Here is a 71,360-nt window from a genome sequence, read left to right as displayed (position 1 = left end):
TCTGCTTGTATATATTTATTTATTAAATACTAGACCTGTTTGTTGTGCTATGTGAGATTCTGCAAGTGTTTCTTTTATTTGCAGTGTGGTTTTGAAGTAAATGTGCTTCATTTGAAGAGGTTAATATACTTTGGCAGTGGGTGTTGAGCTGGGGGTCAAGTGGGGGCTGCTGGGGGCTGCTGCTGTCATTGGACAGAAGGAAGACATTAAGAGATGGGCCAGGAACACTGCCTGCACCAGGAAATCAGAGGGATGAGCAACCACAGTCAGAGTTACTTTGTTTTTTTAGCCATTTCCCTGAATAACAAGTGTTCGAGGCAGTGTGAAACATCACATTTTAATTGCCCCATTTTCTTGGGGGGGTCTCCACCATTCCTGGCTTTTCTATAGTACAGAAACTGAGAATAATGTGCCCACATTGGCAAGAAGCTCTCTGAACAGAGTAAAACCCCCAAATGCTTGGTTTGGTGTGAGTTTATTGAAAATAACCCTCCGCCATACGGTGGCACTGGCGAGCTGGGCACGGTGCGGGCCGGGCTCCGTTCTGGCTGTTCCCTGGTGGTGCCTGCAGGGTGCAGCTCCTGCCCGCGCAACCCCTCCGTGGCTCGCTTGGAAACTTCCGAGGTTCCCTGAGTACTTATAGAGTAATAGAAAACTACGGCTTGGTTTTCATGTCAGTTCTTAATTTGCATGGGTGAGTGATTGGCACAGAAAGGATTTTTTTTTATTTGAAGCGAAGAGATAGATCTACAGAAATAGTAGATTTTACAGAATTTGCTAGAGACAGTGCTCTTCCCTTTTTGTGTGTAATGGGAGTGGAGAGGGCTGAAGAGACCTTAAATTCATGGGTTAAGGAAGAGCACCTAGAGGTGCGGTTTTAAAGCCTTTTCAGGCATTTCTGTGAGCTCTGATCATTCAATGCTGTGCCTTTAACAAAGCAGTTGAGCAAAGCTGAATGCAAGAGCACTCTGCATGTGGGGGGTAGTGTTCAGATTCCTGCTTTCTAAACTGAACCAGCACCACTTCTAACACTACAAATGGCTTTGAATGTAGTGTAAAAAATGTAAGTGAACATCATGCACAAAGCTTCCTGATATGTGTGCATGCTCTCTCTCAGGTCAGTTCTTGGATGCCCAAGTTAAAATTATTTGTAGTCTAGCAAAGACTCCAAAAATCCCATTAGAGGGCTCAGCACTGCTCAGGGCTCCTCTCTGTGGCACCCTGAGAGGCCCTGCAGACTTTGTTGTCTGTGAAGAGCCAAAGCTCTAGCATTAAATGCATCTGATTGGAATTATGGTACGTACCAAGTAATACAAGAAGGTCTGAAATGACCCAAGGCCCTGAATTCCTTGAGTGATTGAAGGGCAAACTGTGATTGGTCTGTAGTGTGTGTTGAGTGATGGCACAAAATCAGTCCAAAAAAGTGAATTTGGAACTCCTCAAACTCCAAGTTGAAAAGCTGTGATTATTTACCTGTGGATGTGCCCTTTTGCAATAGCTATTTAATGGTTACTTACACCATTCAAAACTTAGTGTGTTAATTTTAATAGACATTCTCAAGTAAGAGAAGCAAAAGCAAGACAGTGATTCATAGAGCCTCTCTAACAAAGAACAAAGCTCTGGAAACCTCCAAGCTGCTGGAGGTGCCAAGCAGAAAGGTCCAGATAGAGGAGAGTTTTTTGACTACAACTTGTCCATTGTTAAAGTATCTCAGCCACTAAATCCCTTTTTTCTTTGCTCTCTGAGAAGCCCCAGGGAAAAGCCTTTGAAATCTTGTTAGAAGTTGGATGTTGATGAGGTCTGAACTTGCAGCAGAGCAGAGTGTGGTGGACAGAACACTTGAAACAAAGCAGCAGCCTCACAGCTCAGAGTGCTGTGGATCGTGGCTGTTCCCCTTTGGCGTGGTGCTTTGCATTTTTGTCCTCAATTTCAAAGCAAAACTATAAATAGGAGTTGGGAACTGTGTGGATGTGGTGATTGATATGGGTGGTTTTTTTACTGTTCTCACCCACTTGCCTTGTAAAGGAGGTCTAAGCTTAAATTAAGAGCCAATGATGAAGCAGTTTGTCAACCCATGCCATGTCCTTGATCCATTTCCAGTTTGTTTGGCTCCATCCTCTTGCTGTGACAAATGTCACTGGCTTCACCAGGGCTGGGTCAAGCTCTTTATACAAAGGTTTGGAATTTTACCATGCATACAAATATTTCCTCAAAATGACTCCTTGGAATCCCTAAATGTTCACATTAATTTTTTCTTTCCTGGGGGAAAAAATCTGTATTATTTTTTGGGATATGAAGTAAGAGCTACACCTTGGTATAGGTCCTCCTGATGAGAGGAGATATGACCTATAAAATGAAGGATGAAAACAGCAATAAAAAGTTTCTGGGGATGATAAAAATATGATTTATAGTCAGGACCCAGTTATAAATCTCATCAGCACTTACTATAGCTGTACTTATACATTGCTACCTCGTTGAAAGAAAAGTTAGTAAAGAATTCAGAGTGTGGTATTTAATTCACACAGTTAACCTGCACAAGTTGCAACTGGCTTGGAAAATGCCAGTGTTAGTAAAAGCAGGAGAAGAGTGGTAATTGTTTATATTAATGGGGTATCTGCATTTTAAAACTACAGTCAACCCTGTTTTGGGGTCTGAAATGTGCAGAACATGTAAAAGTTTTATAGGGTAGTAGCAGCTGCTCTCAGTAACAGGTATTTGCTCCACAGCTGGTAACAGTTCAGTGATTCAGCTGCAAGCTTTGATTTATTTTATTGTTTCATAACTTCATACTGTGTCTTTGGCCTTGATCTTGTTTCAGGTGTTGTCTTCAGAGCATCCCCAACCTGATCTTTATAAGCTGTTTGTAAGTGTTTGTGTGGTGGGTGGAAAGAGCATCTGAAGGAAACCAGGAGTTTCTCAGTGCTGCTCCCTGATCTTTAGCTGTGTCACTGGAATTATCTTTATCAACAACTCCCAGCATTTGATTCCCAGGACAGGTGATACTCTGTCCTTCTGCCTTCAGATGTTCCAACAGAGTTCTGGAAAAAACCCCACTATTTAATAAATGATTTTTAATTGTTGTTGGTGTTTTCAGGATATTAGAAATGGTTGTGTGTACAGGCAAATGGAAACCCAAAGCCAGGGCAGCAATATCCAGGGTATCATTGACTCTGAGCTCTTTGCTCAATCTTCTCTCAGTGACTTTTTTCCTTTAGGATTGTACCTATTTTCCAATTGCAAGCAATTGTTGAGTAGTTTCTACTTGTGAAATCCTCAAGCAGATGTAATTCTGTGCCTGCTATAGGCAGAAAAAAAATCTCTCATCTGTAAATCTTGTCTTTTCTTCCTGACCCTGATACTTTTGAGAGCAGTGGCACATGGCTGGACTTGCACAGCAATTTCTGCTATAACAGGGGTACAGTGCGAGATGCTGATGGGCACCAGCAAACTCACAGCCTCTAAGGAGGCTGTGCAAAAGAAAAAAAAAAACAATGCCAAGAAAATTCTCTCTTCACTTGCCATGCCACAAAGTTTTGAGGCCAGGGCTGATTTTTTAACCCTGGGAAGAATTTGAAGCCTCTGAGGTTTGGGAGCCTCTGAGGTTTGTGAGCTTCTGGAATAAAACCCAATTTCTTGGCTGACTCTGCAAGGTTTGGGGTTTGTTGGCTTCTGCATTGGGATCCCTGGCCAGGGCTGGCCCTGACTACAAGGCCTTGGTTCCATGCAAGAGGGAATATGCTTTTGAGGATTGCAGTACAGCACTGCTGAGAGTGCTTTTGTGCCATTTGGGGGCTGTTCAGCACCTGCCTTTAACTGGGTGGCAGTTAATGGATGCTTCCTTGTAGGGAAGGAAGGGGGGTGGGATGGTTGGGACAGACGGAGATGAGAGATCTCTGAAGCCAGGTTATGGAACTTGGGGTTAATTGCCAAGGGCCTGGGTGCAGGGGCCTTTGGGAACTTGGGGTTAATTGCCAAGGGCCTGGGTGCAGGGGCCTTTGGGAACTTGGGGTTAATTGCCAAGGGCCTGGGTGCAGGGGCCTTTGGGAACTTGGGGTTTATTGCCAAGGGCCTGGGTGCAGGGGCCTTTGGGAACTTGGGGTTTATTGCCAAGGGCCTGGGTGCAGGGGCCTTTGGGAACTTGGGGTTTATTGCCAAGGGCCTGGGTGCAGGGGCCTTTGGGAACTTGGGGTTTATTGCCAAGGGCCTGGGTGCAGGGGCCTGCTGGGAGCTGCCAGCCACAGCTTGGAGCAGGCCCAGGAGAAGAGAGGGGTAGAGAGGATGAGAGGGTAAGAGTAAAAGGGCAAGAGAGTGAGGTTCCTGTTACAAAACAATACATCTTCTTCTGTGTTGAATATTCTGATTCTCACTAACCAATCTAATACAATATACAAATCCTATAGCATTTACATACAGCCTATAGGAATCACTACATTACCATACTGTGTTACATTTTAAACCCTAAAAACTCCTCTTTGGACCCCTTTTGCCAAGCTAGTGGGGTCTGCTCTGACCCTTGGAGCTGTCTGCAAGCAGAGGGAATTGTTTCATCAAAAGGGGATTACCTTCAGCCAGCCACACCATTGTTTTCCAGTTGTTCAGTAACTGAGGTATCTCAAAGCTTGCTTTCATTTCAATCTCGCTTATAGTTTCTATATTCTCAAAATCTTTTGCCAGACAATGATATTTATAAGGCTTTCCTGTTTCATCTTCTCCTACACTTCCTGAAGGGGTTTCCCTTCTATAACCTGCCCATGGCACCTCCTGGGCTGACCCTTGGAGCTTGGCATGGCCGTGCTGCCATCCCTGAATCCCTGAGGAGCCTGCCTGTGTCCCCTCCCTGCTGGGCAGAAGGGAGGGCTGGGACACCCTGTGTGCCAACTTGAGCTGCTTTTGCCTGGGACAGAGTGGGCTCAACACCAAGCAAATGTCAGAGCAAAGCCTTGCACAGATTTATTCTCATTCAGGGAAATGTGCAAATCTTGGCTACATATTTAGGAGCACAAATATTTGAGGGAAGGAAAATGAAGGATTAGTGCACACTCATATCATAACTGTGCCTCCAAATGGAGTTAATTATGGATTTGCTTCCTCAGCCCTCCTGCTCCCCACAGGTTTTCCTTGACTAAATGAATTGTGAATCCTGTTCCTGTTGTCCGAGTTAAGTGGAGTGAAACCTGCCCTGAGTAATACTGGGGGGAAGTTTCAGTTTTAATTTTTTTATGATGAGCTTTGCCATTTAACATCATTAAACTCAGTTATCACAATTAAATTTGCTCTAGGGCTTTTCTTGGATGGTTATTTAGTTGTTTTACTTCAGTTTCCTGAATATATAGAGTTTTAATGTTCCTGGTTTTGTCAGCCTTCTAAAAAAATTCAGCTTAAAAAAAAATGATTTCTGAGAACTTCCCAGATCAGAAAAGCAACACTCTTGATTTCAGCATGAAGAGTCTGGAGTTGTTAGTGATTAAACTAATGAGCTGTATAATTATAGCACAGATTGAGGTGCAGAGGTTTTGCAAACCATTCTTGCCCAGTTGCTGTAAAGCCAGTGCTTTCTGCCCTGCTGTTCCAGAGACTCTTTCCATGCAGGAATTGATTACACTTGCAAAATTTTCTTGTAAAATCTTTTCCCTTGTAAATCTATTCTTTCCACACATCCAATGCTGATTCAGTTAGAAATGGGTTTGCATTTAGAGGAAACTTTTTCCCTTGTTCCAGGTAGAGCCTTTCTCACAGGTCCCAGGCTAGATCTGGTAGACAAAACCTGTGTATAACTATTGCCATCATCATGACTCCTGGTCTCCAACCCTTGTTGTCTCTGGATCATGGCAAACAGATGGTGTTCAAGTTTTATTTGAAGATCTGACTGCATTGGAAATGAGGCAAAATTCAGCCATCACTAATAGTAACAATGTCAAACCCTCAGGAAGTTTCTTTCCTCTTCTGCTTTTCCATGGTCTTCTTTATAACTCTGTTACACAACTGTTTCATATGGATGGTTTAACCAATGGTTTTGGAGGTGCATCTGCAAAATGTTCTGGTGTTTTGTGAGCTGAATCAAGATGATTGTGGTTCCTGTGCACACAAGTGCCCTTTAGGTCTCTCCATCTTGTTAGTGTGTACAGAAATTGGATTTCATGCTGGAAAAAAAAAATTCTCTATAAAGTAGAATTACTGTTTACAGCCTTTTAATTACATTTATCATTTGAGCCCAACCATTTGTGTATTAGTAACTGCTTTCCTCACAGAGGTAACCAGCAACAACCACAGGCATTGAGCTTTGTTTGATCTAATTTTTGGAAAAATTGTTTAGCAATCACTGCTAATAGCTGGCTGATACTTGCATAGCATCCAAGTTCAACTGTACATTTGCCTTTCACAGGGCAGACTTGCAAACATGATCTGGCACCCAAACAGGCCTGTGCTAGACTAAAATTATTCATGTGTAGTTGGATAAATAAACAAATAAGGAATTTGGAGACTTTCAAGATTATTGAATATTTTTAATTGGGTATCTGCCTTTTTAACTTGGAACCACTCAAAATGGTCTTGAAACCAAGCTTTTAGGCTTCAAACAGCATTTATTTGTTTCTAGGTTGGGTATTTGTGGTTAATTAATGGATTTCATGAGCTCTGAGTAATCTTAAGAGGGGGAAACTCTTCTCCAGGATGATGGATATATCCAAGTGAACAGGTTCTGTACTCTTTACTGTCAGATTGATGCCCCTGAAGTGTTATCTCTATGGCACTGATGGTTCTGTCCTGCTCTTCAGAAAAATGTTATTCCCTGAATGTCTGAAAATCTCAGAAAAGGTGTGAGCCCTTAAATGGGAGCAAGTGCTTTTGCAAAAGGTGACGTGAGGTGAAGAGGGGAAGTGGCAGCACAGGGGCTGTGCCTGCTCCTGAGCTGCAGAGCATAGCAAATGCTCCAAATATCAGATGTGTAAGTTGAAATTGCCTGGAGGCAGCTTAATCTTATAGGGGAGGAATTGGCATGGTGCATAAACCAAGCAGAAATGGGCCTTGGCAGCCGCAGAGCAGCAGCTCTGGGACAAGCTGTTCTGAACACTTTATCGCTCGTGGGCTCACGCTCGCTGCACTGCTGACCTGGGCAGCGTCTCCTGCTTTGATCTCTGCCTGATAGCCCCTCAACCAGGCCATCCTGTGCCTCATCCCAGCCTGAGCCAGCTTTCCAGGGAATTCTTCCTCGCTGCTGGGATTTGTGGTGCTGGGGAGTGCTATGAAACCACCCCGGGGTGGTGCAGGGGGATGGCTGAAGCAGCTTAGAGCTGCTTCAGAGAAGGGAAGAAAACAGTGTCATGGAAATAATGCTTTCCCAAATAAAGGCCATTCCCTGCCTTTCCCAAATATAGACCATCCCCTTTTTTGGGGATGGGGTGGGCAGGCTCTGCAGCACCTCTGTGTTCAAATCCACTTGGGCGGTTTGCTGCCTCAGGACTCGTTTCTGCTCTGTGCTGGGACAGTCTGGAGGGGTCATTGGGGCAGCATTAAAAGCTTTTTTGTTGTTCTTCTGCATGGTTTTTGGCACTGGGAAAACCTGTAGCTCTTGCAAAACGTTCAGCATCCCTGAGCTTGAACACTATCGTAACATCAGACCTCACTGGATTTTGGCTTGGGGCTTGCATCCGGAAGTATTAAAATGCTTGTGTTAGACAGGAATGCTACCCTCGATATAAATTTCCATATAAAAACCTCGACTTGTCATTTCTCCATATATTCCCCCTGATTGTCTCACCCTGATTTCTTTTTATTGCTGTTTCTGCTTGGCAAACACCGCTGTGGTCCTAGCTGCATGTCAGCCTTCCAGGGAGCTCCTACAGGGCAACGAGGCTTTAAAAATTAACAAAAATTAATATTTTAGGCTTCCCACGTGCTCTTTAAGGCTTGTCAGTGCCTGGTGAAGGAAATGTGTGAGCAATGAGTCGAGGGTGATGCAGGGGGAAGCCCACAGACTTCTCCCAGTGCCTGGGTGGCTACAGCTGTGGGCTTTCCCTGTGGGATGGGGGACCCTGTCCCTTTCCCTGCTCTCCCCTGGTGCTGCTGTGCTGGGTGGGATGGCATTTACACCTCTGAAGCCTCCTGAGCTCTGCACTGGCGAAGGGCTGTGTGGTTGTTGGCTCCAGCCTCGGTGCTGCAGGGCATGATTTCAACCATGTCTATGGAGACCAATTTTCAACATCAAAACAAACCAGCGTAAGTGGAATTTATATTACCTTTTAAAAAAGCAAGTCAACAGAGCTGAGGGCTCTGCTTCGAGGAAGCCTCTTGGGCTTGTTCGGGGAATTACTACAAATATTTTACATCCTTTTGGGGACTCCAGGCAACCTCAGCAAGCTTCTGCCCAGGACAGCTGTTGAAATACCCCAGGTTAAATAGCTGGTCACAGGGGGTTTGGGGGCCTGTGGTGTGAGGCAGCACCCCTTCATCACCAAATACCTTCCACTGCTCGAAAGCATTGTCTAATTTTTCAAAGCCAGGCTGATCATTCTAAATTTCCAGAAAATATTTTCCCCCCCTGAAGCACATTATTTTCATTTTGGGTGATGGTGGTCAGGAGCAAGCAGACCAAAAGCTTTGATTCTGAGTGTGTGCAAATCCAGGTGATCCTGGAGCGAAGAAATATTCTGCTGTGCAGAGCTAAAAAAAATCCCTGCAGCAGTATAACAGCAGTGGAAGGGTTAAATTCAAATAAGAATATGCTGTGGTGGAGGATGTGTTGTGGTGCTGCCCAAAGCCCATTGAAGAGGCAGAGTAAAGAAGGGCTGGGGGTGTTCCACCCTTCTCCAAAATGTGCTTGAACACTGTGCTCAAATTCAAAATAATCTTGTAAATTCAGTAATAGAGGCTAAAAACCAGAATCTGGAGATTTTATGAGTATGTTTTATTTTTTTTTCCTGAGCTAGTTAATGCTTATCCCAGTCTGGGGAAGAGAAACATACCAAGCTACTGGACTTAACATTAGCAAATAGCCTGGTTTAGGGATTTTGGCCTAGGTACAAGCATCAAATTATGACAAGATGAATAGTGACTTAAGTGCTTTCTTTTGTGCCAACAAGCTGCCAGCTTAGAGATGTGTTTCCATTACCTGGGTACCTGCAGGCAGGTGGATTTGGGTGGGATGTTGGTACTGAGTGGATCTTCATTTCTTTCAGTATCCTACATCTGTAGCTGGTGTGTGAGTAATCCTTCAGGAGAGCTTTATCTGCATCTTTGATTGCTGTGGTGTGAGTGTGGTGCCTCTCCAGCTTTGCTTTACACTCATATGCAAACAGCCATTGTGCAAAGTACAAAGTGAAGCTTCACAGGAATGGCACTGTGGCCTGCTAAGTTCTGTCACCCCAGAGAATGCAGGTACAAAAAAATTAAAACAAGTAAGGAAACATTCCTGCAAAATGTTTGCTTGTGTTAGAACTGAGTAGCTTTCAGCCTGGTATGGTTGATTGTCCATGGAATGTCAGTGCTTTATTGGACATGTTCACTGTACAATTCAAATCTTTCCTCCTCAGCATACCAGAGCAGAGGCAGAAATCTCCTGACCCCATTAAAGTTTCATGTTACTATTTTGATCCTTGTGATTTGGTTTTTAGTACAGAATCACAGGCCTTGCAGAGAGTTCTTGGCATGTTGGTTCATGTTCCTCTGCCTACCTTCCTCTGCCAACTTGTAGAGCTCTGCTGAAACAAAACAGCCCTACTAAATATTGGGGTGCAGTCTCTGCACTGATCCTGGGTTGCAAAATTGTCTGAAACCAGGTTTACTTTGGGGAGAGAAAGCAGCAAATGCCAATCTCTGTTTTAATCACTCCAAGGATCAATTCCTGCCTAATTAGTGTGTGCAGAAACAGCTTTCCTGGAAACACCATTGTCTGCGGTGCTCTGGTTCCTGCTGTCTTCCCCCAGGTAGTGCTTTTAAGCTGGGCAGAAGTGAAATTTTTCTCCCTTGAAGGTGACTTTTTTTGCAAACATTTGCTGCTGGCTGAGTTGGCTTTGATGCAGTTGTGGCCACTGCTGTGCTGGGTGTGATATTTGGGCACCGAAGCCGGTGCTGGCAGCAGCTACACAAAACCCTCAGTAATGCAGGCATGGAGGCAGCACCAACATGCTCTGTGCAGGCTGCTCCCCTCTGCTTTTGGTGACATTTCCAGGTTTTGGGCATTTGGCATCAAAAGGGCTGGTGCTGACGGCAGAGCTCCTGGCAAGGGCGTGCAGCAGCTCTGGAGCTGCCGATGGCAAACTGGAAATGCTTCCCTGTCAGGGGAAAGGCTCCTGTCCAGGACAGCCACGTATTTAATGGCTCTTGGGAGGCTTTGCTGTGGATGTGTGCACTTAAATCTCAGCCTGGTCTGGGCTTTAACATTCCCAGCATCCTGCTGTAAGAAGGGGACAGGACCCAAGCTCCAAGCTGTGTTTATGCTGTGGTGCATTTGCACAAGTGTGCAAAGGTTCAGCTTCATTCCCTGCTCTGATCCCCAGTTATTCCTGATGCTGGATTAGCTTTGTGGAGTTGTGGTTTCCTCTTTGCATGGTCTGCCGTAACCCTGATGCTCTCCTGGGAGGTGGTGGTCAGTCCAGAGGCCTTTGCTGTTCAAATAAAGCTGGGATAACTTCCTGCATGTGCATCACTTTGCATTTATTCCCTTTGGTTTTATTTGGCATTTCCTTCTCAATACTCAGAGCACTGTAAGGGCTCTGTTTTCCAGAGGATGCTCATCTTTACCTGAACAACTGGATATCATTAGCAAAATGTTCTGTTCCCCTTCTTTTATCCACTTCTTACTCTGGGGCAGGTCCTTTGATATGTTGCCTGTAAGAGCAGCTCTGGCACAGTGCTGTTGTGCCAAATTCCTCCTCCAGGCATGCAACAGAAAGTTTCACTTCATTATTTTTTGCCATGGCATTATTGTTTTTGCTTGTCCCCCTGATGTGTGGCCCCATGAGCCTCCTGGGATGTTGCTTTTGCTGTGACTGGGAGAGTTGTGATTTGCCAGTGCAGGCATTTGCAAGCTGCTCCTTTGGCCTGCCGTGTTTGTTTTCACCCCTGACCTTGCAGAGCTCAGGAACATTTCCATTTGCCGTGTTCATGTACAGCCTCAGCTTCTCAGAGAATGACTTATTGATTTTAATAATGCCTTTTACCCTGCTGTTTTGGTATGTTGGCTTCCCCTCTGCAGCCCTTGCTCCCAGCTTCCAAAATTTGTTTGTTTTCCTAGTTTCCATGCCGCCTGCAGGAATTTTGCTCTTTTGACTTCCCACTTGGGTGTTTGTTGTATATATTCTGTATAGGAAACATTCCTGTATGTTGCACAGAGATACTCCAGAAACACTCCAGTGCAAGAAGAAAATGTGACCCTCCAGAGGAGGTGGTCACAGGTTCAGATGTTTCTGGAGTGGCACTGGCAGGATTTAAACCTTGAGGTGCCTGTGGAACTTCCATGGCTGTGGTTTCAGAGTTTAACAGCATAAATATGTTGCTTTTGTCAACCCAGCTGGCAGGCTGCTCCATTTGAAAGCCTTTGTGTGCTTGTTCAGGTGTATGGATGGGGATGGGCCATGTCTTTGCTTTGGGAGTTTTTGTGGACCTGCAGAAGCTTTAGTGGGTGTCTTAAGGGTTGGGGGGAGAGAAAAAAAAGAATGTTTTATTACAGCAATGCAATGAAGTGCAGGAGAGTGTGTTTGCAGGGCAGGGGCTGCTGGAGTGCTTAGCTGAGAGCTACACCTTTTGAATGTTTATCCTGTTTGAATATAAATGTACTTTGTGGTTAGGTAGAAGTTACAAAAATATTATTAACATTAAAAAATACTAATTATCTAGATGCATTTCTGTGAGGGAGCAGGGATGCAGAGTGCTGATGTTGCTTCTGGGACCACTGGGATTCTGGATCAGAAAGCAAAATTTATCTCATGAGAAAGCATGTGACTGACAGAGTGAAGGTGTTTGCAAACAAAACCTGGAGCTCACCTGAGTGTTTTGGTCTGCAGGAAGTATTGCTGTGTGTCTTGGTCCCTCAGCCATGATCAAGGTGATTGCTGAGATAGCAGAGAATAAATCAGGGGGTGCCTTCAATGCTACCATGTTTCTGTGACATGATATTTGCAGTTTTTTCTGCTGAACAAATAGAATAAGTGTGAGACTTTAAGGAGTTAATTTTGAGGTCACTTAAAAAAAATTACTTGTTCAATGCATATAATCAATATAAAACAGGATTTCATATCTTTTCCCATACAAAAATTACAAAAGCTGTTGTACTGCCCTTCAAATTTGCTTTGGCAACTCTAACCCAACCCTGTTTTATTAAACAGCTCTCTTTCCTCCTAATATATACAGAAATGTTTGCTGTATAAACATCTTAACTAGACATCTGCTTTTCCCCAGATATAGAGCACAGTTAACTTTTTGCCCTATTCACTGAGGCTGATCACTTTTTTCTGCTGGCCAGATGAAATAAAGTTGGGTTTTGCAGCAGATGCAGCCCAGTTCAGCTTTGCATGACGCAGGTGTTCCCCCAGCTGGGAAGTGTGGAATTGTGCCATTTTGCTGAGATGATGGGGAGGTTTAGATATGTGAGGGCGTTAAAAATAATTCTCTGTGTTAACAGTGGGCTTTGTCCCTGGTGGGCTCCATATGCTCAACAGCTGACTGGGGCAGCAGCTGTTCTATATTTTATGAGGAGACTTATAAAGTTAGAAACACGGATGATCATGCAAAACACAAGCAACTCTTTGCAGCCATGGAAACGGGGTTCAACAACAAACTTGCATTTGTGAGCCTTCCAAGCAAAATAATCCCACTGCACTGTGTTCAGGTGGTCCTGGGGAAGTGAATGAACTTGCATTTTGATTTCCTTAAGTTCTGTTTACTCAGTCCCACTTTTCCCCTCTCTTTTCTGCCTGTTTTCTGTTTCTGAGAAGATATTAAACTTTGCATGTGATCCTGATTTAGACTTTTCTCCAACATTGATAGATTTATATGAGAATCCTTCCTGGAGTGTGCTCTTGGTAATGGTCATGGCAATGGGATACAGAGAGGGCTGAGCAAACACTCTGCTCTCATATAATTTTTTGGGATTTTAGTGTCCCTTAGTGTCCCTAAGTAGCTTTTCAAACTCTTGTTGCATGTTTGCTGCACTGCCCTACAAATTGTAGGGAACAGGTGAAGCTCTGCTTGCCTGGAGAACTGGAGGACCTGTAGATTTCCCACCTAAAACCATGCAGGATTTTTGGTGTACAAAAGCTCTCCTTGTTCAGGCTCTGAACCATCTTCTCATTCTGACTGTGGGCTCCTTTCAGGCTCAGTCATGTACCCCACCCCTACCCAAAACAAAACCAGCCACCCCCTGCCAGTTTCTGCTCAGCTCAGCTCCGCTCCTGTTTTGCTTTGGAGGGGCTGCTGTTATTCCAGCTCCTGGCTCTCACGGAAGTGCTGCCCACACCCAGTGACCACCTTCAGGCTCAACCAGCCTGCAGAACAGTGACACATGGCTGGATCTGCACTGTGACAACCTCTGACTTGGCCACTTTGGGCTCTCAGTGGTATCCTGGGCACATGGATATTGCAAACAGGGAGCAGGGCACTGGTGTGTAAATCAAGTGGACTGAGCCAAGTATCCTGCACTGTGAGGTGTGCAGGACTGTGCAGGCTGAACATGACTTGGGCCACCTGTGTGAGGTACAGCTGCCTCTGCTGCTTCTGCCCTTTGAGAGGTGTAGAAATATTTTTATATATAATGATCAATTTTGAGTTACTGTCAGGTGAGCAGAGTTTTAAAAGGAAGGCTTAAAAGAGCTGTTGGTAAAACTGATATAAAAACTGGTAGAGTAAATCCTTGGGGCAGAGCTTGGCAGCTTGGAGATTTCAGGGATGATTTGTGGTTCCTTAATTTGCTCCAGAGACCAGCCTGGTGCCCTTCAAGTCTGGGGTCCTAAGGAGGCAAAGCCGCTTGAGCCTCCTCTGGGCACCTCTCAAGAGAGAATTGCCCATAAAAGCACCAAAACTGATTTTCTTGGAGTGGGCAATGCTGAATTGCACAATTTGGAAGTTAAAAGTTGGTGTAAAAGAACAGTGCTGATGTTGAGGGTGGAGAGGGGTGTCTGAGGGGCAGCACAGCTCATGAGGACAGCCTACATGGAGAGACAGAGTTAATTAGAGGACCTGTAGAGGTGAGCATGTGCCATTTGCCATGGGAGTTGCACGGAGGAGCAGGAGGCTGGAGGCATCTTGCTCAGTGCTTGTGCGGTATGAAGAGTTGCCTTTCAGACCGAGTGGATTTGTAGCCATGACTGGGGAGGAAGGAGCTCCCTACAAGCCAAACTCTGTAGCAGAGACTTTTCACCATGGCAAACCCCAGTTAAATCCCACTGCAGAGCAACTGGACTTGTCCTGGGGAGCCCCTCCCTGCTGGGAGGGATGAGAAGTGCTGGGGGTCTCACCCCAGTGCTTTGGGCCCCAGGCAGAGAACGTGACCCAGCACCAGCACCGTTTCCTGGCCTGTGCTGCAGCCACGTGCTCCAAGCCTTTTGGCAGATGAAGTGTTTGTTTAAAGCCACAAATGACTTCCTGCAGGAATGATCATTGGATAATGGGGTCCTGCTCTGCACTCTGCCCGGGCAGGGGGATGTGGTTGCCCTCAGCCACAGTGGTTGTGGCCTGCTCGAAGTTTTGTTCTGGAGTGAATTTTTGCTGTCAGTAAAACTAAATCTCAGTAGGCAGCAGGCTCGTTCTTCTACAAAGGAATTGTGTTGTGAGTCTTCCAAGAACTCATCCTGTACAGGCTGAGATCTGGATCCCTCTGACTGTTCAGACCTCAAAACAACTTTGCCAACTCCCACAGTACGTGACAATAGCAGCAGAAGTAACAAACTACCTCAAAAGAGACCAAATACAATATGGTAAGAGATCTTTATTAAAAATTTTGTACATCAAAGGATTAACTACTACATTTTAAACAAGAAATAAGATTTTACATATTACAAAAGATGTTATTAGTTCTTGAATTAGAAATAAATTTTATGAACACTGTACATGATACATCTGAGTTGTAAGAGCAAGAACAGGACCGAGTGCCTAAAAATGATATAACTTAAGAAAATGCACTCAATTCTTAGTATACAACATAATATCTCTGGAAAATAGTATGTTAACTTCAGTCTGAAAATGCTGCCTCCCTCTGAGCAGTAACTACCAACAGTGTTCTCATGGACATTTGTGCCCTGCCTGGTGATTTCCCATTTGGAGTTTCTTTCTTTGTTGGAGACATTTTCTTCCTATGGTCTATTTTTCTTGGAGAGAGCGTAATGTTATTCCACGGTATGGTTAACACAATCTACATATAAAAACCCGATGCGAAGCATTTCTCACAATGTCGCTTTACCTCCAACCCAGATTAGAAAAACCAACTGTGATAGCGCATGAATGTCTACAGAAATAGATTTTTATTTACTGTTACCTTTTGGTACAAAGTAGTTAAAAATAAGAAATATATTTTAGCTTATCGGATAACCATTACTTTGTGTATCATTCGTACTACATAATTTTTTTCTTTTTTGAGATTCAGTGTAGCTGCATTAGAATTTAAAATGAAAACAAAACAGAAGATCACTTTTAAATTGCATGACCTATTTGGCTAGGAAGGGTGTGTGAAGCTTTACAGGATAGTATGAACATACAGTTCTCATATAAAAGCATAGTATGTATCTAGTCCAAGGAAGGTAATAAAAAAAAGATTTAAATCTTTATACAGAAAGTGACAATGCCCATGTTATACTATGGAACACATCTACTAATTTGAAATTACAGGTGTAACGTGCGAATAAGAGAGATCAACTTACTAAAATTCTTTTAAAAAAGAGAGCAAAATCTATAAATAAAAATAGTAAGTGCTTTGTTTTGGGTACTACTCCTTGGCGGCGGGGTTGCTGCGGGCGCTAGAAGGCGTAGGGGCCCACGATGATGGTTAGCCGCAGCACCGAGCTCGTACGGTAGTTCAGGCTGTTCACCGTCAGCATCTCCAGGTCCACGATGTGCTCCCTGGGGCCCGACAGGGACTTCACCAGCACCAGCATGGCGCTCACCGTGCTGGTTTGCTGCAACAATAACAACAGCACAGCCCGGCTCAGCCCAGCCCACGGCAACTCCCTGCTGCTGTCACTGCTGTGTCTGACTGCCCTGCCTCAGCACAGGCCTGCACCAGGCAGCACAGCCCAGTCCACAGCAACTCCCTGCTGCTGTCACTGCTGTGTCTGACTGCCCTGCCTCAGCACAGGCCTGCACCAGGCAGCTCAGCTCACAGCAACTCCCTGCTGCTGTCACTGCTGTGTCTGACTGCCCTGCCTCAGCACAGGCCTGCACCAGGCAGCTCAGCTCACAGCAACTCCCTGCTGCTGTCACTGCTGTGTCTCACTGCTCTGCCTCAGCACAGGCCTGCACCAGGCAAGGGTGCTTTTAACACTTCCAAAGGGCCATGGCTAATCTCACACCTGGCTGTGCTGCAGGGATAACTTCACCTGACTGAGGCTCACAGGAATAAACTGTGCTACTCAAAATCTGTTCCTGGTTATGCTGACTCCCCCAGAGGATGTGGGAAGTGGTAATCTATCCCAAGATGGTTTTTGCTTTAACCCCATCTACCAGGTTTTAAAATAGAGAGAGAATAAGTGAAACAAGAGCCCTAATGTCTTTAACAGTGAGGTGGTTTGTTCAGTGGAGGGAAACTCAAAAATCTCTCTTGTGGCTCATGCTCCAGAAGTTGTGCTGTCCTTGTAAATGCTGGGATTTTTTTGTTACTGGTGCGTGCCTACTGCTGTCCCCATCTTGTTTTGTTTCAAAGCTTCTTTCCCAAGCTGGGGTTATGCTGCTGGTTTGTCAAACAGCTTTGCCTTTTCCAGATGATGATAAAAGGGTCAGCTTTGTCTCTCCCTTTGCCTACTACAAATATTTTCTCCCCATGTCACATGAGTTGGGTGCATAGATGAATCCAATCCATCTGCTGCATCCAGGAGCCAGCTCAGCATTTCAGTACAACAGTAGGAATAATTTCCAAGCAAGCTTTTGTTTACCACAGTCCTCTGGCAGGAATAAACACGTGCTTCCTTATTTAAGGCCTGTGATTTCTTATTGGGTGGCAACAGGAGGTGGGAACTGTAACTCCCAGGGTCAGTCTGAGGGCCACACTGGGGTCTAACCCAAGTGGGACCTGCAGTGATCTTGCTGTTATTTTAAGCAAGTAGCTGTTTGTATTTTGGGGATAGTTAGGGGGTTTTGATGTGCAACCTGTAATCCAGTATTTTCCCCTGGATTTCTTAGGTCACAACAAATGATATATGGGTGAGTAGTTCCCTGCTCCCACCTTGGGTAAACATGGTGTAAATGGCAATACCACAGCTTGGTACACTTGCTGTACTATCAAAAGCCCATAATCTCCTAATTTGAAGGAAAATAATGAAACATGAAAACCTCCCAATTACTGTATTTCTGATAGAAGGTTTTTGTGCTGAATCTGTTTTACTGAGTGTAAAGCCACATATGAAGGGAAGGATTTCCCAGGAATTTGTAAATATTATAGGGGTTCAAGAAAATGAGATTTCTTCCCAAAAAACATCTGCTTAAAAAGCAGATGTTTTAGACACTCCCATTTATGTGTATCTACTTGAATGTATCCCACTAACAGGAAATACTGCTATCCCAAGTATTTTGAACTTCCCTGGTTTTTCCTATGGGAAATAAAGGTTTAGTTATGTCTCAACACCACTCTAAGCTGGCCTGAGCTTAGCTTGGGATGGGGCACAGATTTCTAGAATGCTGTTATGGATTTCTTCTTTTGCAAAATGAGAAATGTAATTAATGTAATTGTACAAGCAATCTTTCTATAATTGTGTCCTAAACAGATTTATCTGAGGTGTTGGTACAGAGAGGGAAAGGTAGGGAGTTATTTTGTGTGAATCTGACATGGCTGTCCCAGGATTGCTAAATATTCCTGAGAGTTGGAGTCACAGTTTAGGCTCTTCAGGTAGAAGAGTTAAGGGCTTGTTGAAAACTGAAAACCAAGCACACTTGGTAAGGAAGCACCAAAAAGCTGCCAAACTTTGGGGTGTTGTGGAAGCCTTCTGGGGACCTTTGGGGTTGTCACACGGACAGGGCAGTGTCGAGACAGGGTCTGAGTGGCCCCAGTACTCACCCTCAGGTAGAACTCTCCGTTCTCATTGCCAGACTTGATCCTGAAGGTGTTGATGGTATTGGGGTAGATGCTGGTGGCCTGGATCTGGAAGATGTCGGAGGGCACGGTCCTGTCGGAGCGGATGCTCATGTACTTGTACACCACCGAGTAGGGCAGCTCCCGGCAAATGGCGTTGGACACCGGGCACACGCAGCGGCTGCCACACACACAGGGGGAGAGCACAGCAAAAGGCATTAAAACACAATGTTCTGCTTCGTTCCTTCATGGCCCTTCTTCAGGATGAGCCTAAAACACAAGATTTAGTTTTTCCCTTACTTCTCCGAGGTAAGGATGTAGGGCTCTTGACAAGGATTTCTGGGGTAACAACGGAACCCTCCGTGGTAATTCCAGCAGATTTCATCCTCTCTGCATTCATTAGTGGTCTCACACTCATTTATATCTAGGAATAAGGAGGAAGGACTGTGTCAAAGGAGATGGAAACAGGGTTGCTACAAAGGTACTACAGAAAAAACCCGCTTGTCTGTTGAAACCCATCAGCTTTCCATGTCCTTGTCTAGATTTCTAGGACCTAACTAGAAAGGGTTTCTCTGTGCAGAAGTGGAATAAACTTGCTTATTGGCTGTTAAGCAAGACTGAATGTTTTTAGCTGACGGGAGATGCACATTAATCATATATAATGCAACTGTGGAATTGCTGTCAAGTTTATAATTAGCAAAGAATGGTTTTACAGCCAAAGGTGTCCTGGAGAGAGAGGAAAAAGGTCTCAAAGAAGAATTGTGATTACCTGCCTTTTGCTGCTTCTCAGTTGTTATAACCTGGGTTTCATGGTCTAAAGTGCTTCATTAATGGCCACGTTTTCACCAAAATAGCTTTAGAAGGAATAGTGAAAACTCATTTATTGTGCAAAGTAGAGCTGCTTCTGCCTGAGAAAGAGCCCTGAAGGGAGGTGGAGACTGTGAGCCTTGCACTGTATTAATGCTCTATTTCCTGTCAGTGCCAGAGCCCCACTGTCTACCCACATGGGCTCCTAAATTTCATACAGGCACAGAAAGGCTTTATCCAAAAGTAATCTCTTGGAAGGCACAAACAGGTTTTTAGATGCTTAAATCAACCATCCTGTAATGCTCAGTGTCAGCTGCTGTTCTTCAGAAGGAAAAGAAACAGGATTTTGTAAGACAAAATACTGGTAAAGAAGAGTTATTTTCTCATGTTTTCTGGCCCTAATTATCACACCTCTTTATTTCTAAAAATACATTCTGTTAAATCTGGTTCTGCATTACAGAAGCAATAGTTCTTGCACTTAGAATATTGCTAATAAGATGTAGAGACTTTTAGCATCACTGAGAAAAAACCGCAAACTTGAAAATCCTGGCATTTGGTGGCACCTGGCCAGAACACTTATTTTTCTACACACGAATTATCCAAGCTGCTGAAGGCTTGCATTTTTTTCTCCTTTATCAGAAGAAACATATCTTTAATTTTTACTGTGACTGGATTTAGGAATCTCTCTGAAAAGAAACATGATATAAAGCCATGTTTCATGTCTGTAAAAAATGACCTGGATTTATTCAGGGACGTTGATCTCAAATTTAGAGCCACTACCTTGACATCCAAGACAAGCTTTACCTGAGGGCTGCAAAAACTGAAATTTTTGTCTTAGGAATCCAAAGGACTTGGAGTTTGAGCTGAAGGATTCAAATGAGATTAAAAGATATTTAATGAATCATCAAGTGCTTTATCAACACATCTTCTGCTATCAGCACAGTAATCCTGTCATGCAATACAACCATTTAGCCAGCAATCACCCTTAGCCTGAAGTGGTGTAAACAATGCAGGGCTGAGCCTGCCAAGGGGAGGGCACTTACCTTGGCATGTCCTGCCTCCTACTACCTGGTACCCTTCAGGGCACACGCAGGAGAACTTCCCTGGCTCGTTGACACACTGGTACTGACATAAGTAACTTGAGGTTCTGCATTCGTCAGTGTCTGCAGAGAGCAAAAGAGCTTTGTGTTATTGGCTTGTAAAATGTACCTTGTTGCAGAACTAAATATAATAGCTAAATGCTTGGGAAAAAAAATATCTAAAAAGAACTATCCAAAACCTGAAATGTGTTGCTTAATGCCTTGAGAATGGAAGGGTGAGCTCTGCTGGGATTTTGTTAGTAATCCTCCAAAAGAAGTTTGGATTTGAGGAAGCAGAAGCTAAATTAGACTTCAGAACAGGTTTGGGAAAATAACTCTTGAAATCATGTGTTCTTGCAGTATTCCAAAATATGATGACTTTGAGGAAAAAACCCACAGCTGTGAGATTAGTTACTAAGGCAAAAATGTTGCCTTTGTACTTGTGCCCTCCACTCATGGAGTAGCTCTCTGGGAAAGAGGGAAAAGTCTTTTTTTTTTTTTTTTTTGGTCTTCTAATAATAATCAGTGGATACCATTCTCCTGCTTCTTTATCCTTGTGTATCCATCAGTCCCTCATGAGGGAGGCCTGGTGTGAAACAGAACTGAAGAGTGCATGCCATCAACAGGAAATGAATTGAAACCCATCAAGAGGAGGGCTTGGCTTGGGAAGCACAGATCTCCCTCCTCCTACCTCTGAGCTGAGCCCAGCTCTTGGGCTGGGCTCAGGGTGTCCTTGGAGGCTGCACGCTTGCTGTTCCCTGCTCTGTTCAAATGGGATTAGGTTAAGCAGCTTGGTTAACCTATTATTAATATTATTATAATTATTAACCTAAGATTAGGTTAAGCAGAGGGAGCATCTGTAACAGCTCTCCCAGCTCACTGGGGAGGGCAGTGCTGAAGCAGGGACCTCTCTGCCTGCAAGGCTGGTAGAAAGGATGTGGGCTCTACGGGTGAGGTCATCATGTGTCCAAAAGGAGATTAGGGCACCCCTGTGGAGCCTCTGGCAGAGGAAATAAAGTGTTGATTGTGTAATTGTACAGGAGGCATGCTGTTTGTGTACACAGGCTGCAAAGCACCTCAAAAGCACACTTGTGGCCCCCTTAAAATCAGGAATTGGAGGTTTTGTTTTCAGAGGAGCCTAACAACACACAAAATTGCCCTTGTTTTTGCTGTGCATTCCTTTCCAATTCATTTAATAATCATCAGCATTAGACCACCCACAATTCCAGGGAGTTTGTGCCATCAGGGTTCAGAAATCTTTCTTCCCACTTGGGATCTGAAGTGCAGCAATCTGTGTCCTGTTTTGCACTTGCTATAGAGAGACCCATTCCTACCTGTACCTGAAAGCAGCTGCAGCTACTCAGGTGTGAATTAGCCTCCTTTGTACCATAAAAAATAAATATCTTAAGGGTTTTGGCTACAACTCTACCCACAGAATGTCTCCACTTCTATTTTGTCCTTTAATTCACAGAAAGGCTTCAGTGCAAACAAAAACAACAAAAAAATTGCTTTTCCAAGACAAAACAAAAGTTCTCACCTTCACAGTTGATTCTGTCACTGCTTAGCTCAAAGCCTGGATTACACTGGCAAATGAAAGAACCCAGGATATTGTAGCACTGCTGTGCACATGGGTTGTTGGCATCACATTCATTTATGTCTGAAAGGAAAAAGGAGATATTTTTCTTGTGTAGGTGGTAATTAGGCTTGGTGGATTAGTCCTTAGGCTGGGCCTGTTGCTCAGCAGAAGCTCAGTTGGCTCTCCCAATGTAGATCTGCAGACATTGGAGCAATGTTAGAGCTGTGCTTTACATTCCATGTAAAAACCAGTATTTTTCCAGGAATGAGAGTTATTCTAATGTGTGATGAATTCTCCCAAAAATGTTTAATGTGGCTATTAAGCTCCACATTCCAGTGCCTTTTTTTCAGGTATGAAATGCCAAGTCTCTATAAATAATTGATATAAGGAACACATACTGATAAGGCCTCTCAGCATGCAGTGGTTAAGATTTATTTGAGCTATTTATTACTCTGAAAATTTGTTCTTTTAAATTCCATTGCAATTATAACATAAGCCTTTGAGGCCAGTAGAGTTCTGCAGAGCTCTAAGGCCTAGACCATATTGGGGGAAGGTATTTTTCTGTGCTACATTTTTCATGGTGTTGCCCATCCCAAGAACATTTTGAGGACACTGGTATGAGAAGAGAAGCAATTTTTAATGGGAAGTTTATATAAGTCTAATCACCTCTGGAATCTATAGCCCTTGTTTGGCACAGACTGTTGATTAACTGCTGCTCCTGTCAGTCTGTGGATTTTAATGTTTTCCCTTGTATTTCCATCCTGCATGTTTTCAATTCATGTTTATGTTTATCAGATATCTCCATGAGCAGAGAGCTGTGCTTGGAGAAAAACCTTTGAGTTCATGGCTTATAAATGTCAGCAACACTGTAAATTTACAGATACACCTAAAAACTAACAAAGATGAGGCACTCAGAGAAATGAAAACCAATGAAGAGAATATGAATTCTCTGCATAATGAACCTCCTAGTCCTGAAAATGAATGATAACAGGGAAAACTCATCACAAAGTCTTTTTTTTTCCCTCTGAGTTCATTTCTGGCAGCAGTGCAAAGGATACACATCATTCCTCCTCCAGTACTACCAGAAGGAATAAATTTGGTGGCCAAAGCCCCATTTCTGTTTGTTCCCCAAGAAATATTGACCCATTTTCAATAGAGGCAGAAGTCGTGACACAAATGTAATAGCTACAGCTGTAAGTGCTGCTGGGGCAGATGGGAGAGTTTGTCTTGAGGCAGCAATCATCTATTCATAAATCTCCTCCTTAAGCTTTCCTCCCCTTCACCTGGCAGAAACATGCCTGATGATGCTGGGAGGCTGGAAAGCCAGGAAAGGGCTGTTTGGTGAAGTGCTGAAAGAATCCACCTTCCATTTGAGCCATGGAAAGGGACAAGTCAGTGACTTTTGTCACCTGGCTCTGTTGTGTCTGTGGGCCATTTTTAAAATCCTATGATTTGGTGAGAACCAAGCAATTCCTGTCTCAGTGCAGAGCTGTGCAGTGTGCCAGGGTGCTTGATGAGGGTTGGCAATGCTTGGAAGGGATGGTGGAAGCTGGAAAACACAGCCTGATTCTTCTATGTATATAATATAGATTTTATATACACAAAAGAGCTGACCATCTGCATCACCAGTCTCTTGATTTTTGTAGCCATTCTCTTTGTGCTTCTGCAGACAGTTACCTTTTATTATCACTTTCATCCTTCTAGAACAGATGTTGTGATTTCTAACTGGACATCAGTCTTTAAAATTCTACTGTGCAGCTTCCCTTAATGTTTTATTTCTAAGGGCAACATCACAGCTGAAAGGTCACTCTTCACAACCCTTGTTTAAATTTTTAACTTTTCTAGATATTCAAATGTGACCTAAAGACTTTACCACATGCTGAGGTAAATGACTTGTGATGGTGTTCACAGGGGTCCCAGGATGAGGGAAGAGATGAGAATGTTGGCTATGTTTCAGAAGGCTGATTTATTATTTTATGATATATATTATATTAAAACTATACTAAAAGAATAGAAGGAAGGATTTCAGCAGAAGGCTGGCTAAGAATAGAAAAGGAATGATTACAAAGACCTGTGACTGACTGAGACAGTCTGAGACAGCTGGGCTGTGATTGGCCATTAATTATAAACAACCACATGAGACCATCACAGATGCACCTGTTGCATTCCACAGCAGCAGATAATTATTGTTTACATTTTGTTTCTAAGGCCTCTTGGCTTCTCAGAAGAAAAAGTCCTAAGGAAAGGATTTTTCATAAAATGTGTCTGTGACAATTACCCTTAACTGCAGAGGTAGAGTATTGATTGCTTCGATTCCCAGTTCTGGCCTGTGTTGTGTGAACTGGGAATAATATCAGGAAATAATAAAGCAGAACTGAAAGAGCAATTCAATCTAGGATTAAATACTGAATATAAGGCTTTAGAATGTCTTTGGAAATCTGCTATGCCAACAAAAAAATTTAGAGCTTTCTTGAATGTCTGTTATTCTGCAACCCTCCTGTAACTCTCGGCTCACTCACAGAGGAGCCTCTCAGTGCAGTCTTTTCCTGGTTGGTGTTGGTTTCATTTCAGTTTGTTCGTGGCAGGTGTGTGCTGGTGTCTGGGGGGCTGTTGGGGTCCTCAGCAGTGCTTACCTACGCAGGTGTGGTTGTTGGATGCCAGCTGGAAGCCAGCGTTGCACTGGCAGTAGTAGGAGCCGGGCGTGTTCACGCAGCGGTGGTGGCAGTACGGGGGCAGGGTGCACTCGTCGATGTCTGGGGCACCAAAAACACCAGTTAGTTCACATGGAAGCACAGCACCTCCCTGCTGTTCTCGTGTCTGAGGAAAGGTAATTGCACTTGGTTAAAAGCAGGAGGAAAGCTTATGTGAGCTGGGCACTGCTTCCTTGGATATTACAAGATACACTTGAACTTTTCCTGTAAGTGACTGTTTTGTAACAAGCTTTTATGCTCCTTGTCTTCAGTGTGCATTCAAACTTTATTTTATTGACTCAGTCCTGCAGTAGTGCTTGATCTGGTTTATTTTGTGTAGGTAAAACTCAGTGTTTTGTTCAGCTTTCCCTGATCCCTCAGGATCAGACACGGTGCTGACCAACACAGCCAATGTGGCTTGGAGCTCATTTTCCTAAAAATTTGCATGCAGCACTCCTGGCACATACTAAATCTTTTCAGCTCCATTAGGAGCAGTCCAGATTTTCTGTGCAAGTACAGGGAAATGGCAAGGATAGATTAATGGACCTGAAAAGGAAACAGGTGGTTGTGCTTCCACAGGGATCCCCAGACCTTGCCTTGCTCTCCAAGGGTTTCCCATTGCTCCCATTCCCCCGGCTGCCTGTCCTGGATCCCTTCCCACCCAGCAGCACCACACCTGGCTGTGCATCTTGGGCACTGAGAGCCTTCCACAGCCTCTCCTTGCAGGTCAGCCCTGCTTTTGAGGTGGAGCAGTCTGTCTTTCCAAGAGTCAGCATTCCTGCTGTGCATCGGAGCAGGGCTTTCACCTGCCTGCCACACAGAACATGCACCACCCCCTTCCCTTACCCCTCTGCATTTTAAAAGGCTTCCCTTCATTCTGGAGGAGCCAGTGGCTCTGGCTTTGCCTGGAAAACATGTTTTATTATTCCATTTTCATGTGTGTGTGTGTTCAGTGGCTGCCTTGAGCTGTGGTGGCTGGAGCTCAGTGAAGAAACCCAACGCTGTGCTCTGGGCTTGTACACAATGGGACATTTCAAAGGATCAACACTCACACAAATCAGAGCAGTATTCACTGGAACAAAGAAAGGCACTTCCCACATCCATGCCAGATCTTGCATTTCCCACCTCCAGCTGTTTCCACCATAGATGTGTTTAAAAAGAGGCCAAGACTTTTTTTTTTTTTTAATATAATGAGGAAAGTGTTTGTTTTAATATCAAGTGAAAAAATAATCTTTACAAGTTAACTCTTTCTTTGTCAAATTTAGGGCTGAACTTAGTGGAGTGTTGTGGGTGATTATGAATGGAAAGGCTTCAGCTGGAAAATTCCTGGCTATCCATACAGTAGCAATTGTCACTGTAACTCTTGTTGCAGAGAGAAATTTGAAAAGTGGAAATGGAATAAATTAAGGAGGCACAGTAGATTTCCATCCTTGACTTTTACAGGACTAAGCTCTTATAAGTAACTTTAAAAAAATAGGATTATCCATATGAGCAATGCATTGGTACATTTATACACATAAATGCTTTCAGGATCTGGCTCTTATTCAGTGGGAATTTTCCTTGTGGGATTAGGCACATCAGCTCTGGGCAGATCTAAGGGCTGAGATTCATCTGATCAATTGGGCCAAATCTGTTTGAAGTGATGCTGGAAAACAATTCATTCTCCCTGCAGTCATGCATTTCAGAAAAAACTCATTTGGCAATATGTGAACAAGCAAATTAAAAAAAAAATTAGAAAAAAGTCAGAAATTGTTAGTGAATTTAGATTAAAATCGACCAATTGTTAAAAATGTGTCTCTTTTTCTCCTTCTACCTTCAAGCCAAAATAGTCTGGAAAAATTTCTTTCAAATTTGAGAAACATTTCCTCCCATATGGAGAACCTCTATCAAGATCTGGCCCCAAGAACATTTTCTGGCTAAGCTGTTATAAAATCCCTAAAGACAGGCTTTATTCTGAAATGCTGACAGTACTAACTGTTGGGATGTACTTGTAATTTAGGTCAGTGTGTAATATGTAACACAGGTGTTATTCTTGGTTTTGACCTAAATAGGAGAAGGGAAATTTCACTTTCCAGACCTCTTCATGGATAGATTTAGATGCATAAATATGTTCACATTTAAGTATAAAGGTCTATCAGTCTCATTTCTTCTCACTTCTCCCATTTCTTTTCAGTCCTGTTTCCTGACTTTCATTTAGGACCATGGGTCTTGATATCAGAAGTGCTCTTGCATGGCAGTAATATAATTTACCTGCTATATAAAAAAATCCAAATAAACCCCAGATATTAAATAAAATAAATGCATGACCTTCCAAAACTATTCATCTACCTACATTCCAAATTAGTCATCCTACTCCTGCACAGAGAACTGAGAGATATCAGATACACCTGTGTTTACACCAATTTGACAGTTTGAGGCCTGATCTATGTCTCTTAGGAAAGAGATAAGAATTTTTATTCTTATTATTTCTACAGCCCTTGAATTGGAATCCTGAAGAAAGGGCCATGCCCAGAATAACTGAAGTTATTCTAGGTGTGTACTAAAATCTTCTCAGTTTCTTACCTGTGGCCTTAGCAAGAGGAGAAGAGATTAAGAATAAAAATTATATAAAAAAAAAAGAATAAAAATTTAAAAATTCTTATACAGTTTGAAATGCAGGATGCCTGAAAGAGGAAAAAACCCCAAGCCCAAATGCTCTTCTCCTAAGCTGCATGAAACCAGTGCAGTGTATTAGAAGAGGCTGTCTCAAATATCACCTCCTGATGTGTAGATGTGACTCTCTTCCTTCATAGTTGTTTTTATTATCTGACAAACCCAAGGCTTAAGGCTGGAGTGCCTCTAGAAGCATTTTATCCATTGAAATGGTGATTAAAGAGTGTCAAATGCAGGAACAGGGGGATGGCACTTTGGTGTGATGTCCCCACCCGAGGCTGGGACAGGAGAGACGTGGTGTTTGCCCTGCACTTGGATTTAATCCCATGCCATGCTTGCATGGCTCCCAAGGGTGCCAACAGCTTATCTTGGCATGGACAATAAAGCCTGGTGGGTTTTAGAGGCTGCAGCTCTCCTGTACCTGCATTCAGAGTTTCCATCTCTGTCATTTGTGCTCAGGAAGCCGAGTCCTGGAGCAGGGCTGGGGGCGCTGTGTCCCACGGACCTGGAGCTGGATCTCAGGGGAAGGTGCTTTGCTGCCATCAGGGACTCGTGGCAGTCTCTGGGACACTGGGCAATGCCCCAACACAAACAATCACACAATGGGAACTATTAGCAGAACTCGGCCTGTGAACTCCAAGTGTTGATTATTCTTAAAATAGCTCCTCATCCCATGTTTTAGTGATTAATTACTGTGGTAAAGTGACTATTCCATTGCATTCCAAAGTGAGACAGCTGTTTCACACCACACATACCCGTCTGCTTTATGACCAGTATGAAGTTTGTAACTGTGGATAATGAAAGCAAACCATTGAATGGAAAGCAACACTCACCAACACACTGCTCCCCTCGTTTCTGGTAGCCTGGAAGGCACTGGCAGCTGAAGGAGCCTCTTAAATTGACACACACTTGGTCAGCTCTGCAAGTGTGGGTTCCAGTTGCACATTCATCTATATCTTTATAAAAAAGAAAACAAATGCAATATTAGTCATTACATTTACTTAAAGTATTTCCACAGGCTAAATACTTTACACATCTTCAAACTACTTAGGAGTGCAGGCAGAAAAGTTCAGATGCACTCCCAAGATGTCATCTCAACACTTGCAGCTATCAGGAATCTGGTAGTGTTTTAATTCTCATACACTGCCTTTGTAGATATTTTCAGATACGGTTATTTTAAACATTTGTTTGTCAAATGCCATTAATATTTTGCACTTGTCAGTCTAGAATTTTCTGTGAACTTCTTGCAGCTTCATCATATTTGAATCATTTGCCTGTTTTGTTTTGCTTTGGTTTTTTTCCCACGCTGGTTGGATGTTTCATGCTGAATTACTCCAGAAAATTTCAGCAAATGTAGTTCAGCTCTTTCTCAAGAAGGAAAGGAGTCAGAAATATGTTGTTTTGCTGGTACTAAAAGGACTCTGCTGATCTCTTGCATGGTTCCCGTGCTCCATGCTTTGGACAGGGACTTGGAACTGGGTATGTGGTGGCCTTCTCATCAGGAAGAGATCTGCCTCTTGTCATTCCCATGAAAATTCTCCTAATTCAGTCAATCTGTTCAAGTCTCTGGAAACAGTTTATGTGTGTTTGTATTTGCTCAGTACAGCTAAAGCTGCAAGTTCTAGCCCGATGCTTTTCAGAGTAATTCAGGCAGCTTTTAGTTTGCACTCAATGCAGGTTTATACAAGTATAAAAACAGCATTTTCATTTTGCCTGCTCATTATGACTGCTGGAGGTACTTAATTATAATTAAACTGCATGTGCTGACAAATGAATTACAATTTGCTTTCTCATCTGAACATCCAAAATGTTGGAGAGCTTTTTATTGTAACATGACACAGTACAGTGAGATGAATTTTTAATTTTGGCATCGTACACAATTTGGAGACTCTAGGCTGAATAAACAAATTCCTTAAAACTTATGATCTCTAGTTTACAAATCTCAGCTGACCTCTCTATTTGTATAGGCACTGGGGATGTTAGAACATCACCAGTGGCAGATTCTGGGTGGTGCTTTGGAAAAAATGATGGATTCTTTCTCATAACAAATGAAAACAAATTCGACCACAAGATTCAATAAAAAATAAACCATCAACAGTTTGAATTAATTCTCAACATTTACCCTCTCCCCAAATGTCCAAATATTTTACATACATCTTCCCTTTATTCTGCAGAGAAGTTAGGCTGCTCTTTGCATTTCTGCCCAGTGTCAGTCCTGAAGCTGCTGTGCTGGTGCAGGATTTGCTGAGCTCACTGCTGTGTCCTTACACTGCAAAGCACATTCCCAGGTGTGAAGAAGACTTTTGGGTCTGGCTACCTCCTGCCACCCCAACACCAGGCAGCTCAGGGCAAGTCTTTGCAGGGACCTCATGAGCTTTGTACTCCCAGTTCCTACAAAAGCTGGAAATAAAATACTTGTACTATTCCAGTCCTTTTTGTTGTAGACTGTGCTGGAACAAAGGAGGTTTATTTGATCTTTAGGAGCTTCATCTATGAGTAAACATGAAGTTGCCTTTTAAGATAGATTAGTTAAAATGCATTGGATAATAAGCTACTCAAGCTAAAATGATTCATAAATTTACTTCTGAACTCATGGTTTTTGGCTGTTCCTGATGGTAAGTTCAGCTGGACAGCAAAACAATTATTGCCTGCTTGCTGCTTCCCCATCTGGAAACCCTTGGAGGGTTTTGATGTTCTGGCCAAGATGTGGGTTGGTAAAAGGTGTGGGAAGTGAGGCAGCCTCCTGCCTTCCCCAGGGAAGGGTGGTAAGGTTGCCATGCTTGGAGTGGGTCTGCTCCCACCTGAGCAGGGAACTCTGTGCTGGTAGAGCAAGGCTGGTGGCCTAGAGGTTGTGTTTGAGGGAAACAGGGTGGGAGGAGAACAGCAGGCACCTGGAAAGGTTTCAGTGCTGGCATCTCCAGCGTTGCAATAGTTACAGATGTGTCCTACTGCTGTGACTGATACTGGGGTGAGGAAGTGAGTGAGGATTTCCCTGCTGCAAGCAGAGCCAAATGTGGATTGTGTTGGTGCAATCCCAGAGCAGCCCAGCCCTTGTGGAGTATGGGAAGGAGCTCTGGTGAATTTAGCAGCGATGCTGCAGCTCTGCCTGTGAGTGAGGCCAGAGAGGAGGCTCCAGCTCTTGGCACTCAGTGTGACCCAGATCACTGTCCATTACAGAAATAGTCTGTTTCCCAACTGTCCAGAGAGTCACTGGAGAAATAGAGGTGTGGGAGTCACCAGAGGGAAGCAACAGCAATATTGGAGTTTCCTTGGCATGTGGCAGAGCAGCTCCATTTCTCTCTGAGGTGGCAGAGGCAGAGTTATTTATTTATCAAGGCACACCTACTTCTCTGCCCCTGGGAAATGGCACCACCCCACACTGGGGACTGGGGATTAATTTGGGATTCCCACAATTTGTTTGTGGCTCTTGAGTAGGCAGGTTGTCTCTCTGCAATTCTTCAAGGTCTGACCAAACTCAAGTTTCCAGATTGTTTTCCCAGTTACCTCCCTCCAGTAGGGAAATCATTCACTCCCAGGTCTTCATTCCATAGTTGAAACCAGACTTTTCCAATCCATGAAATTCCTAGATTTACCATGACTCTCACAGTGCCCTCTGACCTGACAGTGATTTTGAGGCTCCATTAAATCCTGCTTTTAGTCTGTATCAAACATGGGAATGAGACACTCTTCCCTAAATTCTACCACCTCACTCCATTTGTTGTTTCTTGACAGAATCCCTGGTCTTGAGTGGGAACAGTAAATGAGGCATCGGGAATTCAAACTTTTGGTTTCTGCCTGGTGCAGACGCTCATGGCCATGATTTGGTTTCTGAGAAGACACTGCAATGTGGGGCAAGGGTGTGATACAGGAACACCACAGAGCTCACCCGCTCTAATCCTGAGAGCAAGATAAAATTATCTGACCTTTCCCCTCCAGCATGAATGTTTAATAATGTGTTACGTGCATGTGTATTTATAATAATTAAAGAAATTAAAACAAGGCTCTCCACTGCACACACTTGTCCCTCTGGGGAGAGTGTGAGAGAACAAACATGTGACAGATGTTTGTCATGTTGCTTAATGCACTACTGGAAAGCACTCAAGATACCACAGTGATGAGTGCAGTATAAGAAACAGATCTAGAAAGAAAATATGGGGCTTTTACAAGCTCATTCTTGAGCATCTTTCCTCTACATCCTCTTTTCCAAATTTAGTGTCATCATGATAAAGTTCATCTCCAGAACTGTTTCAGCAGCTCATTCCACAGCTGAGGCTTCTGCCTTAAGCAAATATCTTGCCTGATAAGAAAACACCTGAAAACCCTCCCAAATCATTCCTCATCACTTTGTTTAAATTTCATTTCTAGATGTTGTACAAGCATTTGTTTGTCTAGGTAAGCCACATAAATTACACCAGTAACTAGTAATGAAAGTGATCGCTCTTTTTTTTTCTTTGTTTTCTAATCTCACTAACATTTCTCAAGGTTGTGCTGTTCACTACACATAAACAAGGGCTGTAAGTTTGTATTAGTTAAAAAACCTGAATGGTGTTTGATTATTGATGCATGCAACCTGTGAAATACAGGTTAGTTCTTAAACTCACTGTATCTCTGAGTCTGATTGATGAGGTTCTCAGATTTTTATTCCCAGACAGTTTTCCTCTGGACAGTTACATCCTGTGTAGGTGGAAAAACTTCTTTGAAATAGTCTGGGTGTCTTTAACAATCCTTTTGCAGATCAATCTTACTTAAAAATGGAGCTGGGTTACCTTCAGTGTCTTGATCACTGTACTGAGGGGATTATGTAGTCTTTCATTAAGCCACCCAAGATCATATTTATTAAGGGATTTATTTGTACTTTGGTTAGAAAAACTATTTGCAAAACTATTTGGGTTTAGATTGACTACTTTAATTTCTGTCTGTTGCTTGTAAGTTACATCCAGAATACTGCACTGGAAGGATGTGACAGTTCTGAAATTGAGGATTTTCAAAGCACAGAATTCAGGTTCCCTGAACACTTTGAGTTCAGATCCATAAAGCATCATAACAGAGTTTTTGGTCTCACTCTGTTTTTCCTGCAGGATTGTGCTTGGGCAAACCTTGCTGTGCCCAGAATGGGTTGGGTGGTGTGAGCCTTTATTAACTTGCTGTATAAAATCTTTGAATTAAAGTCAAGGTCAGAGTCTAAGGAGAAGTGGGGCAGAAACACAACAATTAGGGACACTAAGTCTCAGTTAAGTGACATGTGAGCTCCACTGCTCCTCCAGAAATGTGAATGTAAATCCTCAGCTGTGCTGTGGTAAATAGGGCCTTCAGGCCCCAGTGACTCACCCTGATGTAAATTCTGCCTTTGCAGCAATTTCCAGGGCTGTTCTAGGAAGCTCCTTCTGGAAGTCTGTGCCATCCATAACTCTGTGAGCTAAGAGAATGCTCTGAGTTGCACAGGCAAGTGTCTGAGGTTTGCAGGGTGCTACAGCCATGGTGTGAGAGCCATGGAGGGCAGCAGAGCTCCCTCCTGTATTCCTTCAAAATATAAATCAACTTGCATTTCATAGTTATAATTCCACAAGCCTCACTAATGGCTATACCCAGTGATTCCCTCATTTTGCAAAAATGTGCCCGCACTGCCTCTTGAAGTGATTTGCACAATTCTGTCCCTCCACTGCTGACTTTGGCAGCCTGCTGTGGATTTCAACCACAGTTGTGTACAAAAATTTTGTTTGACCTGCTTTTTAGCGATAGCTTTCCCTATGTATGGCTCCCTCTTTTAGAGATAGTTTTTCTGCTTCTCCCCTGCACTCCATTCTCTCAGGCTCTTATCTAGAGCCTTAAAATTTTCTTGCTAGTCTCTCTTTCTCAGCTCCAGCCCTGGCTCCGTTCCCTTCCCTCTGTGACTCACATTTCCCAAACCCCCTGACTCATGTTGCTCACTCACTTATGCAACAGCTTAATCTCTGCAATTTGCTTCGTATCATTAGAAGCAGCACATAAAACCAGGAGATGCATTTCACCAGGGCTTTAGACTTTTGGAGAAGAAATGCTCTCCACATCCACCTTCATCTTACTTAGGCCACTTGAAGCTTTTCTCCTCCTTTCCAGCACATACCTGTATGTTGTGCTCAGAGCTGGAGAAATGTTTTCTTAACTAACTCAAGTGTGTCTTGCTCCTGTGACTGAAGTGTTCAGCTTCTTGCTGGCTCTCAAAACATTGCAGCATATATTACAGCATCTTCTTGCTCTCTGTGTACATCCTCCTCTGTCCAAACAAAATGTTTCCAGGTTGCTTTTCTCTATCCTGGTCCATAGCAACCTTAATATTCCACCACATAAAAAAGAAGGCTCTTAAAATACTTTATGGGATGGAAATTCTTATTTCTGTCCCCACTGAGGAGCATCAGTGGAGCAGCTCCTGAATGATTCATAGAAATCCAAATCCATGATGGTCCCACCAATGTCAGTGTTGCACTTGTCATGGGCTGCAGTGAACCTGTTCTCAATTTGTTTTGAATGTAAACCATAAATATTTTACTTAATGGGTTTAAATTTTTTGAGTTCTCAGTGTGAGTGAGGCCAGAAAATGACTTGGTCTGTTTTTCCAATGGATTCATCTGAAGAGCAAACATCAGCTCCCATGTCAGCAGTGGCACCAGACAGTCTGATATCAGCCACACAGTGATCTGCACGGGGCTGCAGCATCACTGACAATTTACTTAAACTCAGGCTTCTGTCAAAACTTTCCCTTTCTGACCACTTCATTAACTTCTATTCTGTCTGTAAGATGTTTCCCACTGGCATCTTTCAGAAAGAACCACCTGAAGATAACATACTTGGAGAAATTAGACCTCTACAGTTCATCCATGACTATGGGCTTGTTTTATTTGACCAAATTAAGTATTCTGTCCCTTATTTATATTCCTTATATTCTTCTTGCAACTGAAGCCAGCCTCACTGCTATGTAGTTTCCTGGATCCTCCCTGATCCTTTCTTACACATAGGAACAACATTAGCAACCTCCAAATTCCCTGGTTCCCTCCCCAGCCTTAGCAAGCTATCAACAATTTCTGTCAAAGGCTTTTCTATTTCCCTTGCTACTTCCTTCAACATTTGCAATGTTATTCATCTGGGCTGGATGCCCAGACAGCTTTTAACTCATTGGTGTTGGGAGGTTGTGCTTTATGGTGGTAGAACCCAGCATAAGATCTGTTACATAACATCAGGGCAGGAGGCAGCAGGAGATGAAATATCTTGAGAAATTTCCCATTTCTGGAGTGGCAAAACCTGCTCATGCAGAGACCATCACTCCAAGTGCTGTCACTTTCCAGTGGTGTCATGAGGGACCCTCTCTAATTCTGCACAGCTCTGCAGCAGCCCAAAACCTCCCCCTTTTTTGCTGGTTTTTCCCTTTTAAATTTTCCTTTGCCCTTTCATGTGAGGTATATTGGCCCGATTGCCCTGGTAACAAGTTTTCACAGTTGAGCGAAGGTAACCTGCACAAATACTTGTTTGCACAGGAAAAAGAGATGTAAGAGCCAAGACCTACATTTAAAGCAAATAGGTGAGGTAGAATGTTTAAATTAATGAGATTTTCCTGAAAAACTGTGTTTCATTTGGTGTGCTGAAACATTTCCCCTCTCCCATTTGAGAGTGAGTGCAGCAAAGCAAGGTCCTTGTGGATTCATCTCCTCCTGCTCCTGGGGGTCATGGCAGAACACAAGAGAAGCAAAGGAAAGCATTGATGTGGTAAATCTGGTAAATTGATGTGGTAAATGTGCAAAAAGAGAATTGAATGCACCACAACTCATTGTGTGATTTTTGTATTTGGACTGCAAAAGTGTCCAGAGCAACCTCTGTGGATTTGGGCAAGTTACTCAAGCCCAGAGATTCCAGGAATAGGAAGGTACAGGAAAAGCATCCTTCTATGAACAGGCCAGAGTTAACAAGCTGGCCTAAGTGAGCCTGCCCTGCAGTTTTCTGTCACAATTATCTATTGTCTCTGGTATGTCCAAAGCAAATTAACTTATCACCCAGAACAGCTCAATAAAGGAGGGAACCATGGCTTTCAGCACTAGAACATCTCCCACGTGCTTGTGAGAGGCAGGCAGCTGAGAAGGGAGAAAGAAATGAATGAAGCTATGAAGCGATGCATTTGAAAATGCTTTTCTTCCTTTCTCCTGCTCTTTCCCTCTGTGTGAGATGCTCCTTCCCTCTCCAGCACACACCAAGCACTCTGGGAGGTGCATTGCACACGGGAAATGGCTCCTAATTCCAAGATCCTTTGGAATTAGATGGATATTAGGTGGATACCTCATTATCTAACCACAGCCACAGTGAATTAATGTGCCACATAAAACATTGGTAACACATTAAAATGATCACTGCAAGTGAGAGTGGTGTGGCTGATACTGTGTTAGTCTGAGGCCACAAGGCCAAAAATTGTTCCCAAAAGGATTTCCTATCCAATGTTACTCCACTGTGTATTGTTAAAATAAGAACATGGACAATAATGTGTCCTTGTGCTTAAAGTTTCTCAAAGGGAAGAGCACTTTAATCCCCCATTAGAAGACCACATTGTTAACCATTAGTCTTCCCACTCATTGAAAACAAAAGTATTCCATGCTTTTGATGGATCTAAATTCATTTAAAATCTGTATTATTTGCTTTATTTTTGCTGGAACCATAAATGGAGTCATTACAATCCACTAATTCAGAGCAATGTATCTGCAAGTCTCTGAGTACTTCAAAACATGAGTTGTCATAATGGTAAACTTTTTGATTTATGTTTTGCAATAGCTTATTTTTACTTTCAGTAGAGTATTTCCTGCTGTTGCTTTCTTGTGATTTTATGCTAGAGGTCTAACAACTTGTGCTTTTTGGTTCATGCCTGCCCAAGTGGGGATCACCCACCCATGATGACCAATACACTTGGACTGTGCTCAAAAACAACAAGGGTGGATGAAACTATTCCATTATTGCAGATGAAAGAGTTCTCCCGACATCTGGCATATCATCTTCAAAACTGATATGGAACACTTCCATAAATTCAGCTTAACATTGTTTTTGTGAGTGTTCCAAAGTATTTTTAACATGAAGAAATAGCATGCAAACTAATTTCCTATTTGAAAGTAAATGTCTTGTTCTTATTTCTAATTCACACAGTTATTAAAAAAAGTAAAAAATAAAAAAAGGATGTTCAGTTAACTTGAAACATACTGGTTTGTTTACTTAAGTTAATGGAAAAGCTAGTCAGTGTTTGATGTAAAGCTGCCCCCTTGCTTGAAAGAAAACCAAACAACTGCTTATGAATTATGAATATCTCCTAATACTTTCCAGAATTATCTGAAGGATGTATTTTTTTCTTAATTACGTACACTTGAAAGTTCCAAGTTCCCTCTTCATTTCCATTTTGTTTATTTCTCTCCTTGGAAACCTCGTAAGCATTTTCCTTTAGCTGGGCTTGACTGAACAAAATATCACTGCTACAACCTGTAATATTGGGGAAATCAAGGCCTGAAAGCTCATTGTGGTTTTTAATTAGGAAGTTGAAGCTCATTAAAGCTTTGCAAGCATTTTCACAGCACTTACACTGGCAGCTGCTGGATCCCTGCAAAGGAAAATAGGAATATCTACCCAAAAAGTGAGTTCAGGGCATACTTCAAAAATCAACTTTCATTCTGACTTAGCTCAGAAAACAGCTCCTGCAAAAAATGTTGGTTATCTTGTGTGCTGGCATGCCTTCCACTGGTTTAGTCCCAGTCAGAAGCACAGAACCTGATTTTGGGGTTTTTTTGGTAGTGGATGTGCTGCTGTCACAAGAAACAAGGGACCTTTAGAAGGAACTTCAGATGTAGGACAAGTGACTTAGAATATTTGATATGAGCCCCATTTTATCAATACCATCTCATTCCCCTTCAGCTTTTGCAGGCTGAATGAGCCTTTTTAGGAATTCCAGTTTCCAAGCTGAGAACATTTAGGTTCAAGCTGAGTTCAATAGCAGCTCTCCAAAGGAGAGGGCTTATCTAAATGATGATATTGTTTTTAGCACTAATCATCCTATCTGTTGGCAGTACCAACATGCTGCAATCTCCACAGCTCCCCATGTAAATAAGCAGATTCCTGATGCTGTTCCAGCTTCAGAAATGCCTTTGAAGGCATTATTTAGTTCTAAATTTTTCTTATGTGGTTATGTGATACTTTTAGCACGTGGCTGGATATACCCACAGATGCCTTGTTTTGAAGAAATGTATCTAAAACTTATTTAAAGTGTAATTGGCAGGCACTGGGCTGTGAAATAGAAATGGTTAAAAGAAATTCTCACTTTCACGCCTCCTACAGCTTCTGAATGATAGAAGAGTAAAAGCAAACTATGGAAATAGTACTTAAAAAAAGACACATCAGTTGATTTGGTCCAAAATATACTCTGGGGATGGGAGGGGACTGGAAGAGCTGGGATAGAAAAACACAATGTTCAGGTTGCACAGTTCAAGTGAAGTGAAAGGGTGTGCAGAAGTTAGGGTTTCTGTGGCAATATAAATTTGCCTATGCCAAAAACAAGCAGTGTTAGGCAGTTCTGATCTAACAAAACCATCAGGAACTGGATCTTATAAATTTTTGTTTGTCTGTTTTTCCCTAAGAATTCTTATTAACTGCCTCCTCCTTAGAACTTAAGTGGAAAATTCAATTTTCCTTGTAATTCTTCACAGGAAGAGGGCTCAAAATTGAGTTTGAAGTTTTAAAAATTCTTTGTTTGCAAGAGAATAGATACAAGAGGCAAAGCCAGGCAGGATCAAAAGTGAGGCAGAGGCATCAGGGGAAAAGAAATCAATCCTTTGAAGGTAAAAGAAAAAAAACCCAGAAAAAGCAGTATTGGTACGAATGAAGGAAGGAAAATGAACATGGGAAAAGCAAGACAGGAGCCCAGGGGAGGTTTTGGAAAAGGGGAGATGGATGAGAGGGGTAACTGAAATAAACTGAGGGTGTGCAGTCCACTGGAGTTAGTAAGTTACAGCAGTGCTTGGGAAGTATTTGTTGTTCTTTCAAAAACCTGACAAAAAAATTCTGAAAACTGAAAATTATTATTATTTTTGGCCCCACTCTAAGATTTTTCTGGGGTTTAGCCACATTTTTTTTCTGTGTTTGGGAACAAAAAAAAAAAGGAAAAAAAAAAAGACACCAAAAAATACTTTGTTCTTTCAATGAGTCAGTAATAAATAAAAATGAACATTCTAAAAACCAGAAGTTTCCTTGGGAAGAGAGAGCTATTTTTTCTTCCAAATTTCCTTTGCCTTAAAATTGGGATGTGCTCTGCTCTCAGGCTGAGGATCTGCCTTCCCAGCTGCCTTTAAGCAATCAAGTAGAAGTAGCAATTGGGACAGCTTTGCTCCTTTCTTTCTTTTATTTTTTTTTCCCCTGGTGTTTGGCTGGGAAGTTGCATGGGTTTGCCTCAGAATAGATGCTGTGCTACCATAATCCTGGCACTTTTCACTGCAAATGAGATTTCAGCAGTGTTTCCTAGAGTAAGTGGAGAACTCCTGAAGCATTCTGAACATCCAGCTGCAGGGCTGGAGGGAGGGGGAAGTGCAGCAACCTGCTTTGTTTGCCTGAGCATGTGATTTTTTTCTTTTTCTGGTGTTTTTTTTTTTTTTTTTTTTTTTTAATACCTTGTGATCTTCACAGACTCCTGGCGAAGCTTAAAAGGTTAGCTTGAGAAGGGAGTGGCTATCATTTGTTTAGAAAATAAATAGCAAAAAGTAGGCCAAATACCAGTAAAGTTCCAGTTTTAAAATATTAAACTAACACACAACATTGCTGACCTGGAAAGGTCACATGAAGTGGGAGAAAGGATGTATTTAGAGTGATTGCCAGGCAGGACGTGGGATCTCTCACTGACTTGGCAGTAGATACTTCAGCTCTATTTGCTGTTTCTAATGCTCCTTATTTGCTAAGTTCTTAAGTTTGACAAGATCCATGCTTTATTTGTCAGTATTTACATGGTATTAAGCAAGTGTGGAAATCCATTCAGAGGGTAACCAAGGCCTACCCTGCCTGCTTTTCCTGCTTCATCTTTGGATATAGACAGGATGCTCAGAAACCTGGGAGAAGGGAGGCTTGGAGAGGTTTTCCTTTGGGGAGTGCTATCAGATAACAAGGTTACTTGTGACAAGTTTAAACTTGCTAAATCTGGTGGGATAGGTTCAGTGCTTCCAAATCTATCAGTGTGAGAGTGAGGAAAGAAATGACTGCTGAAATGACAATAGAGCTGTTAGAATTCCTTCAGAAGAAGCAGGAAGATTTAATGGAAATGTAAAGATGTCAGCATCCCTCTGTATGGCCTGACTTCAGGGCTCTTGGCAAGCGTGGAGGAGAAAACCCAACGCAGCAGATAAATAATTGCTGCCACATCATCCCAGCACATCATCATCACTGCTGGATGAGATGAAAGGTATTTACAAAGCAGAGGCTGCCAGCAGAACACAGGCAGCCCCAGCTTGATCCAGCTCCAGCTGTAATCAATAGGAGCCTTCAGCTAAAGCAGAGCCTGAAGAACAAACTGTGAGTGCCTTTTGAAATGTCTTCCACGGTGAGCTCTGGAAAGCCAGTCTGGAGCTCAGCAGGAGCTGGGCATAGAGGGGTGCAGTGGAGTTTTGCTCCACACATTGTTTGGTGGGCTTCAAAATTATTCTTTCCTTCTCTCCCTTAAATCTCCCACTCTTCTGTTTTCCTTTCCCTGTTCCTTTGGGTTCTGCCCTTGTAATTTTTCAAGGCAGAGGATGTGCCTTTGTTTGTGAAGAGCAAGGCGAGTTTATGGCACCCTATTCATTATATTTATGAATCATATCTAACTGAATTTTTCCCATAGCCCAAAGGTGGCTGATTGCCCAAAGGCACTGCTCCTAATGCCTGTGTTTTCTATTTATAAGGTGCATTTTAGTTGACATCAGAAGCTGAGGGGAAGACTTCTGCTTGATATCACTTCTGCCAAATGAAACCCACAGAGAAACCGTGGCCAAAGGAATTCTGTACAAAAGTTGTCCGGGCTCTGTAATTTTGTTCACGTGGGTGCATGGTAGTATGCACCAGCTGCCAATAAAAACACTCTAAAATAGATACAGCCCTGTGCAAGTCTCCAGATGATCTTAAAATGTACAGAACACAGGTAAGGGAGCATGGAGAGACAACCAGGCTTTGTCAGGACACAGCCCGGTGAGAAAATCAGCTTTTGCAAAGTGGTCATGAGAGAAAAGCAGCTCCTCCAACAATCTCTGCTAATCCCTGTAAGTTGATGAAATTCCTGAAAGAGCACTTTAGAACCAAATTAAAGAAAATTGTTGCTTTTGAAGCCATTTGTGGTTGTGACCAAGTGTGGGTGCTCCCCAGAACGTGTTGATGCTCTGTGAGCAGCAGAGCCAAGGACAGGCTCTGAGGAGGGAACATTGGTCTGGGCCATTGCTCCACCTCAGGAGAGCCCTGGATCTCTGGCAGGGCTTGGAAAGCTCCAGGACACAGGGAGAAGCTCTGTGGGACAATCATTAGCACTGGTGCCCGTCCAAACCAAGCTTTTGCCTCCAGAGAACGGCAGGAATAAAAGGAATTGGCTTTGCAGCTACCAGGGGGAAGGGAAGGAACAAGCCTTGACAGATTCACTGGACAAGTTTTTTTAATACTTTGTGGCTTGAGATGCTTCTCTTGCTTCTGGCCCCAGGAAGAAAGATGAGTGGGAAGCTTTAGAAACATAGAAACATAGAATGCTGGAGGTGGAAGGAGTCTTAAAGCTCATCCAATTCCAACCCCATGTCACGGGCAGGGACAACTTCCACTGTCCCAGCTCGCTCCAAGCCCTGTCCAACCTGGCCTTGGACACTTCCAGGAATCCAGGGGCAGCCACAGCTTCTCTGGGCAACCTGTGCCAGGGCTCACCTCAAGCCAAGAATTTTTTTTTCCTGATATCTGATGTAAACCTACTCTCTCAATGCAAAGAAATTAATTGCAAAAATTTTCTCTCCATCTTTCTTGTAGCCATCCTTCCTGAAAAAACATTGAGGACCTTTTTAGTCCTTTTTTTTCTTTCCCCAAAGGGTTTTTGCTCAGTTCTTTGTGTGTTCTGTTCCCTTCTTAAAAAGGCATGAGATCCCAGATCTTTATGCTCTTGCAAATGGAATGTATGAGCCAAGTGCCAGGGATGCCTGTCTGCATCCAGGCACATCTGAGGGATGCCCAGGACATTGTCAGTACATTGTTTGGCACTGCCTGGCTGGCTAGAGCTCTAAGCAGACAGCCATCAATGTGTGATTAAAATCCACTGCAGAGGTTCATGGCTGGGCAGGATCCACAGGGAAACATGAGGGCCTCAGATGCTGCTGAACACAGGCCAGTGGTGGATGGTCAAAAGAAATTCTGCTCATAAATTCTTGCAGGATGGGAGAAGAGATTTCTCAATTTAGACTCTCATCAAAGCTATTGGAAAAAGCAGTCAATCACACTTAGGGTTCTCAGAGATGCCTGCCTGCCTGAAATGCCTTCCAGATGGATTTAATTCCAGTGCATTGATTGCCCACTCAGCTTTGTCGTGCAGCAGGTAAGGGCAGCTCCATGCCATCCTCATTGAGCTGCTGGATGGCAACAAAATTGCCTGGTGTCTCTTTCCTCCTGCAAGTGCTGCCTTCCAGGAACTGATGAGGCAAGAGGTGAACTGGCAAAAGATGAATCTAGGGGAGGTTAATTATATCCAAGTAATTAATGCCAAGAGCAAGGAATAGAATGAAAAGGTGAAGGCAGGAGAGATGTCGTGGAGTATTAGGAAGATAGTCTGTTTATAGTGGAGAAAGAATAAATGATCTATGAGCACATTCATTTCTTACCTATAAGATAAAGGGGGGGATTGCTTAAAATTCTAAAGTTGGAGTGTTTAAAAGTAATTTTTAAAAGTAATTTACTAATCCTATTATTTATGCAATTATAGTTGTTAGCTGGGATAACCCAAACCAATGTGTTATCCCATTCTCCTTCTCTCAACCTCAAATTCATTGGGTGAGTTTGGGAGGTCCAGCCTGGATTTTTCTCTGCTCTTGGCTTTCAGAAGCTCTGGCTGTGGAGAAGGATTCCCTTGGTGTGCTGCTCCAAGCCCTGAACCAAAACCCAGGACAATGTTCAAGCAGCAAACAGAGAGGACAGCAAGAACCAGGTAATGAAAGTTGTGGGTTGTAAAGATTTTTTTTTTTTTAAACAGCTTTTTCAAGATATAAGTTTTTATAACAGGGACTACTGAAGAGGAGAGGAAGTTTTTTAGCAGGCTGAAAACATTGGGGCTTCAGTAGCTTGAAAACTTTCATAGATAGCATTTAACCAATTGCCCTGATTTAGAGGCTGGGTTTAATTATTCAGATGCTACCAATAAATATGCAAAACCCCAGTAGAAGACTAATGACAAGATTGGTTTCTAGCAGTTAATTGAACATCCTCTGTAGTGAGATCTGTATCTAAATTTATTTAGGATCTAACAAACTGTTAGTTTGCTTTGGAGATTTCATGGACAGGCAAAAAAATGAGCACAAAAGAAAAGAAATAATGTCTCAGCCAATAACCAGAGGGTCTTCTGAAGGGATTTCAGAGGTTCAAAAACACCTCTGACAAATGAAATCCAAGTCATGAAGGTTCTTGTACCCTGTTATTTTCTTGACTGGGAAGTGTTCAGTGTGTTTTAGGATCAAGTCCAAACAATTTTTAAGGAGTTAGGTCTTGTTTTCAATGAAAGGAAAATAAAAAGGAAGCAAAGCATAATAGATAAGTAAGGCTAAATACATATTAAAAACAAAAATCTTTTCAAAACAAAGAACAATGACCTCTTATCTAGAGAAGGTTCAGCAAACAGGTTAATTTTTCATATCGCCTTTAGACTCTTGGGCTTGATTTATTATTCCACTTATTTGTGCAGGAATTTTTATTTACCCCACAAGGCTCCACACTTATTACATGTACATGTACTTGCCCAAAATGTCCAGTGGTGGAGAGCAGGGCCCCTTGAGCCAGAAAAGCAACCTGAGAGGTTCCTGGAAAGATCTCTGGGGATGCACAGTTACATGTCACTCTGTCCCAAACCAGCCCCTGCATCCATCTGCTCCTCAGGAGGGACAAAACTGATCTGGTTTGCAGATCATCAACAAGCTGGAAATTCAGCTTCCAGAAGGGATAAGATTTTACAGAGAAGATACTGAGGAGAGCTGGTTCTTGTAACCAAGCCAGGCCTCATTTCCTAGAGAAGTGGCATGAGGTATTTAGTGAGTAGAAGTGACAGCATGGCCTCATCTGGCACTGCAAATTCACAGTCCTGTTTGAGTCACCATAAATCATCAGCTGTAAAGTATCTGGCTTCCTAAAGGAGCAGCTTTATTTCATTAACTTTTTGAAAGTGACGTTGCTAATTGTACCATAATTTATCCAGGACCACAGTGTGAACTGCTGTTTTCAGTCAGGTTTTGGCCCTCGTTGCCAAGAGCTTAATAAAGAAAAGAGGAGGGGAGAGTAAGGAATTGAAGAGAAACAAGACTTGAAGGGTATCTAAAAGGGGGGCAGCATTGGTAGAGGTGAGACAAGCTGGGATATTCAGCAGAGGGATCTGAAAAGTGTCCCAGCAATGGAGCTGCAAGCTGAGTAAACAGGCAATTCCTCCAGATCAAGGCTACTCCCTCCGATACTCTCAAGCATTTCCTACCCACCCATGAGCAGGATCAGCGTGTGCCTGGTATTGCAGGCTTGCTCTGGCAAGTTTTTAGTGAGGGGTTTTAAAATAAAAGTTCCTAGCAACAACCTGATTGAGGCCAGCAGTGAGCAGTTGTGTAAACTGAGGCATGTGCAAAGGTGTCAGGGAAAATACTGGGATCTAAATGTGTGCTTTAAATGCTGGAATGCAACTGAAGGTGTCTGAATGTGACACTTCAAAGTACAAACAGTGGTTTTGTTTATTAAAATCAGTCTTGATATTCTCTCAGTACTTTGAGAAGCTTGGTGGGCACTAGCTATGAAAATATCTGCAGTTATTCAGAGTTCAAGTAAGCACAGTCATGGATCAGTGAAACTTCCCTTCTTTCCTTGTTTGTGGATACACATTGATGTTATTATTTTTTTTTCTTGTTGTTTTTAACTGGAAATTAAAAAGCTGCAGAGATTCACTTGGAGTGGGAGTTGGGTCATGGGAGGTTGGGAATGACATTCAGCCAGTCTGCTCCTCAGGAAAATGTTTTCATTCAAACTCAGGGCTTACCTCCCCCTATGGAGAACACTTTTTCACTTACAACCTGCTTTCCCCCCAAGTCTGCATTTTAAGCACATCTCTTTTGTGTCTGTCAATCCAGGGTGAATTGTAAGGAGGGATTCTAGGTACAGGGAAAACTTTTTTCACCATTAGGGCAGTCAAGGTGTGGAACAGGTGCCCAGAAAAATTCTGTGCTCTACTTCCATGGGGTTTTTCAGGCCCTGACTGGATAAATCTCCCAGGTCTGATCTCAGAGAGCAGAGCAGGATGTCAGGCTGGAGACCTTCCAAGGCTCCTTCTCACCTGAATTGGGCTGCTGTAAACATACTCTAAGCTATTAACCAGAATGGAGAGCTTTGCTACCTTTCTTTCCTCTGACTTTTCAGGCAGGAATTGAGTGCAGTGAGGTTTCTGATTAAATCATGTGGAGACTGTCAAACAACTTCTTTTTTTTAATGCAACCTAACTAAGTTAGTTCAAACCTAGTAAGTAAGTTCAGCCCAGCTGTGAATTAAGAGAACTGTAAGGAAACCAGTTGGTCACCACTGGGCTAAACTGTGAAATTAGTACTAAGAACAGTTAACAATGGGACATAAGCATTTAATTTTTCAATTAAGGACAAATGATAGGAATGGAAAAACCTGCATATTATCATTCCAGTTTTTAAGGGCTGTTGTGTGTGCAGCCCATCCCAAGTGCATCCCAACGGGACAGTAATGCTGTCTGAAGCTGGCTGTGTGTGACAGAGGCAGCTCTGGAGCTCTGGAACAGCCGTGTGTGTGATGGTGCATTCCATGGGGATGGGCTCCATCCAGGCACATCCCACGGCTGTCCTGCTCTCCATGTTACAGCCAGATGAAAAACCACTTTTGGTTCCTGCTGCCTTTTTGCTGTTTTTCCTCTTCTTACACACTTGGGGTTTTTCTTGCTGGCTGAACTCCCCAATGGCCATTGAGTATGTGAAAATCCCAACCAGTGCCTTTGGTGTCTTTAATGCTTTGCTTCCAGCTTCCTGCTGGGGGCTGTGGCAGGAGTGGGACCCCACCCTGAGGACCAGGCTGTGCAGTGGCTCCTCAGCCCCTCCTGGTCACACATGAGGCATGTGAATGGAGCCCCCGGGGCTCCCTCAGCCTCACCAGCCAGAATGTGCTGAGGCCACTTTTTGGCTGGCTTGGACATGACAGATACTAAAACAAAGAATCAAATGCAAGGAATGATATAAGCTGCTCCTGCTGCTGCTTTTGTCCCAAATGCACCACTGAACACAGCAACTGTGGGGTGTGATGTGCTGGCTGAGTCACACATCACGGAATACTCTGAGTTAAAAGGGATCATCAAGTCCAGCCCTAAAGGTAGGAGGTGCATGTCCCATGAGGCTGGTTGTAGTGAAGGACAGTTCCTTCTCCATGCACATGTTGTTCAGGAGAGTGGGACCTTGGAGGCCCCTGGAAGCTGTGCCAGTACTCAGTGTCACTGAATCTCAGTATTGCTTGCTCTCCCCCACAATAACAAACCCCAATTCCTGTGATGACAAAGTTCTGATATCAATACCTGATTTCTTTTTGATATAGAAATTGCATTTGACAGCTAACAATCAAAATATTTATACACCACTTTGTCAGAATTACAGAAACTTTTGTCTGCATTTCCCAGTGGTTTTAATTTTTAACAAAACTACACTGATCTGTGCTCTCCAAAAAAGGCTCAACCTTCTGCAGCCTGTAGGGCCAGGAGTGGTTCCATTATGGGACTGAACATCTGATGTCCACCAGGCTGATTAGGCAGAGCTTTGGGGAATTGGCTTGGTGTTCAGCCACAGATAACAGCCACCAAATCCAGAGAGATGGAAAACCTACTGACTCTGCTTTCTCAAAGTGGGCACTGGGACATACCTCAGAGAAGTACAGATATCACCAGTCTGCTCCTCAACAATCAAACTCATCCTGACATTCATTAAGAATTGAGGACTGCCCTAAGCATAAATTAGGTTTGTTAACCTTTTCAAAAGTTGCTGCTTTTTAACTTCTGCTCTCACTGTATAAAATGTCCAGATCTTTGTTTGATCAAGTTCCTAAACTGTTGGCCTCACTCCCATCCCATGGCAGAGATTTTGGGAATCAATTCCTTCTCCAACCATGCCACCTTCCAGCATCACAAATACTCAAAGTGTGAATTTCAAAGTGGGAAAAAGCAGCTACAAGCCTGCCTTGATTATTTCTGTATGGTTTTGCTATCTACTGTTAAAACCTCTCTTCATGCCCAAGCTGCTGCTCTCTCCTGCTGCTCCTATTTTTCAGTATCCCCCTGTCCCAGGCTCTGCAAACAGCTGCCCTGTTCCTGAGCTGTTTGAGAGGGAAGGAAACCAAGCAAGTGAATTATTCCTGCATCCCAAACAGCCCCTGCATGGCTCTGGAGCTGGGGAATCCCCCAGGAAGCTTTTAGGAGGGTGGAGAAAGCAGAGACAAGATCAAGACCAGCACTCTAAAGCTGTGCTTAGGGGAAGAGCTGAGGGTGTTCGAGGGTGTTGCTGGGTGGATCTCCTTGGCTGGTTTTGGGGTTTGGCTCTATTACATGGCTGTGCTTTCAATTTATTTCAAAGGTGCCTGGAGCCTTATAAATCTGCATACATAGTAAGGAAGAGATTCTCCTCACAGTGGATACTGAACTCTAAATGTAACCAGAATGGAGAGAATGTTTGGATTTAAATACATAATGAAGCAATTTTTGTAAAAATGTCTTGTCTAGAAATGGGAAATTTTCCCTTTTTATAGGCATAGAGAGCCACAGTTTCTAACAGAGGAATACTTTGTCTTGGAACACACACAAAAAAGTTTTCTCTTCCCCAAAATCATCCTTTTTCACATGCTGATTAATAGATTAAAATCTATGAATACAGTTTCTGGATTGTTTAAATAATGGTCAGTGTTCGCAATGGGGAAATGGGTGGGTGTTTTTCCTTCAGCCAAATTTTCCTGCACCCAACTTTTCCTGCACAAATGCTCTCAGGAGTGTGGTTCTAACTCTCTTCCACCTCGTGTTAATTCAAGCTGGAAAGTTCTGCTGCTCCTGCAAACACCAGAAAGCCAAGAGGTGCTCAGTAGTGTTAAGTCTATAATTTTTATCTGCTTGTACAGTGGTTTCTGCTCCAGGGAAAAAGTGCTGGAAATATCAGCAGTATCTTTGGGTATTGCAACCATCCCCAAATTATTTTCTACTCCAGTAACACATAAGGAGAGAGTGGGAAAGAAAATCTCTCTTGATGCTTCAAGTTAAGCCAGATAAGTCTGAGGAAGGTCTGGATGCAGAGTACATACAGGCAGGATGATGTCAGGGAAGAACACGATTTTTCTTTCCCCTTGGGAAATGGGAATGACTTTTGGATTCTGCTCTCTTTCCTGATTTAGTCTCCAACAACTTCTGGGAGGAATGAAGTCAGGTGTCATCCACAGCCCACAGGGGCAGAGCAGGGGTTGCTCCAAAGCCCTGCTTATTTCTGATGTGATTCTGTGCTCACTGCCCTGTGAAATATTCCTGCATTCCTGCTCTTAACTCACCCAAGGTGTGACACACAAGTCCTTGTTTTACCCAGTCCTTGTTTTGTCATCTCCAAGTTCTGTGGAGAACTGGCTCCTGATAAGAAAGTCTCTTGAGAGCAAATTAATTTATGAAGAAAGTGCTTTAAAAACTACAAGCAAGTATTTGTTGCTTCCAAAAGGGTATTTAATTCTACCTACTCTGTATCCCAGACACTTAAAATTCTCCCCAGAGTAAGTTTAGACAGGAGAGAGATTGTTTGTCCTGGTTTTTGTTTTTATAAGATAGGTCACATCAGCTAAAATCACACTTAAATTTCTGCTCACTTTGCCTTGTTTGATTTCTTTGCTCTGTGTAAGATTGTTATTAAATGTTAACTTGTTGGCAACCTCTTTAAAACCACACAGAACATTGTTAGCTGTCAAAAGTCCTTGTATTTCCCAATTCTAAGTACTTCTGACAACAGTAGGCTGTTACAGTATTGATAAGGATTTCTTTCTAAATTTATAAAGCTGCAAGATATTCAGAAATCAGTTGTCCAAATTACTGCTTTTCTGGAATTATGGGGGTTTATATCCCATAAGATGCTCAAGTGCAGGGTCAGATTTGCTTAAATCATCTCACACTGGGTCATGCACCAGACCAGAGTTTCCTTCTGGTTAAATCCAGCTCGTAAAGGAAGGCTTAGCAATATCTTCTCCTGCTCAGAGCTCATCAGAACAGGCTTAATTAATGTCCACCCAAAGGCATGAATTTTGTAAATCAGGAGTTAATAAAGCCAGATTGAGAGTTTCCCAAAGTAAACATCTCTTCCCGGAGCCAGACCTTCACACACTGAATCCTTTGTCATTCCATTGAAGAATTTCCCTTTGGAGTTATTTATTTAAGCCATTCAGCAACAGCAACAGACAAGGGGCTACTGAATATCTAATTTTAAAAATGCTTAATTAAGAGCTTGGGATGTATTTTGCCAGGAAAGCTCTAATTAATTTCTGAGCCTCAAGGACTTTTTCTTAGCACTGTAGCTTATAAAAGTGTGTGCAACAAATGTTTTCTTAGTCACTTTTTTCAGCTTTGATCATATAATTATACATAACAAAAACTAGACATTTCTCTACTCTGCTTACAACAGGACCAACCTTTAACATGGTTTCAGATTAACAAATGAGACACAAATGGGAATGAGCATTAAAGGTATTTTATAATAACTACATGTGTGCTAAAATAGTTCAGAGCTCTGTAATTTGCAAGTCCCTCTTGTATTTTTAGAAAAGTTAAGAGGTAGATGAAAGAAGGTACACACAGCATTCCTGTATATTTAGTATAGGTTTTTTTTCAGGTTACATTTTGCTGTCTATTGAATTATGGCAAATAACTTTCTCTCCAAAACTGTTGCTAGCTGGATGCTATGAAAACAAAATTTAGCAAATTAAAGATGAAACAGATATTTCTTTGTGAAATTTTGTACTTTTTACTCATGAACTTTATATATTTGATTACCTATTCCATTGTCATAGAGAGAAGAACAGAGATCTTACAAGCCCAGCTCAGATCTTCCAACCTTGTGGACAGAAGCATCTAAATCCTTTGACAGGTATGTGGCAAAATTCCCTTTGATAAGAACCTTTAGCCCAAAGGAGGCTTACATTTCACATGACTTATTCTAGACCATGCATAAATGATGATAGCCCAGAAAAAGCAGCTCAAAAAGCATCACAGAGGGGAAAGAAAAGAATAAATATTCTTTAAGTACAATGAAAGGAGCTGGTCAAGCTCAGCTTCCATTAATCCCAGTTAACACAGACACAGCACAAAGGGGTTGCCATGACAAAGTGCTGCACAAGAGCAGTTGACTACACCACAAAAAATGTGGAATGTTTAAGATGCAACCAGGTAGGTGAAACTCAAAAATTACACTCTCCTTGTGGTTTCTACCAGACCAAAAATATCTCGCTAGGAGGGAGTCCTGTAACACTCCCACTGGTTTTGACAGTAGGAAAATGGCAAAGCAGCAAGTCTGACCACCACTGAACGAATTCCTGCAGTGCTGGACACTGCTGGGCTTGGCTGCAGGGCAGCAGATGGGATTCCCTAGCAAAGAACAGGGAGAGCAGCACAGGCATCATCCCTGGGTGGTGCAGGGAGCAATCAAAGAGGCTCTGCTGCCTTTGCAGGAAGCTTTGTTCTTCCTGTAGGGCTGTTTTGGCACACAGAAACAGCAGCTATCATCTTCCCTGGCCAGCATGGGAAGGGAGATAGCACTTGGAAAGAGAATAAAATGAGGAAAATAAGCTTCCAATTTCAGCTCTTGAACTAGTTTTTCAGCTTCCTAAATTTGTGTTCCATCACTAGGGATGCTCAAGAAAAATCTTGGACCTTTGAAAAATGTGTCTGTAATGCTGAGATCCTTCAGAAACGTTCTAGCAAATGTGACTCAGTAACCCCAACTACAAGAGTGAAAATAAAACACAGGTAAGAGCACTTCCTTTATACACTAATCTGAAGTAGGAACCAGGTTAGAAAATGGAGGAAAAAAGTGGTGGTTGAGAGAAAATAATCCTGAGCAAAAAACTGGGGAGAGGAGGAGCACAGAGCCTTTCTCAGGAGGCTGAGGAGTGACAGTGCAGGAGACTGGGAGGAAACAAATGCTCAGAGCAAGCACAGTGACAACACCCCAGTGGCAATAGTGTCACCATACAATTACCTGAGAGAGGTGCTACAAGCAGCTGCCAGGGTGCCTTGGCACTGGTGGGGGAAGTGCCTGTGTCACTGGGATGCTGTGGAATGTATTCCTTTGAGAGCAGGTTTTGGTACAGGGAGCACAGCCTGTGCTGCCCCAAGTCCTGTTCCGTGCCCTCTGCTGCAGCAGGTGACAGCCTTCACTCCTGGTGTGGCTTTCCTGCCTTGTGGGATGCACAGATCTGAGTGTCTGCAACAGGTACAGGGAATTCCTCAAGAGAGAAAAAAGTGCTCTGAGCTGTTTAAAGGGGTGCCAAGTACTCTGGGGTGCCAAGTCAGGACCAGGCATGAGCACATTCTTCCCCTTTGCTATCTGGTGTTATTCCTGATTGCATTGTGAGAAAGACCTCCGGCTTAGAGAGAGGAATTCTGAAGGAGGACAGATGGCTGGAGTTTGGACTTTCTTCAGGCCATGTGCCTCCTGAATCCATTTGCTGTGTTTTGTCTGTCAAAACATGAGCCTCCTCTGAGCTACTAAGGCAACAGGCTTTAAAATCAACAAATGCAGCCCACAAGGATGACAGCCGAGGTGACTACTGTGTGATCCCATTCTCCTGCTGCAGGAAGCCATGAGAACTGCTAATGAGTTTACTTCAACTCGAAGTCCAGTGCTTGCCTGCATAATCCCAATTCAGGAAGCTAAGGTAAATACAACTCAGGGAAGCTTGCTTGCCTCTAGCACACTCGATGAGCAAATGGGAGGAATCTTTAACTGTAACACACTGAGTGTATTCCTGCAGGGGTCAGGACAATGGGAAAGCAGTAACTGACTCAGGAAAGGAAAGCAGCTGCTAGTATTTATGCTTGTGATGGATGTTCACAGTAAAATGGTCAGACAGAACAGAGAATATCTCTCCAAGGTCTTGACTTGACACCCACAGCTGTGCAAATAGCACAGATGGGAAGATGATTCAGAGTGGCCCGATTTCAAAAATGCCCAAAACCAGGCCCTCAAAACAAGATGGGTTTTTGTGAACGCCCCTGTGGACCCTGAGGGCTGCTAAAGAGATGCTGCTTTGCAGCAGAATGCAGCAGTTTCACAGATTAACAGCTTGAACAGTTGGTTGGGGATGGGCTGATGAAAGATGATCTCTGCATGATGTATCCAAATGTACAAGGAATTAATTGGAAGCTATGAACAGAGAGCTGTGTGAAAGTGTCAGCTTGTGTCCTTCTGTGGATCCTCTTAGACCTGCAGAATTCCTATGGCTTGTCCCAGTAATTAGCACTGAAGTGGCACATGCAACCAGGTCAGTCTCACAGTGGCTACAACTGGCAACAAGTGTTCCCCACTCACTGGAGTGCTGCAAACACACGGCCTGAGGGAGCTCTTGGAGCTACTGCCATCCTAAACCACCCAATCAGGCCTTATTTTTCCTGCCATAGGCTCTGTCCTCACCCTATCCTCAGACTCAACAGGCCTAGTGCTGTTCACAGAATCACAAAATAGTTTGGGTTGGAAGGGGACCTTGAGGATCAGCTTGTTCCACCCCTTTCACTTTCCACTGTCCCAGGTTGCTCCAAGCCCCATCCAAGCTGGCCCTGGACACTTCCAGGGATGGGGCAGCCACAAGGAGCCCTGAAGCATTTTTAAAAGCACTCCTTACCTACAGGAAGAGGGAAAACTTGGGCTGATACAATATCTTACAAAAAGCTCTCAAAACCATTTCCATGGCTAGGGAACATCTGTGGCTGTATTTGAGGCTGTGTCTGTATTAGGAAATGGGTTGAGCCCATAGGAGCAGATCCCAGCTTCGTGCAGAGGCTCCAAAATCCCAGTGCATGCACTTCTGAGGCTCCCTGGAGTCTGGCCCTGAGGGCTGAGTGCTCATTAGTGGCTGTGGCACATTAGTGGCACCCCTGGGGTGCATTTCAGGTTGAGTTTCAGCTGGGCTGGATGTGGCTGCACGTTCCAGGAGCTCTCAGGGAGGGGAATCAAAGCACACTGAGTGGAGCTCATTAGGAGCTGCAGTGCCCCAGCCAAAATGCCAGGGAGGAGCCTCCTGCCAGGGCACAGCCAGGCTCTGCCAAGGGCAGCCAAGTGCACCTGCACTCACACACCTTTAATGTTCTTTATGTGCCAGCTGCACATCCCTCACACATGTAAATATATATTATATAAAGTGATTTTTCTATGGCAAACATCATGAACTGCTCCCCCTTGTCCCTCCCTCCTTAACAGGACAACAACCAAAAGGATTCTACAGATCCAAAATTTAGCCTTTTTTGACTTACTCACAATTAACTTCTTGAGTCAAAAGCATAGCTTGAATATGATAAGTTACTTTGAAAAGTACCAAAAAACAAAACAAAAAAACCACCTTAACCTCTACCAGTGCAAGGATACCTAAGGTGATTTTGCAGGGGGAAGAATAACCACAGCACAGAAAAAAAATCCATTTTTTTCCTCCTTCCACAGAGGAGGAAAAAAGAAATCAATGTCCACCAAGTCTGGACAGAACTCTGGAAAAATGTCATTCTCCCACAGAAGCAAGCACTGATCTCTCATATTGCAATCTGTCTCCTTCCTGAATTTGACATTGCAGCAGCACAAAGGGTTACAAACAGGCTGGAGAAATAGCAAAAGCTAATCTAGCTGAGGAGCAGAAATGTTTGCTTGCCTTATTGCTTGTATTGCCAACATGATGGGAATTAAGGAAAATGAGTTCTTTTCCCTTCTCAAGTGTACAGGTTATTTGGTACCTTTTTTGGTCCCTTTTTGCATTCAAGTGTCATTAACATTCTAGGAGAAGCCAGTATTTTCTTGCAGACTAGGTTTGACAAAATTGAATTAATTGGGTGATTTTCTTTTGAATTCAATAGGAGCAGACTCAAATCACAGAGAGCCTAACAACAGTAAAATAAAACTCAGGCCTGAGTGCAGGCACAGAGTGCAGCTATTCATGGTTTTTATCAGGGAAAAAATGTCTGGGAACCTGAGTTAACTCAGTAATTTGTTTCAAATTATTTCTTACTCTGTTTTTTGCTCTTCCCCATTACAGTGATACCCTCAGAGGGACAGGGCTGAACATCCAAGTGGCTTCCTGAAGGTATGACCAGGTGCCACATATGGGAATCTCCCTTAGGGACCAAATTTAGGAGTGACAGTGAAATGGGAACTGCTTGGGATGGAGGGGATTAGGTAAGGTCAGAAACTCAAAATTTAAGCACAGTTCAAGTCTTTATGTTGAAGCACAACTTTTTGCACATCAGAGACCTTTCTCCAGAATAACCTCCCTCATCTTTGCTTCAGTCTGCGGGTTCCTTCATTACTGCTCATAAAGAATATCTTAAGAATGTCCCAGGAAACGTTTGCTACCCCCACTTCTAACATCAGTGTGGTCAGACTAGACGATGTTTCTGCTCACTAGTACTTATACTACTAGTTTATAACCAGTAGTTATACAAATGTGTATCAGCACATCACTGGAGTGAAGTCCACCAGGACCAGGTCGTTTATGGGCATTTATTCCAAGCCCAGGAAGCACTGCAGTGTGTTTGGCCTGTCATTCCCACACTGTTCCATGCTTGAAAAGGGAGTGGACACTTGTGTTAAAACAGAAGGCCCCTCACACTGCAGCATGATGTCAGTAATTCAGCTCCTTGGAGCATGTTATTGTTTGAAACAGAGGTCTCCACACTTTCACATTGGTTATAAAATACTTAGTGCTGCTGGACTGGAAGGAAAATGTCATACATCTGCAAACAATTAGAAGGAGCTGGACTTCATATTTGATTTACTAAACAATAAAACAAGCTTAAGTGTGACTATATCTGTAAGTTAAACTCCCTAGGAGCCTCGAGCAGTTATCATAGCAAAGTCTTTTAACCATAATTAAATAAATCCGCAGCGGGACCATTGCTGATCAAGATTATCTTTTATAAGATATTTTCAGCAGTGAAAAGCATGAAGATCATGAAGCTGAATGCATGCTTTAAGTGCTCCAAAACTCTTTTATCCTTCATTTCAAGCACACTGTCCACTACACTTTTTCCAGCTGGAAAGCATTCAATCCAATACATTTCAGCTTTTAAACACTAATATTTCCATGCTTTCTGCATTTAGATTGAAATGTTGGCATGAGGAAATGAGTAGCTTGCTGCAGTCAAGCCCAAGATTTCACCATAGCTTGTGTGCCTGCTGGTTAAAACTTCTGGTACTGGAACAACACTTAGTTGTTGTTATAAATTAACCAAAGATTTGGGAATGGAATAGAAATATTTAGTTGCAAGTTACAGGAAGCCAGAGCATGGAGTAAAGTAATAGTAATCTATCACCAGCAATTTCTCCTCAACAAAACAGGAACCTTAACCAGTTGTCAGTCTCTCAGTTAAACCCCAACCTTTGTTTTTAGCACAAACTATGGGTACTAAATGCTGTCAAACTGCCCTACTGTATCCCAAATTTACACATCTAAAGCCAGCATAACAAAAGGGATAGTCATGTTTTGACATTTTCTAGCATGACTTGCATTTTTTATCAAAATAAAAATGTTATGTGCTGAAGTTGGAACAGTTTATTACAGTTCACCAGTGAAGAGTAGTGCCAGCAGCATCACCTGAAGGAGGGAGTACCAGGCCAAACCCAGCAGTTCTGCTCCTGCTTTTGCTGCTGCTTTGCCATGTTGAACTAAGTTTCCATCTAAGGAAAATTTTGATTTTCCCCTGATGACCCCCAGTGAACGCCCAGGGTTAAGGAGATCTGACCTCCTGTGGTAGGTTCTGTACTTGACATTCTTGAATCAGAGTGACAGAAATGTTGGACATGAGCAGATAAGCCAGAAATGCAACTCTGAGGCTTTGCCTACAAAAATAACTCCTCCAGCCTCCATGATGATTACTGTGGTCCAGAATGACAGGGAATTTACTTACTAGTGATAAATAATGTCCTGTGTACATGAATACCAGGGAGAAGGAAACTACCACTGTGTATTACAGCCTGCCCTGATTACAGTCCCTAAAGTACTATTTTATGTGATTATACTGCTACAGGCCACAAAGTGGAAAAGATGAACCATGGGGGGGTCAAGTTTTGCCCTCTCTTTGCACGGGTGTCCCTCCAATGTGCTTGAAAAGCAAGTTTGTGAGCAAGAGCTAGAATATATTTCTATGAAAGAAAACAAAACAATGGCCAAAACATTTGTTACTTCAGCAAGTAGAAGAGTAAACTGTTTATATAAAATAATAAATGAAACAGTCTTAGTTTACAGAAGTGCTTGTGAGGCTGGTTCCTGAATGCATACAATTAACATTGCTAATGCCCTGAGAATTTTTGGCACTGTGTGTGGTGTATGTACACTCAGATGAAAGCTCTTCATTGCCATAGTTTCAAAGAGTGGCAAGGCTGGGACTGGGAGTCAACTGGCAGGGTCTGCCTAGGGCTACTTCCACAGAGATCACAAGAGCACAGGCTGTTCAGAAGTTGGGTTCCTACTGCAGGAGGAATATTCCTCATCCACAGTAAAAACACAGGACCCTTCTGCACTGCAGCCTGCTCTAAGCAAAAGTTCATCCTGTGGTTATTTTTTGTTCATTCAGCATTCACTTACTGAAAAATACAGAGTTCTGCAAATCTTTCCAAATTGCTTATGCCTTGCTGCATTGCCCACTCATTTCAGAGCACTTTCTTTCCTAGACATACTTAATACAACACAAAATGCTCCACTAGAGTAATTTTAAGACTTTTTTAAGGAGCTACAGACAACAGAATTAATTTCAAGTTTTTAGATGGAACAGACTGTAAAGGCTGCAACAAACTGCACATCCTGATGCCTTGAACAACAACAGTGACATTTTCGTATTTTATTTTTGTATCTTTAAAGGTGTTCATGGAACACCAGCCCCTTCCAGCCAGCGCAAGGGCTACAGGCTGGCATCCCCTGGCTCTGTGGTCACCCCCACTGCAGCTGCACTGGAGCAGAGGGAGGTAAGCAGGCCTGGCTTACCTTGGCACACGTTGTGGTCACTTTGCTCATACCCAGCTGCACACTGGATTTGGTGGCTTGGGTTGGGAGTGGCGCGCTGGGGGTCGGCCGGGGTCCGGCGAATGACGCTGTTCCGACCACTTGTGGATTCAGCTGCTGCTTCTTCTCGCTCATTTACAATAATTTGCGCTGTTCTGGGTAGACAGAGGTATCCTCCATAGTGGTTAACACATTTCATCCCACCTTTACATGCATCTGGGACTATTTCACATTCATCAATATCTGTGGTTAGCAACAACACAAGTCATGCTTTTAACAGTCGAACCTTCTGCAACAGCCATTAACACAAAGAACACGACGAGGCATGCACGCACACCTCCGTGTCCAAAACAGGGGTGTGCAGTGAGAATACTTAAAGAATACCAGTGACAAGTCTGTCTTTGAAAATTATTTACTGTACCTTTGCACCGTTGCCTAACAGGATCCCATTCATAGCCATCTGTGCATTGCTGCGGAGAAAAAAAATAATAATTTGGTTACTCGGGATTCTTTGTTTTGGAAAAACAGTTGAGTGTATTCAGTGAGCTCAAAGTGTGACACAAAGGGAAATGCAATACCTTGGTAGGCTAGAAAAATGGCAATTGGTACATCACTGCTGTGCAGGAGCAGTAAAACCTGTGGTTCCTTCCCACTCAGAATGCTCTGTGACACACAGAGAGCACCTCTGTCTCGGGAAGTTCCCAAGATATTGTTTGTTGTGAGCAGGTTGGGGAGCAAAGTGAGAAAACCATTGCTTTCTCCTTCCCTTGTTCCTGTGCCCTGTGTTACACCATCTCTCCTTGGCTGAATCCTTGGATGATCTTTGGAGTGACCAAGCTGACCAGAATGAAAATCTTTTTATGAAAAGCAACAAGTTTTTCTGAATTTGGATCCCATTGCCTGCCTTCCAACAGGTGAACCTCTTTCATATTCAGGCTCTGTTTGCCAGAGGGACCAAGAGGACTCTGTGCCCCTGGACTTCATCCTCTCTCCCATTAGCACTCTAGCAATGGGGAAGGATCCCATGACAGCTGGAAATTCATTCACATGCTTCTTAATCATATGACTCCAGGAACTGCAGTCTAGGAAGGACAATTTATATTGTGAGACACACAATAAACGGTCAGAGTTTATAACAGCAGGACTACTTATTTATACAAGACTTTGCAGAATTCAAACAAGGCTATACTCAGCAGCTATTCATATCAATGCACACCAGCAAGTTCAGGAAAGATTTTATATAGTCTGCTCTGCATCTTCATTATTCCTCTGCCCAAAAACATTAAATTATCCAGAGGGCAGTCATTATCCAGAGGGCTTTAATCGCAGGTCACAGTTACAGAGACTGATTAGCAAAGTATCATGGTGCTACCAACTGCAGCAGGAACTTTTTAAATATTAAAATATCATTGAATCAACCACACTGTGCTGTGTAGGTGCATCTAGGGCTGCTCAGGGTATTACTTTAATGGCCCCATACAAAAAAGGAATGGAGTTGACTAATGTAATTAGTGACAGTCAAGCAAGCTAAATCTTATTGCAACTCCTCTGCTGCTGAGGGACTTACAAGTGGCAAACTTGACTTTTTGATGCCAAGATCCACTTGTTGAAGGTCCTATCCTGAAGTTATTTTAAGGGACTTGTTACTGACAGACTCTGACTCAGCAGGAGGATTGAAAATATTTTCTTCTCTTGCAGGTGACACCAGTGATTTGTCAAATGTGGCAGCGAGTTGTAGCTTGGAAGGGTTTTTCTCCCCAAGGGGTAAGTGGACACTCTCTAAAGGATTGACTACATGCTGAGTTGACAACTCCAAAGTTACTGTAGCTATGAAAAGGCAAACCCAAAGGAAAACAGCTAATTCATGCATTTACTGAATCACCCAATTCCTGTTAATGCACAACAGAAGTACTGTCTGTTTAACTGCAAGGAGCCAAGTCCATCTATTACTGCAGCCAAAGGCTTTTACAATAGCAAAGGATTTGGCCCTCCATGGATACAATGTGTGCATGAGAAACAGTAGCATCCCAAGAGCAAAATCTCCCAAAGCTGGGTTTTTTGTTTCATTTTACATGATCAGCATTTAACCTTCAGTGAAGCACCTAAGGGCTAAGACCTTGAAAATGGAGCATAGGTGCCCAAGTCACATAGGCTTACTAGAAATGTTCAATTGGTATAACCAGAATTATGTGAAATGCTGCATAATTAACCCCCCCTCCATATAATAACTGTGGGAAAGGAGGAGGGTGGGATCCCTGTTTAGTCCAGATTTTCAAAAGGTACCTACATCTTCAGTTTCCACTTACATACAGGGACTTTAAAACAAAAGTAAATCACAGAAGCCTCTAAATAAAACTACTCCCAGCCTTCAAACCCTTCTAAAGCCCAGTGTTAAAGTATTTTATTACTGACTTCCTGATGCTCACTAGAGGCTTCTTTAAGCCCTGATTTCTACAAGAAGGTCCAACTTTGCAATATTTACTTGCTTGAGCCATCCCACTGACTTCAGTGGGATTACTTGTATAAGACACAATCCTGGGCTTTGGCTGTGGTTCTCTAACTTTTTGCATGTGTGCAGAATTTTCTGCTTGTGTGGCATTGGGCTGATGTGTGTGCACATATCCAGAGGTCCACCCATATGAAGCAAGTTGCAGGGATTACAGCTGTAATCAGATGTGAAAATGTGGGTTTTTCCCCAGCCCAAGCTGGGGTAATTGCCACTCCTTCCATGACAGGCATTATGCAAGCCAAGCACTGAACACAAGCAGATTGAAAAGAAAAAGCCTGACAAAAAGGCCTTTAAATCTCTTAGCCTGCCACTTGCTTGCAAGCAGAACCTATTTCCAGTATTCTTGAACAATTTTATCAAGCCATGCAAAGCCACTGCTCAAATCCAGCTCAGAAAAGAACAGTCCCATGATCACTCCAGGATTCAGATGCTTCATTAAGAACCCCAAATTTGGAAGTACTTACATTTTGTTAAAAACAGCTTGAAACATCCATAAGAAAACACAAAAGAATGTTTGACCTAATTATCTGTCAAACTCCATATATTTCAAATTAAAGTCCTAGGGACCCTGTCTTTATGAAAATAGATCAAAAAATATCAAAACCTCCTAATTTTGTTCAGTCCCTCAAACTGAGTACACAGATAAACTTTTCCAAACAAGCAGTTGTAATGTATTTTGCTCAATCTTGTCAACTTGAACTTTTAAACACTGCTTGAGTGCAGGAACAGCTTATTTTATGGTTAACATTCAAACTCAGCGACCTCTGTAGCACATGCTATACATTGGCAAGAAATTCGGTTTTTCTTAAGGGTCATTTAGCAAAGAATCCCCGCAAAGCAGTAATTATCTCCGAGTCTATTAAACCTTACCGTGTACGTTATGGTTTCCTCAGTTTCCTGCGAATGTACTGTAGTAAGAACCAGCGCAGCCAAGAACATAGCTGTCAACATCGTGAACCTTGAAAGAAAGGAAAAACAAATCAAGCAGGAATGCTTTTAGCGGTCTGCCTTGCTGGGAGAGGCTGCAGCACCCCTGGGACCGCGTCCTGCCGGGGGAGCCCACCCAGCCCTACCTGGGACCGGCGGCCCGGGCTGCCCGCTCGCTCCCGCAAGGAGAGGGTGAGGCTTGGCCGCGCTTCCAAGCGCGGGGATTTTATCCAGCTGGGAGCGAGGGGCGGAAATAACCAGTCAATGGAGTTTAAAACACCCCAGCGCTCACCGGCAGCAGCGCCGGACGAGGCGCGGGCAGCGGTACTGCCCGCCCGCCGCACGCTTTAGGGCGGAACAGTAATTTTTCGGTCAAAGAGAGGCTTGGGGGACACCCCCCACCTGCCGGGCTCTGGCAGGGACCCGCTGGGGCAGAGCCGAGCCCGGGGGGCGGCGGGCACAGAGCCGCCGCACTGCCCGCTCCTACCTGCGGGACCGGGCGAGCGCCGGTCTCTGCTCCCGTCCACCGCCCCCGCTGCGCTGCCGGGAGCCGCTCGCTCCCCTTGCCCCGCTGCGCTGCCGGCGGCCGCTCGTTCCCTTTTCCCCGGTGCCGGTGCGGTGCCGGCGGCCGCTCGTTCCGTTTCCCGCGGCGTCGGTGCGGTGCCGGCGGCCGCTCGCTATCCTTCCCCCCGGTGCCGTGCGGCGCCGGTGGCCGGCGATGCCCGTTCTCCCGCTGCCGTCTGCCGCTGTCTGTCCGTCCGTGCCCGGCGGCCGCAGTTTCCCCGCCGCTGTCGGTGCGTGCCCGGTGCCGGCCCCGGGCTAAATAGAACGGGCGCCTGTCCCGCCGGCGCCGCGCGCGCCCCCTGCCGGCGCCGCGGGAGTGCGCGGGGCAGGTGCGGCCCCGCCGCCATGTTGGGGCCGTGAGGGCAGCCCCGGGCGCGGCCCCGGCGCGGGCAGCGAGAGCGCGGGAAGCCGTGAGGGGAGGGCGGCCGCGGCCCCGGGAGCCGCTCCCTCACGCCGGTCCGGTACCCCGGCCCCGGGAGCCGCTCCCTCACGCCGGTCCCGTACCCCGGCCCCGGGAGCCGCTCCCTCACGCCGGTCCCGTACCCCGGCCCCGGGGGCCGCTCCCTCACGCCGCTCCGGTACCCCGGCCCCGGGGGCCGCTCCCTCACGCCGCTCCGGTACCCCGGCCCCGGGAGCCGCTCCCTCACGCCGGTCCGGTGCCCCAGCCGTGTCCCGGTTGGGATCCTCGAGGAAGCGCAGCACGGCCATCGTTTTGGTGTCTGTCGTGAGTCATGGAACTGTAGAATCCTTAGGGTAGGGAAAAAAGAATTTTGAGGCTATCGGGCCCGTCGCTACCATGTTCTTAATTGCAGCTGTGACCAGATGTGGAAATGAGACTGGAAAACTGGGTTTTTCCCCAGTCCAAGCTTGTGTAATTTCCTTTCCTTCCATGACATGCATTATGCAAGGCAAACACTGAACAAAAGCAGATCTAAAAGAAAATAGACTCACAAAAAAGGCCATTAGATCTCTTACCCTTCACTTGATTGCAAACAGAACTTCCAATATTCTTGCCCTCATGTCCCACATCCACACATCTTTGAACGTTTCCATGGGTGGTGACTCCACCACTGCAATGCTGTTCCTTAGACACCACCTAAGTTCAGCAATCATCACTTCTAAAAATCTTTCCAGGCCATGAAATGCTGTTGTTTCCCCACCCAGGGGGAAAGCTCATGGACAGAAAGAAGGATGAGGAGGCTTTGCAGGGGTTTAGAAGCTTTGGTGGGTTTGGGTGAGGAGAAGGTGTCCAGGAACGTGTTCTCTGGATCTTTATTTAATTCCCCAGTTTTGCTTCTGGGGAACCTGTGGCACAGTAGAGCAGCTCTGTTCTGTTCTTGCAGTTCAACAGGAGGTCTTTAGTTTTAAAATAAGTTTTTGCCTCCTTAATGTAGACCTTGAAGGGCCTGGAGAACTGGAAATCTGAAAAAATGTCTTACACTGCTGGCCTAGAGATTGGCTTTCCTATACAACCCCATAATTCTTAACATTCAATTATGGTTGATCTTACACAAAGCATGAGTTCTTTTTTGGACAGCCATACAGTGCTCATTAATTTTGTCTCTGAATCAAATCACTTCTTATCTGCTCTAGAATCAGCCAAGCTGGTAGTTTTAGAATACTTGGAGCTGCAACCATATGCTGCCTATCTTTTGTTTTTTAGGTGAGAGGAGGTAGGATTTTCCCTCCCTCATTGCAGTTTCTGTGCTTACAGGTAAGTGGGACTCCTGAAAATGTACTTACAATCCACACACCTCACTGGTAAATAAAGAACAGATGAACAACATGGTGGAATAAAGAAAATCCAAGTTGACTGCATTATAGGACATTTTGCATGTACTTTTGTGTACATATTAATTTCATATTTAACAGGCTGTCTTTTGACATGTGTTCTTGTGCTCCAAAATGATTCCTTTAAAGCCTACATTCCATTATTTAGGAATACAGCTTCACAGTGTTAGATTGACTCTGAGCTGTTCACTTCTGTTGGTGTAAATTGGATTCCTGTTTGTGATGTGGTCCCTCATATATTTCAAACTTTACTGTTTCTTGCTTACAGAAAGAAATGCAGGTGTTTCTAATAATCTAATGACTGCAAAATAACATCATAATTGCTTTTATCTACTATGGCTATACTAATTGGTGAGTATTGAATTGTCATTTCAATTGTGGCATTGTCATCCATGCCGTGCAAAGAGAACAAAATTTAAGTTGTTGGGTTCTGGATTAAGTAAAGAATTTAAAAAGTCTTGTCCTAAGCTACCACATAGGAAAACACTGCCTGTATTACAGGACTGCAGTTGGTTTTTTCCCCTCTGGAAAGATGTGCTGCAGAGCAGAGAAGAGCAGGAACATCATTTTGGAGGGTGTCTGAGCGCTGGCTGAGCAGGGACCCCCTTCCCTTGGCTTCAGCCAGTGTCACACATGTGCTGAAATGCCCTGCTCTGCCAAGGATGCTTGTCAGTCCTTTAAATGGAGGTGGGAGACTCAGGCCATGATTTGGTAGTTCAGATATTCCCTGCTGAGACAACTGGAAACGTGTGTGATGTGGGAGAGCAGAACTTAAACGCTTGGAAGTGCTGATGGGAGTGTGAGGTACGTGAATGAGCTGAAGGACAACTTACTTACAAATCTGGGGTGTCTGAGGATGTCCCTGTGGTCAAACCTCCCTCCATCCATGCTGACCACCAGCAGCCTGGCACTGCTGAGGCCAACCCCTACAACAATTGAACAAATCCTGTCAGGCTGGTCCCTAATTTTCCTATTTTTCCTTACTTTTGGCTCCTTCTGAAAATTGTGCACTCTATTCCCTACTGTTTTAGTGAACTCTTTGTCACAGCTCAGTTTTTCCTTTCTTTAAACCCCACAGTTTTCATAAATTCTTCAGCTCAAATGTGTTTATGACTTCAATGTTCACATTTTTTCTTCCTGGCAGGATGTGTTGCCACCCCCCATTGTCCTCAAAAACCCAAGGATAGGTAGGCTGAAGGAATTCTGTGTGTGGTTAAAATGTCACTGCACTCCCAACTCATTCTGGCTGCTAGAATTGTCCCTGGAGGCAGCAGACAGCTGGACATAATTTAGAGCAGGCTGAGATTGATACTAGAGGCTAGCCCAAAAAGGAGGAAAACAAAATTGCAGTTTAATCTCTTCTACTCCCAGCTCTGACCCCCTTTTCCTGTTTCAAACATCCCTCCCTAGAACAGAAAATGAAGCACATGGAGAATTTCAACAACTTGTGTTTGTCAGCTCAGGGGACCATCAGTGTCAATTGAAGAGGTTTCTGTCCCTGAGTGTGTCACATCGAGTGACACTGGAGTTGTCTAAACTCAGAGCTGGAGTGCTGGAGATGCTATTTTCATGTTGGACTCACAGGAATTCTAGAACATAAATTATTTTGATAACATGGCAGGCTGCCTTTCTGCCACGCTGCCTGCAAATGTCAATTTTTTTTCCATGTTTCAACTTGGAAGTGACATAATGGTGGTGAAGGATAAACTGTGAAGAATTAGGTGTCTGATTTTTTATTGCTGATTAAACATGACAAATGTTAAACTTTTATTTGAGGTAATATTTTACAAGTTTATTTATCTTCAAGGGAGGCATCCTGAGTGTATTGTATGTGCCATGAAGTGTTACTGACCTCTAAACTTGATTTGAAAGAAGGTCTGTGTTAGGAAATTACTCTCACTTTTCATATGGCAAAAATTCACCGTATCAGTTTCTTATCACAGGTGTTAAAATGACAAAAATTTAATAAGGACCAGAATGTCAGTAGCAAGGGACAGAGAACAAATTCTCTCCTTCTGCTTAATCCTCCCATTCAATCTAAACATATATTTATTGTTGTTCTTTGTTTATTGCTTTGCAGTAGAGTTCAAAGGTGACAGATGATGCCAACACAGAATTAGAGAAAACTGACAGAGAAAAGATACAAGAGTTGGATTAGAAAAATCTAGTAGTAGAATTCCAGCCTTTATTTTCTTCAAGTTTTCTCCTGTATGAGAGATCTTGCATGAGTTTTGTTATGCTGAGACCTCTGGCTAACTTGGGCAAACCAGTGCTTTCATTTTTAAATGTCTAACAATGCTCTGAGGATATTAAAGTATAATGTTGTTGCCATTTTTTATTTTGATTTTTGCTAAAGATCAAGCCTGTGGTCTGCATACAATTTGTCAAGCATGCAATTTGCTTGTCTGCTGCATTTTATGGGGATGTGATCCTGTGTTTTGTGTGTTTCTGTGGACTCCAGCAGAAATCTGGATGCCCAGATAAGGTGGTGACTATTCCCACTGGAGTCCTTTGTCAGTAAAAGAAACAAGAGGGAGAGAGAGAGTGAGTGAGTGAGTGAGTGGGAAAGGCATTTCCCAGAGGTTTTCCATCTTTTTTGTTGGTGCAGTTGTGCAGCCCTAATAGATTGGGAATTGAAGGGCTTTGGAAGGATGAGTGATTTGCAGATACAGCTGAAAACAACACAAGAAATGAGGGGGTGGTGGTGTGTGGGAAGGATGAGCCCATTTCACTTTCCACGTGTGGTTCATCACCTCTTGCATCTCAGGGAATGAGGATTTTCCAGGGCTGCAAACCTCTCCTGGTGATGCTCCTGTGATATGGTTAATGGGTGTTTTCCCAGTTTTGTCAAGGTTGTAACTTTGAGGTCCATCTTACACAAGTTTACTCACAACCCCAGAATATCTGTTTTTATGGATTAACCCTACAGGTAAAGACCCTTTGATGTGGTAAGAATTTCAGATATGGCAAATCTGGGCTGTAACTTAAAGGGTACTGTGATGATCTGCAATTTAAATATTCCTCCTCTCTGTAGCTTGTATTTCTGACTTCTTCCATTTTTATACTGTGCAATTTTAACTCTTTGCCATTCTCTAGCAGTGATTTTCTTTCTCTTTTTTTGTCCTTCTCATGCCAGATAAGAGAAACAGCAGCCCAGAAAACATTCATCAGTGTCAATGTGTGGTTTTTGTGACACTGGAGTTGTCATTTCTTCTCCTTTTTCTTCTGGAAAATCAGCATTGCTGCACATAGGAGTTGAAGTTTGATCTGTACTAGGTTTCAACCAATTTGGTTAAAATGAGAACTTTTTCCCAGAAATATAACCCAGCTCATGAGCAGACAGCTTTTCTGATACTCAAAATCTTAGCTGGAATATATACTGATTGTTGTTCTGATTAAGCTGTGCCAGTGCAGTTCCTTGCTCTGGCTGAGGGACAACATAGAAATGCCAGAATTCAAATCCAGTATCACCCAGAATATCTTGGAGACAGCTTTCAACTCTAGTTTTGGCTTCCTGTGAAGCTTTGTGCAAATCATTTCATCTATTTCTTGGTGCACTCTCTCTGAAATGAGGAAAAGATGTGACTCTTGCCCAGGGAAGCAGGGTGGGTGCATTCACTTACCTGTGCAGCATTTCCAAAGCCAGGGATTGGCTTGGATGCTCAGATCCCATTCCAAGTCCAGGAGTTTGGATGTTTGTCTGTGAGGCTGTGGGCACCCCAGCATCCCCTCAGCTGAAAGGAGAATCAGGCAGAACTCATCCACTGCAACGTTCGTGGCTGTGGATGAGAAAAAACTCTGTGCCCTCTCTTTATCCTCCCTCCATGCAGGGAATCCATTTCCCTTCCTCTGTCACTTCTGAGAAGGGCAGGTGTGGGTTGATATGAGTGGGACACCTTTGTGTGACCAGCATGGATTTCTGACTGGCAGCTCAACTCCAGCCCTAGTTTTCATTTTTGCAATTTCCCAGCATTGTATTTAGGTCCAGATTCTGGGAAATAATGTGAGTAGTTTAACCTTTCTTAAGAGGATTTAGAGTATTCCTGATGGTCAGAAAGTGCTAAAGGCCTTCAAGGCAGACATTCATGTTTGAAGCCCTTAACACAAAACTTTCTGCAGAGCCTTGTGGGCCTAAACCTGAGTGTGACAGTGCTGTGATCTTTCAGCACAACCAAACTGAGACCTCTCAGAAATGCTGTGCTGAAGGAGAGCCTTAGAGGAACAGATTTGTGAGGCAGAGCTCTTGCTAAGGACCATTTTGCTTTTTACAATTCAGGAACATCAGGATCAGTAGATATATTAAACCATAATTTGGCTCCATAAGCATCTTCTGAACTTTCTGAATTTTCCTTTATTTCTCTTTTGAGAAAAAAAGTTAGTAATAGGGGAAAAGCAGGAATATTTCTTGTTTATATTGTGTGGGGGTGAACTTGGCAAACAATCTGCCTAGTTAACCTATTAATTATTGTCCAGAGACACAACTTTTCTGCTCAGTATCTGCATGTTAATACTACAGGATGTATATCAGAGCATTTGATTTCCCTGGAATATTAACCTTAGTGTCACACAGAAGGCAGAATTCAAATGCCAGTGGGGATTTTCCTCTCTGTGAGATTGATGGGGTTATCCTCTCACCCCTCTTTGCAGATACCTGTGGTTGAAAGGGATCAAACTTCTGGAAAAGGCTGGAGGATGATACCACAAAAAGCTGGCACAGAAACGCCCATAACCCTGTATGCTCCCAAAATATGCTCTGTAGGAGTTTACCCACATCAGAGAACAATTCAGTTTTGGGAGTGAGGCAGTGGGAACACCACATCTCCAAGTTATTGAGGTGGAGAGGCTGCAGAACAACCCCAACGTGTCATTTGTGTCATAGACTAACACATCACTTACTGTACATTCATTTTAAGTCATGTGTAACACAGGGATTCTTCTTTTCATTAATTGGTTCAAGTTCTCATTCTCTGGAAGCTCAAAGCCCTCGCAAATTAATTCCTGCTCATTCACCCATTACTGTGCTTGAACTGTTGTCATTTAGAAGTGATAAAGGCCCAAAATAACCTGATGGATACAAAAATCCCCCAATTCCCCTCTCCACCGCAGTGCAGAGCAGCTCAGCCTCTCCTGTGTCACTCCAGAGACCCTGGAGCTCCCTTTGGCCACCAATGCTCTCAGTGTCTCAGGGGCCATGGGCCTCTGTGGCACCACAGCTGCAGCTCCTAAATGCACTTCTGGAGATTAAGATACTCAAATGTGCCTCTCTGGGGGCTGCACAGCCCAGCAGGGCCTGAGGTGATGCCTTGTGTCCCCTGGTGGCTCCCAGGGCTGGCAGGTGCTGCACGGAGCATACACCAAGAGCTTCCCGGGAGGATTTGTCCTCAGCTGTGGTGTGGTTTGCATTTCCTCTGCCAGCCAGGGAGTCTTTGCTGCTCCAGGCTCCCACTTCCTGCAGAAGGCTCCACAAGGTTGGTGCCAGAGTTTGCTGAGCAGGAATTCAGTGAACATCAGGCAAAGGAGATGTAGATGCTTGAAGAAAAGCACTGGATGCTTTGTGCAGGAGCACTGCTCTGTCCCATGGCTTTCCATGCATTTATAGAATCCCAACTAAAAGAGCAAGAGGCATGTGGCAAAAACCACTTACATCAGTGCAGAGGAGTGGACTGGATTTACCTACTCACTGTTTTTACTTCCAGACTTCCTATTTATTACTTTTTATCCCATTTTGTGTAGAAAAGCTTTTTGATTTTCAGCTCCCTTACTCTTGGAAAAAAATGCCTTTCTCACTGTAATGTTTGACAGCACATTAAACAGTGAGCTGTGGTTGAAAAAAATTTTGACTTCTAGAGGCAATACTTAGAATGTGTCAGAGTTTGAGAGCTTGGTCATTTCTGCTCACGTTCATCCTTCATTTTTCAGATGTAGATCTCTTAATAGAGCTTTTACCATGGAAATTCCACTTCTGCAAGAAAACACTGGAGCAGAAAAAGCAGAATTGATTGAGCTTAAATCAAAGGAGAGCCCTTGGTTCAACATTTTGTCAGCAAATTGTGGCTGAGTTATTAATTATCTGTCTCAGTTTGTAAGTACCTGGAATCTGTAAATCTTTCAGGAAGGCCTTTAATATACAAATCTCTACATGTTACTGGAGCTCCTGACTGCTATCTCTGAGGAAGCTGTGGACACACAGAACTATGTCATCCTGAAGATGGATGATTTAAGTCTGTTGAAGCAGATTGTTAGATTGTGTGATTGTAAAATAGCTTTTTTGGCACTTGCTGCTGTAGGACTAAGGGTCAGATTCTTTCTCTGCCTTGCACTGGAGATGCATCAAAACTTGTGTGGTCTGACTGCAGTGGGCTGGGAGCCTGTTCCATTTCTGTGGGTAGCTGTGCATGTGGCTTTTGGGGACAGCTCCTGTAGTTGCTGGTAAATTCCTCCTTGCTGCTTTAAAAGGAATTGCACAAAACCAGAGGAGGTGGCTTTGGCCTCAGGACTGTGGCACTGCAGTTGTTAAGAACCTTTCCATGTTTTTCCCATGCTTTCCTTCAGTGGATTCAAAAGGACATTAGCTAAAAGCACAGAGAGAAATATCATTTTGTTTCTCTGAAGGTGGAGGATTGAGGAGGTTTGCCACTTTCCTTTGGAGCTAATAATGATTCCAAGTTAACAGTCACATAGTGTGTATACAAAACACTTCCATGTGGAGAATGTCAGTGGCATTTTTTGGATGGAATTACTCCAGATTCCTCATTCAATTGACTTTCACCTCCAGCAGGGCTGTCATTATTTACTTAAACCCTTCTACAGTGCAGGAAATGTACCTGTGAGGAAGGCCTGAAGTGTGGCAAGGTGTGGTGTTCAAAATGAGTTTCGAGTGCTAGAACTTCATTTAGCATTGGTAGGTGAAGGGGAAGGACAGGATCCTCTGCACTGCAAAACACATCTTTACTTGGTGTGGATTAACAGTTTCCCACTGTTAGAAATTTGGGGTTTTAGTGTGAATCTCAGGAAGGGAAAGAAGTGCTGTCACAATACTTCATTTAGAGTCAGGAGGCCTTCTTGCACTGCACTGCTGCCTTTTCAGAATGACTTCCAGTGTCAGACAAAAATATCATGGAGGCATGGAAGAAAGTGGAGTGGATTTATTTGCAGTAATCTTTAGTAGAGAAAAACTCCTAATTTCCCAGGAGGAAATGAAGCTCACACACATTTCCTTCACAAAAAGGTAGGGTTGTTTTTTTGTCCACCTTGAGATCTGAATGAAATCCTTATTCCCAGTTGGCAGTGTGTGACAAAGCATCCCTTTGGTGCCAGGCTGCAAAAGGGATTAATCATCTGGTGAATTTATTAACAGCAGTAATAAATTAGAGCTCTCAGGGATCCTCAGTGATTTACTAGCCTGAATTTAAAAATATGTGAATGGTGTAAGTGAATTGCAAGATAATACTAACTAGAGATGTTTGCTCACAATTGAACTTCTACTTCTCAAGCTATCAGTTGTTTACTGGTCTGGACCAATGAAGTGCTAAAAGCTAAATACTGTAAAATGTTAAACTTTGATGAAAGATATGAAGACAGAAACTGTTTCTTTTGCCAACACTGTGGTCAACAGCAGTGCCCTGACCTGATTACTTAAGCTGATGTTTTTCCTAAATCTGTCATGAATCAGTAATTATCAAGTTTTGCAATACTCAATGATTCTCTTGTGAATAACAAAATTATTTGTTATTGTAGGTTGGTATTTTCTAAAAAGAAGTGTTCAACTCTTGCATCTGCAGCCTCTATACAGTATGCTTGGGGGTTTTTTTTTTTTTCTTTTTTTTTCTTTTTTTTTTGCCTGGAGAACTGTGGAATGCCACAACAAATCTCCTGAAGAGTTTCACAAAATGTGAGGAGAATTCAATCTGGTCTAATCTGGAAGTGACCCCTCTGGTGTCTTATAAAATAAACTTTGGTGTCAGCGTGTTTTTCCAGTCACGGTTGGAAGATTTCCAGTACAAGTATTTAGTTATGGGGCTTGACTTGTAGGGCTTCTAATAGGAAAAGGAACTTGTACAACATATTGTTTTTATTAGTGGGTTGTTCTCATAGAAATTTAATATGGCAGTGCCAGAAAAAATTCCCTCTTGCCTTGCACCGAGTGCCATGTAGTTGTGTGAGGTGGGTGTGCATGGAGACAGAAGTGGGACCAGGTCCCTGAGTGAGGCTGGAAATTCAATCCATGCTTCCCAAGATTGTGGTGGCATAATACTAACAGCTGGCCTTGGAGCCCTAGTAATCCTTGCAGGCTGGCAGAGTTTTCTGAGAAATAAGAGACCAGAATTAGGGGAACTTATCAGATAAACTGAGTGAGAGATATGGTAAGTGATGCATTGTCTGTTTAGTCATTTCAGCAGAAAAGGTGGGGTGGCAAAACCTCTGTGTGGGGCTTATTTGGTGGATGTTTTGGGCTCTGCCCATGCACATCTGTGGCTAATCCCCCATGGAAATTGCACTTCAAGCCATGTGTGAGGGCACTGTGGAGCTGCCGTCCCTGGATCCTTGTCTGGGAATGCCACCGAGGATGTGGTGAGTGGGACTGTGCTCCCCCCTGGCAGCAGGCAGGGAGAACGTGCAAAGGAGCAAATCTAAATGCAAATGTTCGCATCTAACGCTGGTGGAGATTTATCCTAATGATAGGGGAGTTGATAGCAGGAAAATGGAAAAAAAGAAAAAAACGAGGAAATTTGAGCCATCCAGTTATTTTCGGGTGAAAATTGCTTCACTTAGATTTGTGGTTTTAAGTAAACGTGCACATTAAAAGAATGCTGACCTTTAAAAACGTGAGTTGAGATGATTTGCTATTGTTGCATATACACTTACAGGCAGCAGAAAATACCATAAGCCTTTGAGATTGGGAATGCACCATGGAAACAAACAGCACCCTGGCAAAATAAAGAGATGTTTCCTCAATGGAGCCCCATTAAAAAGCTCAGCTGAGTTCCTTCTGAACCCTGCACGAAGGGATACTCCAAACTTCTCAAAGAAAAATGCACAGCGAAGTGGGGAATTAAACGGTATCACCGTACTTTGCTGTAAA

General features: G+C 43.4%; 1 protein-coding gene across 2 annotated transcripts; it reads right to left on the bottom strand.

Annotated features, from left to right (window-relative positions):
* Positions 1-14,897: 14,897 nt before the first annotated feature.
* Positions 14,898-60,765, bottom strand: EFEMP1 (EGF containing fibulin extracellular matrix protein 1). Of its 2 annotated transcripts, none has more exons than XM_071445977.1 (11): positions 60,411-60,765; positions 59,867-59,954; positions 56,909-56,957; positions 56,470-56,730; positions 27,843-27,965; positions 24,301-24,420; positions 21,629-21,748; positions 20,056-20,175; positions 18,506-18,629; positions 18,191-18,386; positions 14,898-16,100 (listed from the first exon to the last, which is right to left on the bottom strand). In XM_071445977.1, exons 2-11 carry the CDS (start codon positions 59,945-59,947, stop codon positions 15,942-15,944), a joined length of 1,353 nt encoding a protein of 450 aa, XP_071302078.1. In that variant the 5' UTR covers positions 59,948-59,954; positions 60,411-60,765; the 3' UTR covers positions 14,898-15,941. The 2 variants fall into 2 exon arrangements, with proteins under 2 accessions (XP_071302078.1, XP_071302164.1); XM_071446063.1 differs by lacking the exon at positions 60,411-60,765 and adding an exon at positions 60,070-60,218.
* Between the last annotated feature and the right edge of the window lie 10,595 nt (positions 60,766-71,360).

The sequence above is a fragment of the Agelaius tricolor genome, unplaced genomic scaffold (assembly GCF_023055355.1).
Source record: "Agelaius tricolor isolate 1412-34295 unplaced genomic scaffold, bAgeTri1.0.p SCAF_1, whole genome shotgun sequence".
NCBI classification, from domain to species: Eukaryota; Metazoa; Chordata; class Aves; order Passeriformes; family Icteridae; genus Agelaius; species Agelaius tricolor.
Note: the sequence above shows the minus strand (reverse complement) of the source record. Positions and strands in the feature narration are given on the sequence as shown.

Excerpts from the sequence above, each read along its gene's own strand:
- EFEMP1 (XM_071445977.1), bottom strand. The coding sequence starts at position 59,947 with ATGTTGACAGCTATGTTCTTGGCTGCGCTGGTTCTTACTACAGTACAT. Across the intron at positions 56,958-59,866 it reads AGGAAACCATAACGTACACG|CAATGCACAGATGGCTATGA; the intron begins GTAAGGTTTAAT and ends TTTTCTCCGCAG. Across the intron at positions 24,421-27,842 it reads ACGAGGGGAGCAGTGTGTTG|ACATCGACGAGTGCACCCTG; the intron begins GTGAGTGTTGCT and ends TTGGTGCCCCAG.